At 42.5% G+C, this 64,039-nt stretch overlaps 1 protein-coding gene across 1 annotated transcript; it reads left to right on the top strand.

The window, feature by feature from the left end:
- The first annotated feature begins 4,079 nt into the window (after nucleotides 1-4,079).
- Nucleotides 4,080-57,506, top strand: PARP1 (poly(ADP-ribose) polymerase 1). Its single transcript, XM_084623761.1, has 23 exons — nucleotides 4,080-4,359; nucleotides 14,650-14,812; nucleotides 16,382-16,500; nucleotides 17,692-17,906; nucleotides 27,214-27,310; nucleotides 29,404-29,520; nucleotides 30,458-30,634; nucleotides 31,826-31,967; nucleotides 33,403-33,543; nucleotides 34,381-34,623; nucleotides 36,015-36,083; nucleotides 37,347-37,479; nucleotides 40,723-40,918; nucleotides 42,435-42,563; nucleotides 47,103-47,186; nucleotides 48,763-48,885; nucleotides 49,966-50,094; nucleotides 50,602-50,700; nucleotides 51,384-51,536; nucleotides 51,929-52,056; nucleotides 52,441-52,502; nucleotides 54,515-54,629; nucleotides 56,953-57,506. The coding sequence occupies exons 1-23, from the start codon at nucleotides 4,240-4,242 to the stop codon at nucleotides 57,032-57,034; spliced, it is 3,036 nt and encodes a 1,011-aa protein (XP_084479887.1). The 5' UTR covers nucleotides 4,080-4,239; the 3' UTR covers nucleotides 57,035-57,506.
- Nucleotides 57,507-64,039: the final 6,533 nt, after the last annotated feature.

The following is a 64,039-nucleotide window of genomic DNA, read 5'->3' on the forward strand; positions in this document are numbered from 1 at the left end:
AGACAAACCTGTGAAATAATGGATTTCTCCAGTTTACTGTAACAGTATATTTTGGCTTGGTTACTGAAACCTGGTCTACACTAGAAAATTAAATCAGATTAACTAAATCCCTTGGGGTGTGAAAAATCCACACTCCTGAGCAGCATAGTTAAGCCAACCTAACCCACAGTGTAGACACTACTAAATTGACAAAAGAATTCTTCTGTTGACCTAGCTATTGCCTCTCGGGAAGGTGCAATATCTACAGCGATGGAAGAAGCCCTCCCATTGGTGTAGGCAGCGTCTACACTGAAGCGGTGCAGCGGTGCTGCTGTAGCATTTCAAATGTAGACAAGCTCTGAGCAATCCACAGCCACCACATAAAATTCTCACTCATGCTGCAGCTGCCATTGTCAGACCATATTCTGAGACAGGTCTGAATGACGCATAAATAGCATCTGAATGAGTTGGCAGCATATACCTTCTTGGTAGAGGTAGAGGGCACTGCTCCCCTCCAAATTTGACTTTGCCTCACCACCTCCAGTGCCATGAGTAAACAGGAAAAAATAAATATCTTGTTCTTCCTAGGTGGCTGTTTCTCCATTCTGCTGCCTGCCTACAACACCACTGCTGTTCTCAGAGCTCCCACTCCCCAGAACTTCCATCTGTTGTCTGCCTACTGCATCAATGATGGCCCCAGAGTGCTTGCACCTCAGATCTTCCACCCACAGAACCAATAATGTCCCCAGAGCTGCTGGGGAGCTTTCATCTGTTACCTGCCATGCTCCCACGGTTGCTCCTAGAGCACCTGCTTACTAGCATTCCCATCCACTGGGAGACTGTACCTTTCCTGTCCTCAGAGCTTTATTCTGCCTGCTCTTGGTCCACGGTACCACAAATATATCTTGAGCTCCAAGTCCCCACTGCATCTATTCACCTATCCTGACCCTTCTGTTCAAGTTGTGATAGATATTGCAACCACATGTAATATCTTTGGAGACCATATTGTATTAAATGTATGTATCTTTGTGGCCCAGGGATTGTATGTAACTCCAGGAAGGAGAGTTATCACAGGTCCTCCAGGAACCAAAAACAGTGGGGAGACAATTAAGGTGAATCACTTAGATTGTAAACACCTCTAGAGAGGTGCCACACCCTGGGGAGGTTTACATGTACTGGTTCTAGCTGGGTTTTCCTGAGACCAATAGACAAAGCAAGGGCCTTTGATATCAAAAGGCTAGGTTTAACTGGCTCAGGGCCTTCTTTCTCATCCACCAAGTGGACAGGACCTTCTGTCCAAGGAGGCCCCACCTCTTACAGAAGGGTTGGAAAGACTTTGGCCTAGTAAGGGCCCCATAAGACTGATGCATGACTTCTGGGAAGCTTTTAGCATGCATATGGAATATTTTATTATATGTTTTATATGTAATGCTTTTACCTTAAGAACACATGTACTTGTTTAGAAGGAGCTGTGTTAACTTGTAACTGCTGGCAATATGCTGTTCACAGCCCTTGGAGAGAAAGCAAAGCACAGGTGCTGGCTTTTAGGCAGGCTGGTTTGTTGGGGATATCACAATGTAGGCAGGGAACTGTACAGCCTTAAAACCCCTGGTGAGAAGGGAGAGAGACATGGGTCTCCACCCAAGACAGGTGACAACTAGGAGCTGGAAACTTTAAGTGGGTGCCCTCGCGGAATCATGGAGAGGGGAATACAGGTACAGTTACTCTGAAACCGTGACACAAACCACTTACAGATGGTCCTTCTCAGTTACTTCCTGAACATTTGTATGTTATTTGCCATTGTGCTTCAAGAGAAGAACTAGGCTCTGCTCTTCTTTAAAGGAAGAGTGCCATGACTTATAAGACACACTTAGCATCTGATGAGCAACCAGTTGCAAGTAACTAGGCAAATCTGCGTTTGTGCTAGAGAGCGGAGAATGAGAGCTGATAACTGCTGATGACCCAAAGGATGGAAACTGCTGACGTGTACACACATAACTTGAAGTAATGGCCCTTTTGGCAGCTCCCGGATTTTATGGCTATGCCTGCAGCTTTACAAGCTATGTTGTCATCTTCTCAGATCACAAAGCAATCAATGGTTGGAGAGGTGCTTTTGAAACCCCATATCTTTTTATTTTGTTACTGAAGCATCTTAGACTCTGCAGCATTTTGACTCTGCAGCAGTCCTGTATATCTCCTGGGTGTTGGATGAATACCAAATGACATTGTTTCCTCTTTTCCATAATATACGCATTCTGGAATTTGCTTCTTGTGTAAAGTTCTTGGTAAATAGGTCAATATCTACTAAATATAGGTCACCTTATCAGCTAAAATCATGTTCCTGCACCTTTGGCAACTGACTCCCTTCCCAGAAGTATACTGAACATACAGTGTCATATCAGGTTTCTGTGACGTAAAGCTTAGGGATATTTAATAAAATAATGCTGTAGTGTAGTGTGAAGGGCAGAAATCGTATATAAATTTTACTTCAGCAGCAAAGTTCTGCAGTAGAATCCCGATTTTACGACACTGATGTTATGAACAACCAGTTGCATAAATCATTTTTCCTGGGGGAAAAAAAACTGTATCCCTCGATCAAGAAGCTACACATATGTACTTGGCAGTGAGTAGAACGCATGTGCACTCAGAACAGAAGTGTATTTTTTCACCAGTGGCTACAGGTACACTATGTTCATATAAGATTGTAAGATACACTGCATACATTTGTTACCATTCACTATGTACATTGTCACTGAATGATTTGCACATTAAGTTACGCACTGTACCTACTGTAATTTTTAAATGTTCAATTTTTTGAACTTTCTGATTCTTTGAACACCGCTCTGCAATGCCCAGTTAGTTCATGACATTGGGATTCTTCTGTAATGATCTCAGTCAGGGTGGAATTTACAGCAAGTTATGTAAGTTACATATTGACCTAATTAACTATAGTTCCACATTGACTGTACATGCAGGTGTCTACAACAGAGATCAAACCTGGGAGCTTCAGCAACCTTGTTAATTAGGGAGAATGCTAAGATTATAGTCTGTGCCCAGAAGGATAAGGATGATCTGTGCATTCACTACAGAGCCACTATATTGCAAGTGGACACTACCTGAGCTAAACTGAAAGACCTGTCGTACAAGTCAGCAGAAACTACAGGATTTTGTCCATTCACATCTGCACTCAAGTGACTTTCTGTGATCTAGTCTGGCATTTACACACATAGAGATCACACAGGGTCAGATTATGCTCCTGAGATATATGGACAGAAGTGCTTTGCTACCTGCAGATCTCCCCTGAAATCTGTGGCGGTTAACATCGAAACACCACCGCCCTGGGGCAGCTCGGAGAGGGCTCTCTGTGGTTTAGGTTCCATATGGGGAAAGAAAGCTGAGAATGTGTGGGCAGATGGGTCACGCCAGATCCTAGGACACACATATTCCATCCAACTTGCTTTCTGGCTCTGATGAGTTTCAGAGAAACTGTATTAACTCCCCCTTTAAGAGGAATGGGGGAACAGCTGTAGCCATTGGGACCATGCTGGCAGGGAGCTGGGAGAGGGGTTTTGGTTCCCTAAAGCCACCCATGTAGAGGCACAAAGCTGTGATGTGGATGCCACTGGTCTCCTGTGGGATAATGAGGACAGTGGGGCTGGTAAGGTGTAGAAGGACCTCTCTGGAACCCAGTGCAATTTTCCTCTTCCTGTGAGTTTTACCCCAAGAGGGGCTTCCTGGGACAGTTATAATGGCACAACTATGCAGTGGTCTAGAAGATAAGGGTATAAAGCGCCTCAGCCGCTTTAACGTCAAGGTTAAACCTCTCTAGAGCCTGGAAGTGAACAAGCAGGCAATGGGCGGACCTGACCGATGCCTCACTAGATGCCAGCAGACGTTCCCCACCCTTAGGTGCCCCTGGACTGCAGAGACTCGCCCAGCAGCGCCGCCAAGGAGCGGTATATGCGGGGGGCCGCCCTCCCCCTACTATACAGCGCGGCTCGGGCAGGGGACGCCACGTGACACCCTCTCTTCCCCCGCCCGCCTCCGGCTACGTCCTTCCTCCCATTGATACACCGTAGCGAGCCGGAACGCCCCGAGCCCCGCCAGGCAGCCTCAATCGATCGCCGAACGGCGGCTCGGGCGGCTGGGCTGAGCCCGGGTGGATCGCGCGGCACTCGGCTCGCGCGGGCGGGCGGGCGGTCGGTGTCTCTGTCTCTGGGCGCTGCTGTCGCTGCTGCGCTGCCCGCGCCCCCGGCCGCCATGGCGGAGCCGGCGGACAAGCTGTACCGGGCCGAGTACGCCAAGAGCGGCCGCGCCTCCTGCAAGAAATGCGGGGAGAGCATCGCCAAGGACTCGCTGCGCCTGGCCATCATGGTGCAGGTACCGCGTGGGCACAGGGGAGCCGGCCCCGCCCACGGGCCCCGCGGCTGCCGCGCCGCCTGCCTGGCAGCTCCCGGGGGGGGGAGGGCGCGCGCAGCCCCGGCCGCCGCGTGCCGCTTTCCGCCGGGGGCGCGGGGCCCGCCCCATTCGCCCGTCCGGGCCGCGCGGGCTGCAGAGCGCCCCGGGTGCGGCACGCGCCGGGCCAGCGCAGCTCTTCGCGGCACGCGGGGCTGGCCCTCCCCTCCCCGGCGCGGCGCTGGGCAGCTCCGGCCGCGGGGGCGGGGCGGGGCTCGTGCGGGTTCCCAGCCGGCTCGGTCGCCCCGCGTTGGCCCCCGCCGTCGTTGTGGCCGGGATGTGTGCCCGCGGGCCAGATGGCGGCTCCCTGGGTGGTTGTGCGGGGGGGCGGTTGTTGCGGCAGGTCGCTCAAGTGCGGGGAGTCGGTAGCGTGTGTGCGGGCCTGCGTTTGCTTGCAAGCTCGCGTGAAGCCCCCTGTGCTCGTAAGGAGAGGGGGCGCTGATGTGGTGGGATGTTGTGCTCTGTGCACATCGGGCAGAAAAAAGAACAGGAGGATTTGTGGCACCTTAGAGACTAGCACGTTTGTTTGAGCATAAGCGTCCGATATGAAAGCTTCTGCTCACGAAAGCTTCTGCTCAAATAAATTGGTTAGTCTCTGAGGTGCCGCAAGTCCTCCTGTTCTTTTTGCGGATACTAACTAACACGGCTGCTACTCTGAAATTTGTCATCAGGCAGAAGAAATGACTTGATTTCCCACTACCCTTACAAGGGTGCATTCGAAGTGCATCGGCTGAAAGGAGCAAGAATGCAATGCAATATGAAAGGCAGACAGCATGTTAAAATCTCGCAGATTATTGCGTTGTCACAGCTTTATTTTGCTGTGGCTGTTTGATGGAATAAAACAAAGAAAACCTTAAGTTGTGTACTAGATGGCTTCCATTTTAATTTCATCGCCCTGTTTGTTTGAATTGAATTAGTTAAATTGAATTTGTTAGCAGATTTCGCAGGAAGATGTGATTTATTGAGTTGGGGGAAAGCAATAGAAATTCTATCCCTTGTTCTCACAGTCCATGTGATCCTGGACACTTAACTGTTTGTTAACTTCCTGACTGGGCAATATTTGTCCTTTCCCCCTCAATATTATTATTTTGTGAGTTGCTTATCATTTGCTGAACACATTACAATGCTCTGTTTACCTCAGTCTGCAGCTTGGAGACATTTATGTGGAGACAAATAATTGGAGATGGGGAGGGCTGGAGATCAAAACGATGCATACAGTTGAAGTGTAAGCTCAGTCTCCTGAAGAGCTGTGGAGGTTTTTTCACTTACATTCTTTCCTTTTCCTGGGCAGCTTAATGTATGTGTTTGACAATGTTGTTTGTTACTGGCCTAAATCTTCCCTCCTGACAATCTGTGGATGAGTTTAACCTATTTATAGTGGCAGCTTGCATCTCCGTGCCCTGGCTCCCCCATCTCTGCATTTTTAATGAAGTCTGTATCGCCACCCTAGCAGTGCATTCTCACACTTTGCTCTGCTTTTCCCCATGGTCTGATGAAAAGTGTGGTGTTCAGGGAAACTTGTGTTTGACTAGCGTGGTTTAAAAAAAAAATAAAACAAAATATGTAACCAGCCTTTCATCTCAGACCCTGTCTGTACTTTTAAACATAACCATGTTTAAATATGGCTTGCCCTCCGCTGCCTTATAGAACATTGCTCCTTACCTGTCTGGAAAGGAAAGAAACCTGTTGGATAAAGAAGTTTTAGCTTAGGGCTTCTAGCCTACGACTTTTAGTGTAGGGCAAGCGTAGGCCCAGTACAGTACTAGTATTATAAGCACTGCCTCCTCTAGTCTTGGTTGGAGGAGTTTAGTGATGATGAAAACACTAGTGGCAGCTGATGCCTAGTCTACCAAAGTGCTAGTACAGAGAGAGATAGGCATTTACCAAGGTTAAAATGTGCTTATGATGCCTCATGACTTTTTTTCAGTCCACACAGGCAGGAGGAATACATATTATAAGGGCTGTCAAGTGATGAAAAAAATTAATCACGATTAATCACGCTGTTAAACAACAATAGAATACCATTTATTTTAAATATTTTTGGATGTTTACTACATTTTCAAGTATATTAATTTCAATTACAACACAAAATACAATGTGTACAGTGCTCATTTTATATCTTTATTACAAATATTTGCACTGTAAAAAACAAACAAAAAAGATTTTTCAATTCACCTCATACAAGTACTGTAGTGCAATCTCTTTATCATGAAAGTTGAACTTACAAATGTAGAATTGTTTTTTTAAAAAAACTGCATTCTGAAATAAAACAATGTAAAACTTTAAGAGCATAGAAGTCCACTCAGTCCTACTCCTTGGTCAGCCAATCACTCAGACAAACAAGGTTGGTTACAATTTGCAGGAGCTAATGCTGCCTGCTTCTTGTTTACAATGTCACCTGAAAGTGAGAACAGGTGTTCACATGGCACTGTTGTAGCTGGTGTTTCGAGATATTTATGTGCCAGACAAGGTGGATTTGGTTTAAATCAAATTGATTTAAATCATGACTCGATATAATCATGGATTTCTACATAAGAGTGCATTCTTGTTGGTTGTTACCAACCTGAAGATCCTGCATGTTCAGACATGATCCTTTCATCATTTCAATGCAGCTTCCTCCTGAGAGGGAACACTTCTCATGATGTTGTTTCATTTGGGCTACCAGGCCTTGCATTTCTGTGTTGCACTGTTTGCATTTTGCTCGCATGCCTGTCTTACCCACAGGTAGAGGAACTTCATTAAAATGTTCCCAAACTGGGTCTCTTTTACGGCCTGCTGCCATTACAGGTTTTTCCTTCTAGTGAGAAAATGGTATGGTAGATCTCAAATCAATGAAGGCTACACTCAGAAAGACCTCAAGACTTCTGGAGTATGCTGCTCAAACAGTTTCACTTTTGTTTCTACTGCCTATCCCTCTCTTCTCACATTTATCTCCAGACTTCTTCTCCTTGTCCAGATCTATTCCGCACCTAACAATCTTCTATTCATTAAAGTTTTTGAAACTTTGCACTTTTAGAGAGAGGTAAGGGATTGACACTGTGTACACAAATTTGCAGAGGGACAGTAGGGTTGAGGTCTGTTATTTCTCACCTTTATATATTATATTATTTATTTAAAAACATTTTTGCTGTTTAACAAGTATGTTATCTCTGAAGACACAACTCCACAGTTTGAGAACTGCAAAACTAAGCATCTCTGATGGTATCTTCTCGACTGAGCACTGAGTCTCATTGGGTAGATAGAAAGATTAACCTAAATAATGTATACAGAAGCTGCTGGAACCCTATAAGGTTGGGTCCCTAATCCATGAACTATTGGACTCATTTACAAACTTTTCTTAAAAAGAAAAGGAGTACTTGTGGCACCTTAGAGACTAACCAATTTATTTGAGCATAAGCTTTCGTGAGCAACAGCTCCGATGAAGTGATCTGTAGCTCACGAAAGCTTATGCTCAAATAAATTGGTTAGTCTCTAAGGTGCCACAAGTACTCCTTTTCTTTTTGCGAATACAGACTAACATGGCTGTTACTCTGAAACTTTTCTTAGACATTACATGAATATATTGTCTCATACTATAGAATTAGAATTTATAATCTCTATTCCATGATGAGATACATTATAGCTCAAAGATATCTTAATTATTTTATTTATATTTATTATTATTATTATTATTTTTAGATAGGTTTTTTCCTATAAAAAGCATTTTATAAAAAAATCCAATTGAAATTTAAAAAAATCCGATTTTTAATTTTTTTTAAAAAAATCATTGATTTTTATCCACCCTGGTGCCAGATGCGCTAAAGTTTCATATGTCCCTTTGTGCTTCAACCACATTCCAGAGGACATGCTTCCATGCTGAGATGGGTTCTGCTTGATCACGATCCAAAGCAGTGCAGATCCACGCATGTTCATTTTCATCATCTGAGTCAGATGTCACCAGCAGAAGGTTGATTTTCTTTTTTGGTGGTTTGGGTTCTGTAGTTTCCTCATCAGAGTGTTGCTCTTTTAAGACTTCCAAAAGCATGCTCCACACCCCGTCCGTTTCAGATTTTGGACAGCACTTCAGATTCTTAAACCTTGGGTAGAGTGCTGTAGCTATTTTTAGAAATCTCAGTTTGGTACCTTATTTGAGTTTTGTCAAATCTGCTGTGAAAGTGTTCTTAAAATGAAATGTGCTGGGTCATCATCCGAGACTACTATATAACATGAAATATATGCAGAAAGCGGGTAAAACAGAGCAGGAGAAATACAATTCTCCCCTCAAGGAGTACAGTCACTAATTAAATTGACGTATTATTTTTTTTAATGAGCATTATCAGCATGGAAGCATGTCCTTTGGAATGGTGGCCGAAGCATGAAGGGGCGTACGAATGTTTAGTATATCTGGCATGTAAATACCTTGCAATGCTGGTTTCAAAAATGCCATGCATACGCCTGTTCTCACTTTCAGGTGACATTGTAAATAAGAAGTGGGCAGCAGTATCTCCCGTCAATGTAAACAAACTTGTGTGTCTTAGCAATTGGCAGAATAAGAAATAGGACTGAGTGGACTTGTGGGCTCTAAAGTTTTACACTGCTTTGTTTTTGAGTGGAGTTGTGTAACCAAAAAAAAAATCTGCATTTGTAAGTTATACTTTCACGATAAAGAGATTGCACTTCAGTACTTGTATGAAGTGAACAGAAAAATACTATTTCTTTTATCATTTTTACAGTTCATATATTTGTAATAAAAATAATATAAAGTGAGCACTGTATACTTTGTATTCTGTGTTGTAATTAAAATCAATATTGAAAATGTAGAAAAACATCCAAAAATATTTAATACATTTTAATTGGTATTCTAAGTGCGATTAATCGCAATTAATTTTTTTGAGTTAATCTCGTGAGTTAACTGCAATTAATTGACAGCCCTACATATTATGTCATAATCATAGTTTGGCCACATCCATGATTAAACCTGGTTATTTTTGTAGCATAGAGGTATTTTATTCTTCTTTTCTTGGAATGAACACATTCCTAAATGGCTCTTCATTCCTTATTTTTTCCTTGATACCAAGTGCTATCTGTAGGCTTGGACAAGGCTGCCTTCTGAAATTAATACTGTGTAATATGCACAGTTAAGTTTCATATTAGAATATTATTGAAATTTGGAGGTCTTTTGCAGGGCACTAATACAAGGGCTCTTTCAGTCTTTTTGAGAGCGAGGAGGAGGCATTGGGGATAGGATTAAACACATTTAATTAATTTGTCATTTTTGCACTATGGAACAAATACATCAGACTTTTGTATTCTGGCCTCCTCCACTAAAGCGTCTAGGTAACTTATAGTAATTGGAACTTACAATAAAACCTTACTAATTGGGACACTGGATAATTCACAGACAAATTACTATTCTCCCTTCACGCCTCAGCAGAGATTTAATAATGCCATAGCAAAGTCTCAATCTTAGTAATTAAGACTAGTGTTTTACAGAACACTCACTGGTGTAACAGAGCATTGCAAATAATTAGAACTAAACTGCAATGATCAGATTACATGAATGTTATTTTGTAAAGGGTCCTCTTAAATTTATTTACTTAGTTGGTAAGGGCTTTGTCAAACTCCCATTAAAGTCAAGGCAAAGAGTCCTGTTGACTTCAGTGGAAGTTGGATCAGGCAAAATCCACTAATTCATATTAGGCTTCTAATCATTAGTGGGAGTTAATGAGGTTCTACCATATATGAGGATCTTAGATTATGAACACTATTGATCATGATAACTCTGAGGTAGAGTGTTGTTCCCATTTTGCAGTTGGGGAAACTGAGGCACAAGGGATGAGGGTAAGTGACGAGGATGGGGGCCATGGCCCTCCCACTTTTTGAAAGTGGAGGGACGAGGCCTGTCCATTTTTTGCCATGGGACTCTACCTCCTGAGGCCCAACCCCCCAGCCAGGCCAACAGCTGGTGGAGCTTGGCCAGGGAGCCCGGGAAGTTGTAGGTAGCCACGCAGACCCTTCACCTGCCTGGGGTGTGGAGGGAGACCGAGAACAGTCCCCGACCCGTGTTCCTGCCCCCCAGGCTCCCTGCCCAGGGCAGGTGGAGGGTCCGTGCTGGCTCCCCACACCTGCCTGGCTGCACGGCTCTTATCATGACTGGGCTACAGCTCCAAGGCTCGACCCCACGGCTGGAGTGGGGTTGGGATAAGAGCCACGCTGGTAGTTGTGAGGAACCTGGGTCCCTCCACCTGCCCTGGGCGGCTGGCTGAGGGGTGAGGCCTCCAGGGGAAGAGTGGGAGTGGGCAGGGCCTCTGGGGGAAGACAATTGGCCTTGAGGGGGACTGGGGCCTCCCCCCACTTTTGGGAAGGCTCTGCTTCCCTAGTAAGTGATTTGTCCAAAATGTTGCAGCAAGCCAGTGGTAGAGCTGGGAATAGAACCCAAGAGTCGGCTGCTAGACTCAGACCCCCATGCCTCTGCTGGAAAAACAGTGGTATAAAAGGCTGAAAAGGTTCTAAGAACCTTTTGGCCACCCAAGGTGGCAGAAGTCGGTCAGATTTGGCATGTTTTGCCAAAATACAGAGGGGTAGGAAAGGCCTGGTATGAAAAGCACCATGACGAAAAGGCAGCTGTTTGCTTTGTAACTCACAGGACATTTTAAAAATCATTCTGATTAATTTTTTTGAAAATGTACTGTTACGCTGTGCAGCTTTCTTGGCTCTCTCAGCCCCATTGTGGAGAGAGGCCTAATTTCTGTTGCTGAGGCCACGCCTTTGCTTCCCCTAAGTAAGGTTACATTCCAGAGTTGAGCACTTCACAAATTCCTCAACAGGAGACGTTTCAGATAAGTGCCAACTACCCTAGCTATTGCTAGTGTGATTGCATTCTGATCCAATGGAAGTAGCACAATAAGGAGATCTCTTCTCATTAGGGCATTGCTTGAAAAATCTGCCCTACACCCTCTAGCCTGAGGACTGAGCCTTTTAGCCACTGTGAGAAATACTTGCAGCCTTCTCCCGCTTCCTAAGAGGCACTGATACACTTCTAGTTGTTTCCATTAGATATGCATATCTTGTTTTGTTCCCATAATAGGGATATTTGTATTTATTTAGCTCTGTAAAATACAAAACCTCAATTTATTAAACTTCCTTTGCATTTTTTCTTCCTTCCTTTCCCCTTCACTCCTCTTCTTTCACTCCTACCACAATATAGCTTGGTATCTTTTCCACCAGCTCTTTTGATGTCTGCTTTGTTTCCTCTCTTGCCCCCACTTTATACCATTCCTTTCTCATTTTCTGCCATTGTTTGATGTACTCCCACCTTCCTCCATGTTGTTTTTCAATCTTTCCCTCTTCCCCATACTGTTATTCTCCCCACCATGCTCTCAGCTTACCACCATATGCATGTAACTTATTCACCAGCTCCATATTCTGCTCCACCTCCCCACCACAGCAAAAGGTTCCTGCTTCCCCTTCAGCAAAACAACTATCAGAGCCCTGCTCCTCAGCAGCTCTTCCAGGGTCCCATCTCCTTCACAGCTCTCCAGCCTGGACATCTTCTGGTTCCTGCACTTGTAGGGTCCTTCTCCTGAGCAGCCCTACATTTTCCTTCCCAGCTCTTCCATCAGCCTGGGAGAGAGGGAGGCAGGCAGACATTTACGCTGCTCTGTGTCAATGCGGCCTGGTCATGTGCCCCATCTAGAACTTGCACCCTGGGCCAAGTGAGCTTTTTATCCTGTGCATTAGAACGGTGCTACTGCATTGAGATGGGGTGTGCAATGAGCCCTAAGATTTCATTTCCTTTCATCTTCAGAATGGAAACTACATATTACCCCGTACTTCAGTCTGAGCCCACCTGTGATTAGCTCACACTTGTGACATCTTCAGATGAGATGGAAATCCTCAGTGTATCGTATGAGACGTGCCTGTTACTTAGCTTTCCCTTCCTGCTGAAGGGAACGTTCTGAGTGAGAAATGAAAGGAATTTAGGGAGGAGAACCAAGTCAATATCAGCATTAGCACTTCTCCCATTGCAAGAAGTTCCCTACCATCTTAACCATAACAGGACAGAATCTTAATTGCACATCCCACCCACAAATAGCAGCTCTAGAGCATTACACCTCATATCAACAGGATACAGGTTGGTTCACAGGCCTAGAAAACATGACCTATGAGGGAAGATTGAAAAAATTGGGTTTATTTAGTCTGGAGAAGAGAAGACTGAGAGGAACATAACAGTTTTCAAGTACATAAAAGGTGGTTACAAGGAGGAGGGAGGTAAACTGTTCTTGTTAACCTCTGAAGCTAGGACAAGAAGTAATGGACTTAAATAGCAGCAAGAGTGGTTTCGGCTGGACATTAGGGAAGAACTTCCTAATTGTCAAGGTGGTTAAGCATTGGAATAAATTGCCTAGGGAGGTTGTGGAATCTCTGTCACTGGAGATTTTTAAGATCAGGTTAGACAAACACCTGTCAGGGATGGTCTAGATAATATTTAGTCCTGCCATGAGTGCAGGGGACTGGACTAGATGTCCTCTCGAGGTCCCTTCCAGTCCTGTGATTCTGTGATTCCTAACTCACGTAGAGAAGCACTCATTGACTCCTACAGTGGTTCCTTAGACTTAGAGGACTTTCTGTTTAAGCACTGACCTGGCCTGACCCTGCTTGGCAGTCAGAGAGTTTGTCTGGCTGAAAGTAAGAGACACACACACCAGCTGATTAAGAAAAAATCCACAGTGACTATAATATGACTGCTATGAATGATATAAAAATAGTGACATCAAGAAGAGAGCTCTATCCCCTGTAGAGATGGGAGGGGAATTCACTACTTTTAGTGCCAGGAGGGAGGTGTGTAGAACAAGTGGAAAGAGGGAACAGAGTCTGTTTGATGAAGGCAGGGACAATGGGAGTCAGGAGTCCTAGGTTCTATTCCTGACTCTACCACTAATTCACCGTGTAGCTTTAAGTTCGGTGCCTCCATGCCCCCTGAGGAAAACAGTGGGCTCTGTTTTACTATACCGGTGCTGCGTCTGTAAAAGGGTAATGAAACACATTTCTCTCTCCCCTCCCCCCCACACACATACATACAGCATGAAAAGCCCTAAGGACAGTAAATTCAAAGCATTACTGAACAGATAGTGATGTAGTTTGATGGTTTTAATTGGAAATTAAAGCTAATGTTTGCAGACGGATGAGACACCGTGCTTCTCAGATGTAAACCTCTCAGGTTAGGGATTACCTGCCAAAGATCACACATCCATTTTGCATATTAAAAATCAATGTTACCTAAAAGTGAGAGATCACACTCTCCTCTTCCTGAGGCTGCAAATGTTGCCAAAGCATCCTCTTCAGTACTTAGCAGGGGGCCCTCTGGTGCTTAACAGTGCTGCTCTGGCAGAGTGTGTGGGATAAAACCAAAGGGCTCTGATATGGAGCCCTCTTCTTCAAATGCAAAATAATTCTGGGAGTGAAGGTGTGATATAAGGGAGCTGGGTTGAAACCTCAAGGCACCCTTGGAAAAGGGAAAAGCTTCACACCAATCAGTGACAATCTGAAGTATATTTCTTATCCGAGTACATACAAAATACTCCCCATTCACCTACCCCTGCACACAAGCTTGGAAAAACAGGACCCTCACAGGTCACTTTATGGGCACATATGCAGTTAAGGCAAGTTGTAACCTCCCAGCTAAAATTAAGATCTCCCTGTTCACGTAGAGCTTGTTTTCAGATGGCTGTGCTGAACACTCCCCCAGGCGCCGTTTCTCACTTAGAATAGTGCTGTCATGATTCTGTCAATGTTTTGTTTTGAGTAATGTGGGAAAGGGAAGGAAGCTAAGAGCTAGTTGTAACATGGGTGAAGTTCTCCCTCTGTAAAGCCCCCTTGTGACCCTGCTCTTAGTGGCAGGTCAGTTTAGTGGTACTGCCATAGGATTCTGAATTCTTGTACCTTGTCCTAAATCCCTGCGTGTGGTTAGAAAGAAAGTGTCTAGGGAAATATACAGAAGTGACTTTTTTCCTTTTGAGAAAGGGAGTACTTGTGGCACCTTAGAGACTAACACATTTATTTGAGCATAAGCTTTTGTGAGCTCATGCTCAAATAAATTTGTTCATCTCTGAGGTGCCACAAGTACTCCTTTTCTTTTGGCGGATACAGACTAACACAGCTGCTACTCTGAAACCATTTTTCCTTTTGGGTATATCTGAATTTCCTCATCTTATCCTAATGTTGCTTTCTTCCTAGTCACCCATGTTTGATGGTAAAGTCCCCCATTGGCATCATTATACTTGTTTCTGGAAGCGGGCCCGACTCGTGTCCCATGCAGATGTTGATGGCTTCCCTGAGCTCCGATGGGAAGATCAGGAGAAAATCAAAAAAGCAATTGAAACTGGGGGAGCCACAGCAGGTAAGTGACGCAAAAGTGATATTTACAGAGATTCAAGAGATTTAGAACCATTCTATCTATACTTGAGGGGATGTGATTATGGGTACTGGGTTTTTTGCTAACTGGCTGTGATGTCCCTTCAGATGGTGAAATCAGAACAATCACTGGAACTTTCTGGATTCTCAGTAATGACTAGGAGACTGACTGTATATACTGAACCCTGTGAGATAGAAAGTGACCAAACAGTGGAAAAAGCAAGGACATTGCATCACTAAATATACTTTTATTCACTTACTTGACTAGTGTAGCTAGTGTTTAGCTTCAATTAGCTGATACTAGTAAATGATCTGTAATGCACTGTGGAAAAGTAGTGATGATTTCACAGTAGGTCTCAGGTTACTAAGACATCACACCTACCAATATATCAGATCCAGAAAACATTAATAAAGATTGTATAAGCGCTGTATTAAGAGTTCAGTGCAATTAACTAAATGGTCAGGGAAATGACCAGATCCAGATTGGAAGTGGTTGGGTGGGTATAGGGTGCCTAGATGCTACAGTAATATGAATAATTTAATAAGAGTGCAGACTCAAACCATCCGTGTCCATACAACACAGGAATTGTGGGAGGTTTGTAGATTGACGTCAGCCTCTCTGGCATATAACATACCAAAGAAAATGCATCCTGTATATGGAAAGGAGAGTTCTGTTTGAGGTGTGGCTATTTGGTTGACTCCAGTTCTGGTCAGGTCTTGAATAGCAATGTTTATTTTATTTAATTTAATTTTATACTACTACTAGAACAGACAGACAATGAAGCAATGAATTCTCACTACTGTGGCTCTTTTGGGTATTGTTGATCACTAATGTGGCTCCCAAACCACTGAGAGGCTGAGTATAACTGTTCTAAAATATACAGTTACATAAGCAGACTTCCACAGTTCCTCCTTGCACACATACAGAACACTTGACTTTTTCCAAGTGCTTTTTAAACGTTAACTGGTTAATCCTCACAGTATGCATGTGAGCTATAGTTAAGCTATAAGCCTCTTGACATATGGGGATACTGAAGCACAGAGGTGGTGATTTACCTCAGAGCAGCATATTAGCTCAGTGACAGAGCTGGAATCGAGCTTGAGTCCTCACTTTACACCTCTGACAAATCAGGCTTGTGTTCTTCAGAGTAGAAAGTTCATCTCTCATAGGGGTTGTTTTGTAAATGTGAAGTTGCAGGAACTAGTGTTGTTGCAGCGTTATATGCTTTTTGACAAGTGCAGGTGAGAGATTGAGATTGTCTTCCCTAGTAGTGAAGACTGAGGTATAGGTGAGTAACCTTAGAAGTTGATTATGAGTCTACAGAGTTCCTAACGCTTCCTGTAGGATTCTGAATCTCAGAGAGGGCATTGTGGGTTTTGTCACTGTACTTATTTCTCTAAGTGTACTAGGCTGTGGTTGATTTAGCTTTGTTTCATGGCTAGTCTCTCACTATGTTTGTGCTGATTGTGGGGGATGATAAACAGTTGGGGAGACTTTTTAAAGAAATAAAATGAACAACTTTAGAAGTTTAATTTTTTTGCTTCTGTTCTCCAGGTAAAGGCATTGACCAGGAGGGAAGTGGCAAGGCTGAGAAGAGTTTAAATGACTTCGCTGCAGAATATGCCAAGTCTAACAGAAGTACCTGCAAAGGTTGTACACAGAAAATAGAAAAGGTAGAGACATACAGTTATTGGGTTTTTCCCCTTCCGGTCCAGGGCAACACAATTAATTCCATGAGTTCTGAACTGTTGTTCTCTTTTTATATTATGGGTTTAAAAGATGCAGTACTTTCTCAGAAGAAATGCTCTGTTCTGAACAATTTGTCAACCCAAAGCTCTTGCACCGCAGTAGGGTCTCAAATCTGACCTCTTCAGAGCCTGGAAATTAGACCTGCTGACTTTTCCTTCTGTAAAGGAAAGAAAATATTTAATCAGTCCAGGCATTGGAGCTGATTGGCAGATTACTGCTGGTGTTTCTGCAGAGGAAAAGCCTGGAGAGAAGTTTTGGCTTCCCATTTTGGTACTGTAAATGTGTTTTTGTTCAGGAAGGCCAGGGGGTACTGCAGTTCTCCACTGACCCATCCCATCACTGTTTTGTAGGGTATGTCCTGCTCCTCCATATATATGTATTTAAGAAATGCTAGCAAAATAAGGCTCTGAACCTGCAAGCACTATTTAATGTGAATAATCCCACCGATTACTCATATGCGTAAATTTTCATGTGTGTTTGCAGGATTGGAGTCCAAATTTGCTTTTGAAATGAGGATTTCTGAGTGATTGTTTTGAATAGTATAGGCTGAACTGTAATTCAGAATACGATCTGGTCAGAAATCAGGCTGACTTCATTAGTTCTCACACATTTAATTTCTGGAGAACCAAAGTTTTATAATTTAAAATTCCTTGCATGGAGCCTGATCCTGCAGGGTTTGCTTGCTTGACCTCTGTAGGGCTACTTGCATGAGTGAACGTTGTTGGATTGGATCCAAAATATGATTAGCTATTGTTGAGTTATTACTGAGCGAAAATTACTTGACTGAATTTTATTCTTTGCTCAGACTGGTTATGGGATTTCCCACAATTTTTTTAAAGAAGTAGTAAGTATGGCCTGAGACTAAAAGAGAAAAGTTTAACTCAAAAAAGGAATTTTCAGAGCATGGGAAACCAGGGGGATTAGAATGAAAGTACTGGTGTAAATTTCAGCATGTGACTGCTAGCAGGTGATGGGTGGAACAGTTTCTACTACTCTACTATTTAAGAAGCATTACTTTTATAAAATCACCAACCTATTTCTCTGAATTAACATTCAGGTCCTTCCCAGAGTGGCATCACAGCCACGCTTGTACTGTTGGTTTTTCTCTACTTCAGGGGCAGATCAGAATTTCCAAGAAGATGGTGCATCCCGAAAAGCCCCAACTGGGAATGATAGATAATTGGTACCATCCAAACTGCTTTGTGAGCCACCGAGCAGAACTGGGCTTTCTCCCTGCATTTGGAGCCAGTCAGCTCCAGGGCTTTGGGATGTTGAAAGCAGAAGATAAAGAAGATTTGAAAAAGCAGCTGCCTGCCATGAAGAGTGAAGGGTATGTGGGGGATGTAAGAGAGCCTGCTGGCTAGAAGATCCATGAAGACACACTGCATGTCTTCACAAATTCCGTGTTTTATATAGATAGGACTTTTTAATCTGTCTTAACCATTTATTGTTTGTATAGCAGTAGTGCCTAGAGGCCATAATCGGGGATTTAGAGCCTTGTTGTGCTAGGCATTGTGCACAGATAAAACAAGACACACCTTTGCCCTTAGGAGCTTGCAATCTAAGTATCTCCCTTGGAAATACAGAGAGAGTGCAACCAAGCAACCATGACTTTCAAAACCAATCTAATATTTTGTGCCATAAACTAGCAGTCATGGGAGTGAGCAATAGGGAATGGATCACTTTATGATTACCTGTTCTGTTCAATCCCTCTGGGGCACCTGGTATTGGCCGCTGTCGGAAGACAGGATGCTGGGCTATATGGACCTTTGGTCTGACCCCGTATGGCCATTCTTATGCTCTCATGAGTTCAGTTGTAAAGACTCTGTGCTGCACTGTCTGGTGGTGGGGGTGGTAATGTTGTTCTCTTTTTTTCTGATCTGTTGATTGAGAAGTGATTCCTCAGACTTTCATTCCTCCTGTGCCACTGACTCATTGGGCTGTCTAGTTCCTCCGTTGATTACAGTTACTCATTAGTTGTGGTACTTTTCAGGTGATGCCAGCGCATTCAGTATCTTCTTCACTGTCATATGCCCGCTCTTCCTTGGCCTTCCTCCCTTCGGCACCGTGCTTGCTTAGCATGTTTTCCACCTTCCATAGGGTGTATGTGTCCCAGCTACCCGAGCTTGCTTTGATATTTTCTAATGTGCCCTGCTCTGTCAGCTCCCTTGCTCTCGCATTTGTTGTTTTGTCTTTCCATGAAATGTGTAGCATCTTCCCCAGGTCTGTCTGAGACCTCCAGTCTCTTCTTAATAGCCACTGTCATTGGCCAAGCCTCTGTGCCATACAGTAGCATGCTTGGTACAGTCACATGGTACGATCTGACCGTTAGTTTGGTGTGGAGACCTCTGTTTGGCCAGATGTTGTTTCACCTTTCAGAAGTGGTGTTTGCTTTTCCTAATCTTGTATGAATATCATTATCGCACCCACCTTCAAATGTATTCACACTTCCCAGGTAGCGGAACTCTTCTACCTGTTGGACTTCTTTTCCATCCATGTAGGCCTTTGCATCTGCTGCCCACTTTTCTACCTTCATAATCTGGTTTTCTCTGTATTTACTTTCAATTCAATTGTTGCTGCTTCCTGTTCTACCTCTGGTATAAGGCAATCATTCTGTTCCACATCCTATTTATTAAAGCATTGTTACTGGGAAAGCGACAGTCGTGTAACTCATCTCTGCTAACCCATTTTACACCACCTGCAATGTCTTTTGTTACCTGCATCATCACCCAACCTATGGCAAATGCAAACAGGATTGGTGATAAGGCGTACCCTTGCCTAATTCCAGTCACAATATCGAACCACTCCCCTGGTCTGTATCTGAACTTACTGTGCATCTACTTTTGTCATATAAACTCCTTATTATGTTGATCAGTTTGTCTGGTATCCCATAGTTTCTAGCAATATTCCATGGGGTCTCTCTGTGGGTGTTATCAAAAGCTTTCTTGAAGTCGATAAAGTTAAGATGGATTTTTGCCAAGCAGTAACTTTTTCAATGAACTGTTGAAGAGTGAATATCTGTTCACAGCATGATCTACCTGGATGGAACCCACTCTGTCACTCCTGGTAATAATTTATCCACTACCTTGTTAATTCTATTCAGCATAACAGTAACCAATATTTGGCACTGTTATCAATCCCAGGCACTACCTTGCCAGTTCGTGCACTAAGATCACCTTTTTTGGCAATGCCATGCTGATACCATCTTTCCAGTCTTGTAGAACTTGTTCTTTCACTCATATTTCATTAGTTTTGTTAGCTGCTCAGTCAGAATTTCACCTCCCACCTGTAATTCCTCTGTTTGAATTCTGTCAACCCTAGGAGCTTTCCGCTGTTTGAGACCTTAGATGATTGCTTTAATTTCATCAGCTGTGTTTGGTCTCTCTTCTATTTTTAACTTAGCATTGGCATTTCTCTTGACTCTGTGAACGATCATTGGCCCTGGAGAGTTTAATATGGAATGAAAATGTTCCTTTTGTCATCTGGCTTGTTCTTCACGTGTTTTCAACATCTGTCCATGAGAATCTCTGTGATGGTTGGATTCTTCGAGAGGTCTTTCATTATTCTATAGAGCTGCTTGAAATCTCCTCTCTGTGCTACATCTTCTGCTTCTGCAGCCTTCTCCTGAACCCAGGCATTTCTGTCTTGCCTGCATCTTGTCTTTTTTGTCATTTTCTTTGTTTCTTGCATATGCCTCTAAGAGTTCTGCCTGTGTCTTGCAACTGTTCCTTTTTTGCCCTCAGAGCTTTCTGGTTCTCTGTCGTTGCCCATGTTCCAGATGTAAACCATGCATCTTCCTTACTTCCTCTCCAGTGGTCCACTACTTCCTCTGCTGTCTCAACTACCATCTTCTTCCACTTTGACCATCTGCCTTCCAGACTTTCATCAGCCTGGTCGTCTAAAACACTGGAATGGTTGCTATATTGAGTCTGGAGTCTGATATGCGTTTTTGTCCTTGAATGTCTCTGTTGCTGTAACACTCTCTTTATCCATCTTCCTGCTCTCTTTACGTTTTAAGTTGTAATTTGGTCACTAAAAGATAATGGTCTGAGCCAACATCTGCTCTTCTAACGTTCCTCAAAGAAAGTGTCCCATCTCCTAGATATAAACATGGTCTGTCTGGTTGACAGTCGCATTGTCTGGTGATCTTCATGTAAACTTATGAATCCTCTTGTGCTGGAAATGATTGCCTCCTGTTTTAGGGTGTTTGTGCCAGAGAGATTCAAGAGCTTGTTTGCCATTATTAGTTCAGATGCCTTCTGCTACTGTGGCTGTGACTTCTTCCCAGACAGGAGCGATGTTGCCAAATTATGCATCAAAGTTGTCTGTCATCAACTTGGAAGTGCCTAACTATGACATCAAGACTTACATTCTATGAGCAGGTGCAGCATCCTTTTCACTGTCACCTGCTGCATTTTGTTGGTGCATGTTCTTGGATTATTGTACATTTGGCATGTCATGTTTGCAGCCTGGCTGTTGTTGTTCTGTCATTCACTGGCTTCCACGCCAACAGAGTCTTCGCTGTGACTTGATCCAACACAATTCCTGCATCTCTTTCATGTGTTGCTCCTCCTGAGTATAAGATTACAGCACTTCAGACACAATCTTGCTACTCCCTGCTCATCTCGTCTCATTGACACCAAGTATGTTCAGGTGGTATTTTTTCATTCTTATTTCTTGTGTAACCTGTGCCAGCTTTCCCATATAAGGGTACGTTCATTCCACATGCCTACTCTTGTTACAGATTTGGTTGTCACGATTTGAGATCTCAAGATCTCCGCTTCCTTCCAGCTTTCCTTGAGATCTGTCATACTTGTGTCTTGGGCTCCATCTACACCAACTGCCCTCAAGGTTTGGTTTCACGGAACTGTTTCTGTTGCGGATAGGTTTTACCTGAGTGTGTCACAAACTCAACTGCAGAACCCCCTCCTCTTTTATCAGGCTTGGAGTCATCACCATTGCCAACAGAGGCAGGGTAGGAATTGATTGTCAGTCTTTTTTTTTTTCCCTTCACCACTGATCTGTGTGACAGAAATTGACTCTAATTAAATCATAACTTATCTTGGGAACCCTCAGGGGGTCGCGAGGTTATTACGTGGGAGATCTTGAGCTGTCAGCCTTCACCGCAAACCCCGCTTTGCCTCCAGCATGTATAGTGGTATTAAATGTATTTAAAAGTGTTTTTAATTTTTAAGGGGGGTCGCACTCAGAGGATTGCTATGTGAAAGGGGTCACCAGTACAAAAGTTTGAGAACCACAGGTCTATGCTATACATTACAAATGTCCCTCTCACACCAGTCTGCTCACCTTCCTAACCAACACTTTCCCAGATGCAGTAAATTTGCAGAGTATCTGAGTTACAGCTGTTACAGGCCATCGATTGTAATGAATGCAGTTATTGCTGGGTAGTGCCAGGGAATTGGCCATCTTTACCCATACCAGCTTTTACCATTCTCAGGTGCAGAGAGCTGAAAGTCTATTATTGCATGCAGAGTAACACGTAAATCTAGTTGGATCAGTATATGACGGGTTTGCTTAGTTCCTTTGGCAGAGCATAAGAAGTTTCACTATGTAAATATTTCCTCTTGTCTGCTTTGGCTCTCCTTTGCAGGGGATTTTGGTGATTCTACTTGAACTGTGAAGCATTTACAATCAGAGGCCATGGATTTGTTTGCCAAGTTGCTGTATAAATAAAACATGAACCTAGAATCACAATGCCTGGTGATATAGGGTGCAGCAAACTGAGGTCGCATACCAAGGTTTCTGGCCCTGTTGTCTTTGCTCATGTACAGGTTGAAAAGCAGCAAACGCAGTGGGCATGGGTGCCACATCCAGCTAGTGTGCCAGCTAGTCTTTCAACTCCAGTACCTTTTCTCCTGCTGTTTATGCTAGGTGGTCAAGCTACGGGTGCTAAGGATCAGCCAAGAAAGTAGCTGTGCATGTAGAAAAGGAGTCTAGCGAGCATTGGGAGTAATGTAGAATTCCCCTGCTTCCTCGCTGCTGGCCTTTTGCAAAGAGAGAGGAAGAAATTCTCTTGAAGCCCAAAACTGGCTTGATTGACTGGAGAAGCTAATGTCCCAGAAGACTTGCCTCACACATTAGCTCATGCAGGAGAAATGAACTGAACGTGTTTTGTCTCCGATGCACCTTTTGTTAAACCAGATGAGATTTTAACAAAGAGCTTCAAAGATGCCTTTGGCTTCCCTTTTCAGAGCTCTGTTTGGACCCAAATGTTGTGTCTGACTGGAATACATCCTGAATACATCCAGTCATGCATCCTTCGTGCTTCCATCACACCCTCCATTGAGGAGCTCAAGGAGCATTGCACACATTCTGGAACTAAGTCTTGCAGCAGTTCTTGTAAGGGAGACAATCATAGATTGTGGGGTGGGGGACTGAGTAACAGAGAGTTTATAGCAAGAGCTGGCTGGGAGTCTTCCATCAAAATAAAATGTGTATCAAAAATGGGAGGAAAACTTTATGCAATTGTTCCCTGTCTTTCTAGCCTGCCATAGTTGAGACTTGCCCATGGTCACACAATGATTCAGTGGCAGTGTTGGAGCTGGAACCAGATCTCCTGAGTCCCAGCCCAGTACAATCTAGGCACAACACCCAGTTTTCCTGTATGTGCTCTGGGTTTTCATTTCTAGTCTTAGGGGTGTAAAGTAGGTAGATGGATTTGCTGGACACTTTGCCTGACAATACCATATTGCAACAGCACAAGAAAAAGGTTGTGGCTATGTACTGAAAGGTTCACCTTGTAGGGAGCACTGATGCGTGGTGCTGAGGGCTACGTTGGCAACTTGCCGAAAGTCTATGGGCTGCACCTCATTTGAATATCAACTAGCGTATGCTCTAAAAATAAAGAGTAAATGTCCATAGCCCTAGAATTCTCTTGTACGTTTATCTTTGTAGAGTAGAAATTGCTGTTTGTTTGAGGCAGCTTTTACTGGGGAAAGAGAGGCTGCCCTCTCGATACCACTATCATACAGGGTTGGTTTAACTGCAGTGTTATATTAACCTGCAGGGGAATACCACTCACGCAAGGAACAAGAACAATCAGTTAATGCTTTGAAGAGGAGAGACTGAGGTGATGGTCTTTGCATTTCTCCCTTTTCAGACTGGCTGCTGGTTTTGCACCAGAATCTCCACTGCTGTTAGTGTTTTTCATGTGTTCTTCTCTCGGCAAGGAAGATCTGAGCTTGGATGCCTGATGTGGTGATCAGAAGACTCAGGATACACTACGCCAGTCCTCAGCCCTCTTCCCCTATCAGCTTTCTAAAAGTTTAAATAAACCCCATAGCTTATATCCGGTAGGAAGGTGAGGAGAAAGTGGAACATTTCTGGTGGTGGCCTATGTCAGTTGGTCATAGGCCCCAGGCTTTTTAAGCAAGCCTTTTGCTATCTGCTGCCCAGATGTTAATTTACGACATACATTACTACTTCTGCCAGGAGAGAGTAATCCAATGCTGCATATGGAGAGGAGAACCATCCAAAGACTTCATTAGCTGATGGGATGTGTGGGCACAGTGCCTTTCAGTCATGTATTAGGCTTCTGGCTATTCATGTGCTGACTCTGTTTGCGGGGGAAAGTCTGATTACTACATAAGAGTGCTGCTTAACTTTCCCCTTGCCAAAAAGCAGGCATTTTAGGTACTAGCATGCTGATTCAACAAAGCACTTGAGCATGTCCCTTAAAGTTCAACATATACTTCTTCCCTAGTCAGTGAATGTAATGAACTGAAGCACAAAGTGCTTTGCTGAACTGGGCTTAAGTCGATAACCTTTTGCACAGGGTAGGTTTGGTGCAGGTGACAATTTTACAGAACTTCCAAAAGACTTCAATCGTTGTAGCTAGTATATAAAACCTACTCCCAAGTAGGAGGTCACCAGAGAGGTTCCTGGCGTGGCTCACTTGGTGAAGGGGCTGGATGGACTCATTCACTCTGCAAAAATACCGAGGAGTACTTGTGGCACCTTAGAGACTAACCAATTTATTTGGTCAGAAGCTTTCGTGGGCTAAAACCCACTTCATTGGATGCATGCAGTGGAAAATACCGTAGGAAGATAGATATACACAAAGAACATGACAAAATGGGTTTGCCATACCAGCTGTAATGAGACTAATCAATTAAGGTGGGCTGTTATCAGCAGGAGAAAAAAAACTTTTGTAGTGATAATCAGGATGGCACATTTCAAATAGTTGACAAGAAGGTGTGAGTAACAGTAGGGGGAGAAATTAGCATGGGGAAATAGTTTTTACTTTGTGTAATGACCCATTCACTCCCAGTCTTTATTCAAACCTAATTTAATGGTGTCCAGTTCGCAAATTAATTCCAATTCTGCAGTTTCTCGTTGGGTCTGTTTTTGAATTTTGTTTGTTGGAGAATTGCGACTTTTAGGTCTGAAATTGAATGACCAGGGAGCTTGAAGAGTTCTCTGACTGGTTTTTGAATGTTATAATTCTTGACATCTGATTTGTGTCCATTTATCCTTTTGCGTAGAGATTGTCTGGTTTGGCCAATGTACACGGCAGAGGGGCATTGCTGGCACATGATGGCATATATCACATTGGTAGATGTGCAGGTGAACGAGCCTCTGATAGTGTGGCTGATGTGATTAGTTCCTATGATGGTGTCCCTTGAATAGATATGTGGACAGAGTTGGCAGCGGGCTTTGTTGCAAGGATAGATTCCTGGGTTCGTATTTTTGTTGTGTGGTTGCTGATGAGTATTTGCTTCAGGTTGGGGGGCTGTCTGTAAGCAAGGACTGGCCTGTCTCCCAAGATCTGTGAGAGTGAGGGATAGTCTTTCAGAATAGGTTGTAGATCCTTGATGATGTGCTGGAGAGGTTTTAGTTGGGGGCTGAAGTTGACGGTTACCCCTCTGAAACCTGTCATTCACTCTGGTGGCAGTTGAAGGCCAGACTCTCTTAGCTTGTGCTTTTCTTGATATTCAGCTGCCCAGGTGAGTGAGTTGCAGGGGTGTTGGAAGGAACATGTGGCTTCTTTTGTGAAAAAAGTGATCTCCAGAATGTGGTGCAGCTTTTCTGCCTCATTCTGGGCCTCCCAGCTGGAGGTGATGGTTAGTGTGCAGGCATTTTACAGTGTAGCCATCTTATGAGGCCATCAAACCCTAGTCAGACTAATGGCCTCACTTCTCTGAACATGCAACTCAGTTGGAGAGAGATTGAGAGGAAGTGAATGCTTTCACATGCTAATTTGGGAGATGGTGTTGAGGGCTCTGGGGATTAGCCATTTCCCCCACAAGTGTGATTCCTAATTAGTAACAAATACTTTTTAAGGGGCGGCTGCTGAGTCATAGTAAGTGAAACCAAGGTTTGGCTAAACTCTAGACCCTTGGCAGGTTTTATAAAGTCTAAATGCAATGGAAATATTTCTACAAATCTTTGAATTTTCATGAAAATGGATCCTTTAATATAAACATTTCCCTGCACTATTTAGTCCCCAAACACTTCAAGATTGGGCTAGTTTATTTCCATTGTCAAAGCTGACAGAAGTGCAAAAAGGGTAAACCATGTAAAATGGTGATAAGTAGTTTCATAGGGAATGTTATTTTCACAATCTAAGGTGGTGGTAGAAACACAGGTATGGTCATTTTGTTCTTAAAAATACAACAAACATGGCCTTGAATGGTAGGGAACCCGGAAGAATTAACCAGAGGTCAAAAGTACTGTGTATATGCATCGTATCTTGAGCTCTGGGTTAGTGTGGGTCCCTCTCCCTTGAGCTGTGTGAAATTCTCCCTCTCTCCCCAAAAGAGCGAAAACACTCTGAATTTTGGAACATGTGTCAAGCCCACCATGGCCAAGAAAATGATCTGGAAATTTGTAAATTGTCTTCTGTGGGGCCTCTTGTCCTTTTTGAAGTCCCCCCTTTTATTGACTTTCTGAGCCAACGTTTTATACTAGAATTCCCAACGGCCAGTGCAGCTCTAGCCAACTTCAGTTAAACTGTTTGTGCAGAATTGTGTCCTAACACTGTGAGAATAGTGTCAATTTAAAACCAGGGGGCTGATATAAACTTTTCTCCTGTCTGATACTACATGAGTTTTAATCAAGGCCCTTGAAAGAAAACTGGCCTACCAAGGTCATTGTGTTTGCCACCCTTGACACTTCAAATTCAAGCAAAGTCTAAAATGAAAAGCCAGGTATTACTGATACATTCTCCACTGATGTCCCTACTGTAAGGACTTGTATCTGTGCCAGCTATTACATTGATCTGAGAAAATGTATTGATTCCTACTGACTTTTTATTTTTTAAGTTAAGATGTTTCAAATAGTTAATACAGCCCCAGATTAATATCTCCTGAGGCTCTTGGGTGATGCAATTAATTTTTTTATATATACTTTTGCCAGTCTGTACAGGTCTCCAGTGGAAAACTGTTTTAAGCAGGCATAGTCTGGTCATGATTTTCCATTATGGAGTCAAGAATTTTTGAGCAGATAATGCATTTATATTGCATATTTAAGATCTAGCAGGAAGGAAATTTTAAAAATGAACTAGGGTTGCACAAATCAAAAGGTTAGTCTGTACGAAGTGTTCAGTTTCAATCCACTGTAATCAGAGTTGCTGCCAAACACTTGAATAACTTCCCTTCTGTGTGTTTCTCCGTTAGAAAGAGAAAAGGAGATGAAGTGGACGGAAATGTGACCTCAAAAAAGAAACAGAAAAAAGAAAAAGACAGAGAATCCAAGCAGGAGAAGCTGTTAAAGGTTTGTTGTTTGAGCTATCCCAACTTTTTAAACTTTCTTTCCAAAATTTAGTGCTGTTGAAGGGTGCTGGGTTGACAGCCATGGCACATAGAGTCCTATTTATTCACAGCTACAGGATTTAGAGTCTTATTTATTCACACAAGTACAGTGTGAACTGCGGCAATGCAAGCGTCCCTCATGCTGCCCTGTTAGTATGCTTCATCTGTAAAGTGGTGAGACGCTAGTTCACTATGCAAACCCGTTCAGACCTTGGCCCCTCAGAGAAGTTAAGACACTTGTGCTGTGGAGCCTTTTTTGCCCCTGATAAGAGAGCACATCATTCCAAACAGGTCACCAAAAAGGTATTGGATGGTAGCGCTTTAAGTCCTCGCTGTTGGTGGCTGGATTTGAACGGGTGACCTAGAGGTGAAAGTCTCATCTTTCAGATAACTTGTTTTAGTCCTTTCTATGCCACTTTCTGGCTCCAGGGATGCTATTAAAACTGAATGTTGTTGCCTAAGATCTTGGAGCATATAAAATGTGAGAAGTTGAACAGAGACAAAGGTGTGGAACTAGGTCAATGAGAAATAATATCACTTGCTCAGTTGCACCCTTTTGTGACTCATCTGTCCAGTTCTTCAGTATAAACTTTGATAAATCCTAGCTTTGTGTACTTGGTTTAGGAAAGACAGTGGAAAGACTTTCTGATTTGGTTTCAAGAATTTTATAGACATTAAACTTTTGGCATAGATATCTTTCAAGAAAAAATTACCTGCAGCTTTTCCTGAAATGGAAGTCCTAGTAGTATGGCTATCACACAGCTTACATAGAGCAGAAAGGCGTTTTAGTTTTCTGCTGCTGTATTTTGTGATTTTAACTTGTTACATCCTTAACAGAGCACAATGTTCACAATCTACAGATCCAGAAGGTTTCAACTGCTACAATTTATCATTCTGAGAATCAGGGTTGGTTTGGGGTTAAACTCTTAAATTCATCATGGTTTTTTGTTTTTGTTTTTTTTTCTTAGTATGATGAACTCATTTGTCTTTTCTACTGAAACTAGAAATTACACTGTTTAACGTACATATCTGCTACCCATTATCACCATGGTACAGAGAAAACCACACCTAAACACACACATGACAAATACATGTGCATTATTAGAAATGTCTCAAGTGATATTTTAGTGTCCAACATTCTGTCATTATCCTTCCCTTTTCTCCCTCTCAGTGGAAAGTCCCAAAAGAAGAGTTTCTAGATTTTTCCCTTTTTGCTGGATGTCTGACCTTTATAGTTCCTTTTTATAGGGGAGTGTGTGTATGTGGCCTCGTAGCTTAAAACTGGCAGTACGAGTCAGGATTTGTGGGCTCTACTTCTATCATGTGACCTGTTGTATTAATTTAGATGGAATATGTGGGCCTAAAGAGTCAGTGGTGTTTAACATGACCCCATCACTGTGCAACATTAAACAGAGTTAAACAAGGTTCAGGATTTGGTTTGAAGAGACCTCTGCTTGCTGAGTACTGCTACAAACCTCATAAACATATTTTTGACCTTTTATTAAAGATACAGAAAAGAAGGAAAAACAGTTAAAGCATTTGAAATGTAAAATATTAAGTAAGATTTTCATTTGAACATTTATTGTTCCCTTTCCCTCCAGCTGGATTTTTAAAAGGACTCCCCCAAGTCCCCAATTTGAGAATCTCTTAGATGGTATTAAAGATGGTAATAACTGTCCTTCCGAGGAAAAGAGAAGTTAGTTGAGATGGGCTGGAGCAGTTGTTGTTAAAGTCTGATGCCATTTCCTAGAAGACAAAATGAGACAAACACACACTAGGGGAGAGAAAAGCACAGCAGAGGGAGAAAATGCATCTTGTCTCTCTGGTGCTGACTTTCACTTGCAGCCTCACAGCTGGAAAAACACAGTTACAGCACACAATCTCATCAGTCACACCGAAACCTGAGAACTTGTAACCTCATTGGGCTGTTTGCAAGTGTTCCTTTTAGTTGCCTCTTTCTGGTTTGTTGGAAGCCTGACAGTAGCCTGCTACTTCAGGATTGCTCTTCTTGGACAGTGATTGCAAATATCCAAGCTACCAGGTTTTCCTCAACAGGAGCAGACAGAGTTGATTTGGAGCATCAAAGACGAGCTGAGAAAAGTCTGTTCCTCTAATGACCTGAAAGAGCTGCTGATAGCCAACAAACAGGAAGTGCCTTCTGGGGAATCTGCTGTGAGTTGGGGTTTTATTTCTTTTATGAAAGTGACTGTCTGTCTGAATCCGTGAGGTTCATTCAAAGCGATGTTGCTAATGACAGCCAAAGGTCTGAAGCGAAAGCCTATTGTAAAATCTCAAGAACAGAAAAATCAGTTGGATTGAACACTTGGCAGAGGTTTGCAAACTGCTCCATGCCTTTCTGACATCAGATCTATTCTTTCTTCCCAGCAGCTTAATTACACTAAAAGAAGCTAAAACTACATTTAAGTCTTTCCTAATGTTACTTATTCACATAAGTAATTACTGTAGTTGCCACAGTGTTGTGAATGGGATAGGAAGTGGCTTTTGCAATCTGCGATGGAAGGTGTGAGCCATCTCTGACTTGGAGTATTTACATTTCCTAAAGCAGTGCTAAAGCCTCAAGGGTGTTGGGGGGGATAGAGGGGGTTGGGGGGGGACCAGGGATGGGATGGGGTAGGATGGCTACAGTAGGTCTCTAGGATTAAAATGGTCAAGGACCATTTTCCAGGGAGGAAGATTGGATTATTATGGACTATGCACTGTGTAACCAAATGTAACACCCATCCTCCAGCAACATTTTTAACTTCTTCCAGTGAAAGCGTGCTTAGCACTTTACAATAAACATGCTGTCTCAGACACAGAGCAGAAGCCTTGTCCTGAGGAGACGACAGTCCAAAGGCACAAGTGGGTGCCTGTGTGTGGACAGGCAAACTTAGTGACGTGTGGTCAAGGCTTTGTGCCACAAATAGTTTTGAGGAATGTGTTTTTATTTATAAGCTAGTTATAGATTCAACAAGTAACACTGTCTTCAGGCCAAGATATTCAGATGTGTGTGAGTTTGCTGGATTCTCTGACTCAGTATATGATGTGCTTGCTGTGTGTGCTTCCACTGTTACCCTGGCATGATTTGTTTGCGTCTCTGTTGCTTTAGCTCTTGGACCGAGTAGCAGATGGGATGGCATTCGGAGCTCTGCTTCCCTGTGAGGAGTGCAAGGGGCAGTTTGTGTTCAAGAGTGATGCATACTACTGCTCAGGGGACATCACTGCCTGGACGAAATGTGTTGCCAAAACACAGATCCCCAACAGGAAGGAATGGATAATCCCAAAGGTAGACACAGCAAACTTAACTATCTGAAACTCAGGCTGTAAGTTTCATAGATTCATAGATATTTAGGTCAGAAGGGACCATTATGATCATCTAGTCTGACCTTCTGCACAATGCAGGCCACAGAATTTCACCCACCACTCCTAAAAAAGACCTCACACCTATATCTGTGCTATTGAAGTCCTCAAATTGTAGTTTGAAGACCTCAAGTTCTTAAATTACTCTATTGCTCGTGGAAGGGAAGAATAAATATTAATGCCCACAACTTGGTATTAGTGGGCAGGGCGTACTGCAGCTTCTGTGCACCTCTGCCTCTGAGAATGGGAGGAGCTGCTCATAGCTAATGCACAGGGGAGATTGTTTTACAGTAGCAGTGGGATGGAGAGATGTCATTTCTTCCATTCCAGAACTTTGGGCCTCTCCAATTTGTCCCGCTGCTGCAAGAGTGACTTGTGGTTTGGGTCTGTGATTTTTAGTGTAATTCCTAATAACTGGCTCATTTTGCTGTTTTAATTTTTCCTTTCTAACTGAGACAAGTGATTCTAATTCTGTGCTCTCAGAATTTCAGATGCTAATGTCTGAATGCCAGAACACTATAAGCAATTATCGTCTTAAAATAAACGGCTATGCAGTTTCCTCTGATTTCCCTCTGAATTGGGAAAAGCATTTTCAGAGACCGTGTTCATGACTTTTAATGACTTTTTAACGAGGGCGTTTAAAAAAAAAAAATTGCAACTCCTGCAGCAGAAATGTTGGTGAAATATCAACTGAAAAAAACAAGGTTTTTTCTCCACTTTGTTTTAAACACTACACTGAGGAGAAAGAGCAAATGTGTCTGGGGAATTAGGTTCTTGTGTAACAGGAAGCAGAGTTCTCTAATAGTTAGGGAAGGGGATGGGGAAGTGCTAGGACTCCTGATTCTATTCCTGACTGTCACTAAATTGCTGTTTTGACCTTGAGCAAGTCACTTCACCTTTCTGTGCCTTAGTTTCTCAACCAGTAAAATGGGATAATTACCAACTTTGCATGGGAGGTTGTGGGGCTTATATAATGAATTGATTGTGAACCACGTTGAGATCCATGTAAGAATCGTTCAGTAGTAAATGCCAAGATCTGACCAATACTGAATTTAGTCTTTTAACTCTGTAACAGTATCAGTAGATTTTAAAGTCTTCTTATAATGCTACCCCCCAGGAGTTCCGGGAAATCTCCTACCTGAAGAAATTTAAGTGTAAAAAGCAAGACAGAGCATTCCCTCCAGAGACTGTGGCTGTGAACGCAGTGCTTCCAGCAACAGCTTCTGCTCCTTTGACAGAGAAGGCGTCTGTGCCAGCAGGTACATGACTCGCTAGGCGGTGTTCAGAGCCAGGAGAGACTGGTTTGAATGGGAATACGTGTCTGTCCAGTTGCTGGAGACAAATAACATTCATTTTATGCTTTCCCTAGTGTGGCAATGGGGAGGGGAATGGCAGGTGTCGGTGCTGCCTGTGGGATTTCTCCTGGCACTCTACTGGCAAGGAGGCATTGATTGGTCTTTTGAGAAGCCATGGCTTCAGTGTGCGACCTGCTCACCGAGCTCGCTCCACAAAGCTCCTTTCTGTTGCTCCGCTCAGTCACTTGTCTGCTGTACGGCATTTCAGGAAGGGGAATGTGGATGGCTAATCACATGGTGTCCCTGAAGTGCACTGCAGTATATTGTACTCCTCCTCCTGCTCCAACATCAGGCTGAATCGCCATGGTGAGAAGCAGAGGCAGCCTCTTCTGTTCCTCACCCCTGATGTGGATAGATCCCAGCTTCAGTCTGTGGACAAATGCATTTGAGATCCAGGTTATGCTTTAACAAGTCACCTAGGAATTTTAAAGGTTGAACTGCCCCTTGGGATCCCCTTTCCCTGCCACGTTTATAACTGTGTTTGTGGAGAGCTCATACAACTCCTTGGGCAATGTGACTAGGGTTCAAATGAAACATTTAATTGGGTGGCTTCTTGCTTGATTTTGTAAGGAGCATCCATAGACCTTTGAATCACATATTCCACATCCAGAATTAAACTGTTAGGGCAGTAGCTTGTTTGAAATCACTTATTTGCATTTGGCTTACCAGTCATTGGCTTCTCTCACTTAACGGTTATTACCTCTACCCTCTTGATCCCAGACTCCTCCAACATTACCCATTTACTTATCAGTAGGAGCTACTTTGATTTATTCAGCCCTCAGTACTTGTAACAGTCTTCAGTGTTCCTGTGATATGTTTCAGTGTTTGTGGCTGTCTAGACTGCAAAATCTATTACAGGTGTGTTTGATCTGTAACATGATAGTGCTCCAGCTGTGTTACCACTTCGATCCCGAGTGGTTACAGAGCCAAGACAGCTCAGTATCATATCTGCTTCACACTCTGGTCTCGTCGAGACATCCTCCCTCTCCAATTCCCCCAAAGCAGCTTTTCAATGGAGGAGGTGCCCTTTGTGGCTTAAATGTTACCTTTTGGTTTCTCTTGGGTCCTCCCTTCGCTGTACGTGGGAAAGGGAAGCTGTGTTAGCACTTCATAGCCAACAGTATGCAAGCAGTGTCTGCTGGGAAGGTGCGAGTGCCAGGGTAAAACCCTTTTCATTTCTCCGCCCCGCTTCCCAGGAAGCTTACTACAATGTACATTGCGTTATGCTGGCTTGTAGGTGCTCTGTACTGACCGTTGCTCAGAGTATCAGATTCAGGATCTGTGGGTTTGGTGCTCAGTGCTCTTTACTTACATGATGTTTTTATTTCTGAACAACTAGATAAGCCATTATCCAGCATGAAGATTTTGACCCTTGGAAAATTATCCAGGAACAAGGAAGAAGTGAAGGCTATAATTGAGGACCTGGGCGGAAAGGTGACAGGGACAGCAAACAAGGCTACCCTGTGCATCAGCACACAAAGTGAGGAACAGTGCTATATCAACAGCAACCTTAGGACTTGGGAGTTAGGAGATTATAGAGGCCATAGTTAAATTCCTGTGTAAAGGCTGGAGGTGACATTCTGTTGAGCCATGTTTGGATAGTGGGTTTTTTTCATATTCTTGGAAAAGTGAATAAAAGTATACTTTGTAAGCATGACTTTCTATAGCGCTCTTAGTTCTGAGTGATCTCCTAGTGTTTTCCTGACTCTGCAGTAGAACTGATGTCAGGAATAGCTATATTTCTGTTTTGGATTTAAAAGGACTAGACCATGTTTTAATTGTGAAGTGGCTTCTTTTATGTAACTGGTAGCTGAGGTTGATGTAGGTATCTACATGTCAAATTTGGGGTGGGGCGTAACTATTTAATAGCATTCATTCACGGCCTCGTTGTGACTATTTCAATGTTAGGTCCTGCTCCCACTGAAGTAATAGGAAAACTGTTGACTTCAAAGGTGCAATATCAGGCCCTTATGGTGTAGGGGAGAAATGTCCCTGATAGACAGTTGGCCTGTAGGATGCTACCACAGGGCTCATCAGAGCAGCTCCCACCCAGCCCCTGGCCCAGCAAGTCCAAATCCAGAAAGTCACTGTGCAACAGGTAACTTAGTTTTAGCCTAGACGACGCTGTTGGGGATTTTGTTTGGGGCAGGTGTGGCACATGCAAAGCACCTCTTTAAAACATTACAAAGCCTGGACCAGCACAGCAGGGCTAGAATCCGAGCGTCTCAGAAGGGCTCCGCGCTGTCTTTGTCGCTGTAACGTTTGCTCCAGGAAACTTGGATTACGGTTTCCCTGACTCTTATCCCCCTCCTTGCAGAGGAAATTGAGAAAATGACCAAGAAGATGGAAGAAGTGAAGGAGGCCAAAGTCCGAGTGGTCTCAGAGCAGTTTCTGCAGGATGTGAAATCCTCCAGCAAGGGCTTCCAGGAGCTCCTGTCGCTGCATGCGCTCTCGCCTTGGGGTGCAGAGGTGAAGCAGGAGCACACGGAGACGTCCCTGGGAGGAAAGTCCAGCGGGCTCCCAAACGTGAAGAGTGCTGGGAAGGTCAAGGAAGAGCAAGGTGAAAAACACAATGACTCTTGTCTCCACAGGAGCGTTTGTTACCGTGTGTTTAAGCATTGCTTTACCCTTCCATAGCGTGCCTCTTGTGTGAGGGTCTGAGGGGAATGGGTGGGCTCCTCACACAGCATAGGTACCCTGGCTATAGTCCAAACTCGTCCCTTTCCCAAAATTGGGCCCTTATTCTTTCTTTGAGTAACAAAGCCCCAAGGCCAGACCAGCCTCAATGTCCAAACTCCCTCCCGAACAGGCTGTTCGTAGAGTTTCTCCCTGCCATACTACCTCTCCCTCTTCTAGCTCACTCTTGCCTGGGAGAGAGAGAGACGGCCTCTGGTATTCCTTAGTTTGAAATAACACTGGGGGAGCCAATGACATAACTCTGCTTCTCTATCCTTATACCTGAGATACTCTGCTGGTATAAATCCACACACCCCTATGCTCTGTGACTTACTCTGGGTCATATATTGAGTGGCAGAACCCAAGATTCCTGGGTTCTCAGTCCCATGCTCTACCAGACACCCACAAGTACTCCTTTTCTTTTTCCAAAATATAGTGACTCTTTCAACAAAATAAATCTGTTAATACTGGTGACAGTCCCCATCTGAGCAATAGGCAAGCTCAGGTACAAACATAGGCTTTTATATAGGGTCCAAGATGAGTAGGTAAGTTCAATGTATATAAATTAAACTTCAGAAACAATTGCACTGAGTTCAGCCTTGTGAATTTATCATCATTCTAGCTAATGTGCAAAAGTTGTAGAGAGACCACTACCTTGTGATGCTGAGTTCATGGGGCACATTTGAGACTGTTAAGGAGGCCTGTATAATGTTTCTGTCTAGAGACAGCCAGTGCTACACAATACCTTCCTCTTCCATCCATTTCTCTGGTGTGTGAATGTGCTGTCTCCATGGATCCTTCCAACCTTTGATTGCTCAGAGGTGAGGAACAGAGTTCATGACCCCCAAACTTAAATTTTCACCACATGTTGTATGTTGCATTAACAGCCTGGCCCACAGCAGCAGAATCTGAATGTATCGTTCATAAACAATTGTCCGGGTTTTAATTAATGGAGGCAACTCTCACCAAAATTCTAGCAGGATAACTAACACATTCCACCTGTTTGGTGGAGGCAGGGGAGAAGACAGGATGGCCAGTTCCCAGGTTAGATCACGTAAAGTGCAGTGTAGCTGGAAGTCAAAGTGCAGTGACTTTCTAACATTGCTTTAGAAGAGCAGTGTGCTTTATAGAGGTGGAACCTGTCGGTGTGAATCCAGACAGGATGAAAACTACTCTACTGCTTTTAAAGAACTTGAGCATTGATTCAAGGAGAGTTCTTCAGACAATCCTGCTTTATCAGATTAAAAATGTAAGTCTTTCCATCTCTTTCTTCAGGAACCAGCAAGTCTGAAAAGAAAATGAAGTTAACAGTTAAAGGAGGAGCAGCAGTGGATCCTGATTCAGGTGAGTGCTGAAAACCAGCTGTGCCTCCAACCATCCTAGCCAGAGTTTGATCCGTTTGAAACCATGCGTTCACATCGCAGTCCCCATCAATACCCAGCCCTAGCCGGGGAAGCTACTGATCCAATCAGCGGACCAAATTCTATGTTTTAAGTTCTCCTCTGCAAAAGAACCATGATGGCCCACACCTGAGATTTGAGTGCTCTTTGGTTCCCAGTGAGGTACCTAGGAGTTGTGGATTCTCAGCACCTTTCACGCTGCCTACCCCATAGAAGAAACATTTGCTTGGTGAAATGTTTAATGCTGGTGCTCATCCTGGATATGCATAGAAATAACAATGGCTTTTCCATTGTCTGCATGCATAAGAACGGCCATAATGGGTCAGACCAAAGGACCATCTAGCCCAGTATCCTGTCTTCTGACAGTGACCAGTTCCAGATGTCCCAGAGGGAATGAACAGAACAGGGTTCTTTTTTGAACCCTGTTATAGTCTTGGCCTTCACAACATCCTCTGGCAAGGAGTTCCACAGGTTGACTGTGTGTTGTGTGAAAAAATACTTCCTTTTGTTTGTGTTAAACCTGCTGCCTATTAATTTCATTTGGTGACCCCTAGTTCTTATGTTCTGAGAAGGAGTAAATAACACTTCCTTATTTACTTTCTCCATGACAGTCCATGATTTTATAGACCTCTATCATATCCCCCATTAGTCGTCTCTTTTCCAAGCTGAAAAGTCCCAGTCTTATTAATCTTTCCTCATATGGAAGCCGTTCCATACCTCTAATAATTTTTGTTGCCCTTTTTCTGAACCTTTTCCAATTCCAATATATCTTTTTTGAGATGGGGCGACCACATCTGCACACAGTATTCAAGATGTGGGTGTACCATGGATTTATATAGAGGCAATATGATATTTTCTGTCTTCTTATCTATCCTTAATGATTCACAGCCTTCTGTTTGCTTTTCTGACTGCCGCTGCACATTGAGTGGATGTGTTCAGTGAACTATCCACAGTGACTCCAAGATATCTTTCTTTAGATCCTATCATTTTATATGTATAGTTTGGATTATGTTTTCCAATGTGCATTACTTTGAACTTATCAACACTGAATTTAATCTGTCATTTTGTTGCCCAGTCACCCAGTTTTGTGCCTGTGTGTCTTAATATTTCTTGGTTAAGTCTGCATACACAAAATTAGTCTGAATAAGGAAAGGAGATACAAAATGACTACCCCACCCTGGCTCTAATTCACTACCTTTCTTCGTAGGTTTGGAGGACTCTGCTCATGTCTTTGAAAAGAGTGGTAAAATATTCAGTGCCACGCTCGGCTTGGTAGATATTGTCAGAGGAACCAATTCCTATTACAAACTGCAGCTACTGGAGGATGACAGAGAGATCAGGTGGGTTTAATTTCCCATGGAAATGTGGGGTTTTTACAGTAAATTTTTTTTTTTTTACAACTGCCAAATATGAATAGAAATGTCTTCATGACTTCTTTTAAAAATTTCTGTGATGTTTGTTTTGTTCTGTATGGAAAAGTTCCTTTGTAGTTCTGGAAACCCAACTACATCAACATCGCGTAAGTGCATGAGAACATGGAAGTGAAACTGACCAATGCAGTTTCATTTTTGCCGAATAAAGTGAGATGGAAAAAAAGTAAACCTACAGGGTGAAATGGAAATTAGGAATTGATAAGCACCTGAGCAAGTCTGGTTTGTGCTCAGTTCCACTGACAGTGAAAACATCCCAGATTGAGCAGTTGGGGTTTTTTAGATAAAGAATTAGGGTTAATTAAATGATGTACACCCAAACTATAATGTCCTGGGACCGGTGTCTCAGCATTCAAGAGCAGCAAGGCAGGATTTGGCACAAGTGTGCCCATTTTATTTTGGGACATTGTTTATGAAGAGACGTGCAGGTTGCATTTTTTTCCCTCTAACTCCTGTTTGGTGCGAGATGACTCTGAAGCCTCTGGAGGCCAGCTCAGTTTCAGGCTTCTCCACATCTGTGTAAGCATGTAGAAATCAGTACCCTGAGGTTTGGCAAGATGTATTGAAATGGGCCAGGAAGCATCATGCCCCGTCTCGGCCAAGCATACATCAGAATTGTGCACATGCTATACTATTGAAGAAGGTGCCGTCAAGAGGGCCTTGGGGAAAATTGATTCTCTAGTAGGAGAGAGAATGCACAATAGGGCTGCAGATAAGCTGCCTATTTCAGCTGTGGATGACTTATACTTTAAATTGGACCCTTGTTACCAGTTCCCATATCTGGATTTCTGATTGGTATGGGATGAAATTTCAGGGCTGGTATTCAGTGCTGACAAATCAGAAAAATTGATTAACCGTATGTCTACAAATCATGCAAAAACTCTTTTAAGATGGTGCCAGTACCACAGCTGGACTTGTAAATGATTGTATTTTGACAGTTTCTCTTTCTTTAAATTTAGACCAGGATTTGGAGTCTTGCCTAGTTAGTGAATAGTTTAAAGTTGTGCATGCTTAACAAGGATTTCCTAGCGGCTGTTTTGAAAATGTCTGACCACAGTAAGCTGAAATTTGCGTTATTCTGTTCAGTTTCCACATTACACAAAGCAAAAATTAGCCATAGCAGTGACTGGATATAGGCAGTGGAGTTGTAGCTCCATAAAATATGACATTGGGCACAAATGGGAATTTTGGGCTTTCCACTTGCTCGCTTCATTCTGGATTGCTACTTTGACTATTGAATTCCTTGTTTCTCTCCTTTTATGTGTCAGACACTTTGGATCCTTTGTCTGTGCAGTCACGAGAGTTGATTCTGTCTCTCCCTTCTCTCTCTCCCCCTGAACCCCAAGAGCCATCAGAATCTCTTTGAATAACTGTCTCATCTGGCTCCACTATAGGCCAGTTCAGCCTTGGTGTCAGCAGGCACAACTCTGACTCTCTCAAATGGAAGTTGAACCATCTTACAGTGCTGCTGCTTATGGCAAACACGTAATGATTAGTGGTGAAATCTGACATTTGTAGCCATGCCCCTATGTTTTTGAGTGTGATGTAAAGTTGGGCATTGATAACAAAAAAGCACTGAAATCCTAATTAATCTTACTCTGCAGTATTGTCTTCTTTAGCCCACAGTAGAGCCCAGACATGTTAGTTGATTGCAAGATAGAGGCTGATCCCTTTCCCAAAGACATGTAATGTAAAATGATAGATGAATAAAGGGTGGGGAGAAAGAGATACAGCACACAGGCAAAGCAATCAGACTAGTGTATCAATGTTAAAGGTTTTCTGGGTGTGTAGATGGGAGGACTGGATGGCACAGGTGACTAGTGACGGACTATAGAGCTGAACTGGCAGACTAGAGATGAGAGGTTCACGTTGGTAGTGAGCAAAATATGTTCTACCGTTTGGTTGCTGTTGTTGGGCGTCAATGATGAAACAAGGTCAGTTTTAATCCAGGTCCCATAGGTAGGGCCCTACCAAATTCACCACCATGAAAAACACATCACAGACCGTGAAATCAGATCTCCCCCATTAAATCTAGTTATTGTAGGAGAGGGGCAGGGCTGGAGGTGCCCCAACTGGGGTCTCCTACTGTGCACCAGGCTCTAGTGGCTAGTCCCAGCAGGGCTGGAGAGAGACGGGACGACTTCTTCCCCTGTACGGCCGCACTCCAGGAGAGATCAGACCTACCTCCAGGTACCTCCCTCAGCTTCAGGAAACTCCACTGCTGTGCTGTCTTTAGTGCCCAGATCTGAAGGCAGCGCAGAAGTGAGGGTGGCAATCCCGCGAACCCCCTACAACAGCTTTACCAACCCCCTTTTGGGTCAGGATCCCCCACGGTTACAACACCATGAAATTTCAGATGTGAACATCTGAAACCATGAAATAGACTATTTTTAAAATCCCACGGCCCTGAAATTGACCAAAATGGTCTGTGAATTTGGTAGGGCCCAAGTGCCAGCATCTCAGCCACAATGGACACCAGGTGGCACCTTTGTTGGTGTCTCCTGAGATTGCAAAGGGTTGCCTGGCTCTCTGCCATAGGGCTTGTCTATACACAGAAGTGGCCCTATTTTAACTATACCAGTATTGCTAAAGCAGTACAATCCTCCTAGTGTGGACATTGTTATACCGGTATAAAGGCTCCTTTGTAATACAACAATGTACTCCTTTGATTATTTCAGTAAAAAATCAGCCCCAACTGAAATAGTGAAATTAGTACAAAAAACTGCATTAGACCAGGCCTTGGAGACGGTCCCTCCAGGTCAAAGTTGAAGCATGATGATAGGATAGTAAAGGAAAGCTTTCGCTGCTACCCTCACATTTGCCTCCAGAGCTGTTAATCTAGTGGCCGTCAGTACTACATTCACACATCAAATTCAATATTGGTGCCTACATAGTGTGCACACCTTTTTGTGGCAGCCACTTTTTGCCTGTAGGTATTGCTATATAAAAACTTGGCCCATTTTGTGTGTGTGTGTGTGTGTGTTTGTGTAGTCATTCCAAAACGAGAGAGCCTTCCATTTAATGATAATGCAGATGGATGATTCTGATACTATGCTGATATCCGTGCAGTCTTTATCGCGGGATCAGATTAATTTAGAACTGGGATCCAGAGATCTTACTTGTGTCCCCTTTTCCTGTTTTGTTTGCTTCTAGGTACTGGGTTTTCAGATCTTGGGGTCGTGTTGGCACTGTGATTGGGAGTAACAAACTGGAGCAGATGCCGTCTAAAGATGATGCCATTGAGCACTTTTTGAATTTGTATGAAGAGAAAACGGGCAACTCGTGGCATTCCAAGAACTTCACTAAATATCCAAAAAAATTCTACCCTCTGGAAATAGACTATGGACAGGTAACTCCCTAATAATCCTGTGCTGGGAAGATAATTCTTTCTTACACAAAGGAAAATGCTTATCCTTCACTATCTTAATCTGCTTTTTGAATGCATTAGTTCAACAAACGGATAAGGTGCAGGAATCCGGATATTTTGCATTAGGCTGAGTGCTAAACTATGCTCAGTGCTCTGCAAACGTAAGATGATACTGTGCCTACCCTACGTGATTTACCGTGCAGATCAGATGTGAACAATAGTGCATTTAAATAGATAACGAGTCACGTTAGAAAAGTGTTAAAGCTAAAGTTAGCTCCGATGCCTTTAAGTTGACGCTGTGTGTCCACTTTTGGGACCTCTCAATTGGGGAAGTTAAAAGGACACCAATTGAAAAGTTGTCATTTAAAATAAGTCAAAAGTCGTTTCATGTACTACCCAGATCCCCGAGACCCAGGCCAGTTGTACATCACAGTCTCATTTTCCTATTTTTAAAAAAGTACTACTCTGCTCTTCCCCTGTATGAGTGACCCATCCACACAGAGGAAACACTAAAACTGGCTCTTCCCCAGAGTTCTGTGAAATGCACATACTGAACAGACTGAAAAAGAGAAATCAGCCATTGCAGAAAAGTCAGCTGTTTAAATAGTAAAACAAGAATTCTCCCTCTTCTGGCCCATGAAAACTTCTGAGAGTTTACTTAAAGGGATATCCTCAACTTTAATCCTACTTCTGAGCATTTTTAAACCTACAGTTGTTGAACATAGCTCCTAAGATAGCAGTAACAAAAAAATTAGAAAATATTTTCTAGCTATTGCATATTCATATGGCCAAATTGTTGGATGTCAACTAAAATGTTTGAATATAAAAATACATAACTTTAGCGAAGTGGTCTGCATTAATTCAGAATGTTACACTGATGAACTGTTAATAAAATTACAACCTCAACGCACACAGAATTCTGTTTTGAAGTACAAGGCAGATGCTTTATTGATCAGGCTATAGCATCTTTGATCTATATCCAGGAGAACACACAGATTACATTGTGGTCCACAGAAGACTACTGGACTGTTCCATGAATAGAGAAAATTTACAATAGAAATGTATTGAAAATTATTAGTATATTTTTTAAGTAGTTGACCTTACAGGCTGTGAAGTTCAAACAAAGCACAGTCCCCTAGTTCAGACCAAGATCTACATACATGCTAAGTATTGTTGAAAAAGAAAATCTATTTAATATTGCTTTGGGTGAAGCAACAATACAGATGTGAAGATGAAAAATATGTTCTTCTAAATTTAACTTGCATTTACATGGAGCACCCCTTGAAATCATGTACGTCAAGTTAATGGTGATTCAGTTTTTATTAATACAGACTTAACGTCCCCTTGCTTTGTATTGTCAGAGCAATACTCCCTATTTCCCACCAAAATTTAGTCTTGTGTGCAATAGTGTGCCCTCTCCAACTTGGTCTTGAGTTGTTACCATGACAATCAGTCCATTTTCCTTATCCCTTGGTGTGTTGGTATTTACTCTTTCTAGGATGAAGAAGCGGTGAGGAAACTGACCGTTAGTGCTGGGACCAAGTCAAAGCTTCCTAAGCCAGTCCAGGACCTTATTAAGATGATCTTCGATGTGGAGAGCATGAAGAAAGCCATGGTGGAATTTGAGGTACTTGCACTTTTGCTTGTTTCTCATCACTCCTTCCCACTAGACACCATAGTTATGCCGGCAGTAGCAGGCCGTTCGCACTGTGGATCTGATCCAGCACTGTCAATGGGAATCCTTCATTGACTTTGGAGGACATTGAAACAGGCCCTATGTTGGGGGGGGGGAGGGGTGTCTAACCAGCCTTTATCACTAGTTCGAAGGATCATTTATCGTTTTTTTTAAATCGTAACTGTACAAATGTCATCTTGGTGCATCTTTTTCATTAGTGACTTCTGTATCAAATGTTCTCAGCTTGTAAATCTAAAGGGGACTTTTCTGTCTGCTCATCCTGTAAGCTCAGCCTGGGATCAGGAAAATCATTCTGTGCTATGCATATCATCACCATTGGTAGAGGTTTTGGAATCTTAACTCAGATGGCCATCGGTACATGAGGCAAGAAACACCCTTCTGGGTCTGCAGCACTGACACCAGTAAAACTATTATTAGTAAATTTAAGTAACAGAGACTCTGGAGGTACACAGAAAGCTGATATGTGCAGTAAGGTGATGTTTAGATAAAGCCTATTTCCTCCTCTTAGTCATGTCAAATGCCGGATTCTTGTGTAATGTTTCTAAGGCTTGCTCTACACTACGGAGTTAGGTTGACATGAGGCAGCTTATATCGATCTAACTATATCGGTGTCTACAGCTTTGCTCACGCTGATGTAAGTTACCCTCCTACACCAACGACATAACTCCACCTCCATGAGAGGCATAGGGCTTATATCTGTGTAGGTAGGGTGACACAGTGTCTGTGTAGACACTGCGTTCCTTACATCAGCTGTGAAATTGACCAGAAAGCTGGTTCCTGGCTCCCCAGCTGGGCTGCTGCGGGTTCTCCACTCCAAATTGGGCTGCTACCCAGACTCCCCGCTGCCCCTGGGGTTCCGACACCCACCCAAGAACATGGCAGCTGACTGGACTCTGGGTGTGGATCTCCCCGCCAGAGGCGAGAGGCCCCAGGCGGCTGCTTCCGGCTGATGGGAGGCAAGAAGCCCCAAGCGGCTGCCCCCCTGCTCCCGACTGGGAGCTGTGCAGACCTGAGAGCCCTGGCTCTCAGCCCCCACCCCACACTGCCCCTCTTCAGTTAAGATGTGCACCACTAGCAGAAGAGGAAGATAGTAATTACTATGGTGGCTGTAAGTCGACCTAATATAGGTCGACTTAAGATTGTAGTGTAGACGTGGTCAATGGCTCACCACTCTCAGTTGTGGGGAAAAAAGCGCTGTGATCCACCCTTCTTCCCATGTCTTTAGTATAACCTATAGCTATGAATCCAAACAGGTGGGGCTAAGAATGGTCTGGTAGTGCCTGCCTAAGGCCCTACTTAACTTGCAATATTGCAGAAATTGCGGATTCCACAATATTAGTCTTCTACCGCAATTGGACAGCGGGAGCCCAGTCTGCGCTGACAGAGGAGGCCCTGGGCAGCCCACAGCGGAAAATCATGGAAAAATAATAATGGGCTTTATTATCACAAATAATAAGGTCCATTATTACTTTTCTGCAATTTTTCATGGCTTGTCCACAATTCAGCCACTGTGTTTTGATAATCATCCCACAATTCAAGTAGGGCCATATGCCTGCCTTGCTCCATATAAACGTGTGTACTAACATTCATCTGCAGTCTCCAAATCTATTTTTAATGTTGTGGGTGAACTGCTGCATGTCAGGGCATCTGTAATGTTAAACAACTTTTCTCTCTGGCTTTCTTTGGTCAGCCTATAAAGGTAGTTTACTTTACCTAGCATAAAATTGCATATTAAAAGAGGTGTTGCTTGCTCTCTGTGACATATAGATTAATTTGCACACCACCTTTTCTACAACTACACTGCAGTTTGTCATGTGCAGTGAAACTCTGTATACCTGAAGTCCTTTTAATGTGCAAGCACATTCTGAAGCATCTATGAGAAGAGATTTTCCTGTATATTCTGTGGCTTTTGAAAGCACAGATTTTGGATTAAAGCCCCTAAAATAAATGCTAATGATCCTCCATTTCCAGTACTGTCCAGATCATCTGGAGAAAATTAGCTCCATTGGATCCATGCTAATTTGTGCCATCTGAGGATCTGTATGGCTCTTAGAGCTAGAATGGAGACTTGCTCTTCCCATTAGATTCTGGCTTCAGTATTATCCCATGTACGGGAGCAGCATCTCTTTCCAATGAGGGAAGAATATTTGCCTCTGCTAGGGAGCCAAAAACTGTCTGCAGTCTCCCCAAGGGGTTTATGAGGTCCTTTCATCCACCTGATTTCATGTGCTTTTATTTACTGCACCGTATCCAGGCACTCCCAATGTGTGTAGATAGCTTTGGCAGCTTCAGGCTTTTTCCCGGTAGATTTACTGTGATGTAAAGGATTATTTCCATGATGGGGGTGATCTGAAGAGACTCTTCAGCTTTCTAATTCTGTAAAGACTTCCCCTCACTTAACCCTATCCCAGGCCTGTTACAGTTCTTCCCACCATTGCCTTGTAGTAAACACCTGCTAGGTGGACTAGGACCTGAACTACCCTAGTACTGTCCCTTCTCATTCCTGGATGGAGACATCGAGCACTGGGGCGAAGTACTACATTACCCCTTTGCGAAGCATTGGTGTATTAATTGTTTTGCTGCTGGTACTCCATATGTCTGCAGCTTCTGCGTTGCTTTGTCATCATGTCCCACCTGGTGCTTGTGACTGCACTGGAGGTGATTCTGACAATATACCTGATGCATTTGGCAGCAACAAAGTGGCTATATTATTGATCTAGACCTGATCCTTCATGATCTCTGTGCTGTTTTGTCCAAAATTAAACAGATCAGATCAATGTTGCTTTGCAGCTTAAAATCATAGTTGTACATCTCATTTGCCACTTTACTTCCTATATAGCAATTGGAGATGGAAGTTATATTGGGGCATTTAGTCCAGTCCACCCTGGTAATGCTAGTTTTAAGTGACTCTAGGAAGGGGCTTCCAGCACTTCAGCCCAGACCTGGCCTCTTGGGAGGCTACATAACAGTCTAATGTGTATTGGTCTAGGTAGTGGCTAGCCTAAATAGTCATCACTGAGAATGCTTTGTCCGATTTTTCCTGAAAGTGCATGTGTCCCTCTAAATGAGTGTCCCCAAGATATCATAAGTTGCATTCTGTCACATCTGAGGCTGTGACTTCTATCTCTCCATCCAACTTGTTTTTTTCTTTATTGCTGGATTTCATCATGTTGTAGATGCAGCAGGAGGGGGAAGCAAATCTCTGTACCATGATACAAGGTGCAAATTGCCATGCAAATTACTTCAGAACTTGGGTGGCAAGGCTCACTGGTTCAGAAGAGCTTCTCAAGCTCCTGTGCAGAAGGGGTGTGCATGTAGCTGGGAATTTTAATTTCACTTTAATGAATAAAATAGAATTTATCCAACAGGAAAAGATTTGTGGAGTTTCCTAGAGGGTTCTGCCATTGAATCCTGTTTGGAACCAGCTGCCCTACAGTTTTCCTCTCTGCAATGAGGATTTTGGACCTGGTGCCTGTCAGTCAGTGTTCTAACTACACAAACAGTACTGACCTGCTGAGCTGAGGTGTGTTCTATGAGGACTGCTAATGTCCAGAGCATATCCATAACCTGTCGTAAAACTTTCAGTTAAAATGGAGCTTTGTTAAATGCTGCCACATACAGAGCTGCTTCATTACAAAGCTGGTGCATGAACAGGTCTAGTTTTAAGCTAAAACTCCCAAGTTCCAGCTGTTCAAAAGACACTCTTATCAAAACTGTGCTGCCAGACCAGAGAGAGATCTGGGAAGGTCTTAAGAAAGAATTAATATCGGGGGCGGAGGTGGGGTAATTAGTTTGCCCAAAAAGTGGGGAGGGTGAGATAGGTGGAGGTGCCAGGCAACATCTATTTCTAAAATAAATTAGTAAATAAAATGTGGAAAACAGAAGCGTAATTTGTACTGTGAGATTACACTTTTAGTTGGCATGTGCCTTGATGGGGCACTCTGTATGCAAAATACAGAATACAACTTCCTCATGCTTTACTCTGTAGTTTTGTACAGGTGCCAAGTGCAAATGCTGAAAATGGAGTACGCTTGGACTGTTACTGCAGTAAAAACCCTGGGCACATTATGTGATCTCCTGAAGGATATTTTATTCTGTTCAAACTGCCATTTTATATTAGTTTCTCCAGCAGCAGACTTAATTGTAAAGGGTCATGAATGCTTATGGCATTAGGTAAATGTTAAACCTTAGACTGAAACACTTATTTTGTTCAGGCCAAGTACTGCACATTGTCTTAAGTTACAGACATAATTTTGTCTCATTGGGAGATAACGTGTCCATATTCTGGCTGCACTACTCTAGTCATTCTTCAATCCATGCAGATAAATGCTAGCTCTGAAATGTTTTAATTTTTATATAATGTATTCTGTCTGGAGACTCAAATCTTTCTGATGGCCAGATGAGAGGAACTATGGGGGTTTCATTGTAATGGAGTCCTGTTTTAATTGCTTCAACAAATCTCCTTGTCAGATTGACCTCCAGAAGATGCCACTGGGAAAGCTGAGCAAGAGGCAAATCCAGAGTGCATACTCCATCCTTAATGAGGTTCAGCAGGTGAGCAAGAAACAGACTTAACAACCAGCAAGGGAATTCAGAAGTCATTCTGGGCTCAGAACGCGACTGGATTCCTTGCTGCATTTGTGCTTTACAGAGCTTACACTTTTTTTGATCAACTAAAAGTTAATGGAGGAAGAGTACATACTTTATGTTGCAGTAAAGGAGCTGCTTCATTCTTTTTGAATTAACCCGTGGTGTCTGTATCTGAGGCTGTCTGCACTTAAGATGCTATGGTGACACAGCTGCAGTGCTTCAGTGTAGACACTCACTACAGCAACGGGAGGGGTTCTTTCATCACTGTAGTTAATCCACTTTCCCAAGAGGCAGTAGCTAGGACAACAGAAGAATTTTTTGTCTACCTTGTGCTGCCTATACCGGGATTAGGTCGGCATAGCTACATCTCTCAGGCGTGCATTTTTCACACACACGAGACACAGCTCTGCCAATGTAAGTTTCCAGTGCAGACCAGCCCTACGAGGACATAGTGTGAATATGCAACTAATTACTTCAGTGTTATAGTGTAAATACACCCGATTTGTTCTTTAGGAAGAACAGTATTTTAAGCATGTGGTAGAGGAGTATGTAAAGTTAAACCTGGTCTACACTTAAAACATAGCTGCAGTGCTTGGGGTATAAAAAAATCCACTTTCCTGAGCACCATATCTATGCTGACCTAACCCCTGGTGTAGATGCAGCTAGGTTGACAGAAGAATGCCTCTGTCGACCTAACTGCTGTGTCTCAGGGAAGTGGAGTTCCTACGCCAATAGAAAAGCCCCTTCCATCACCATAGTCTGTGTCTACACTACAGGGTTATAAGAGGCCTAGCTGTGATGCCGTAGCTATGCCTCTGTAGCGCCCCTGGTGTAGACATGGCCTAAAACAGGACCAAATCCACTGCTGCTGGTGTAAATGCGGGATTAATCCACTGAAGTTTGTGGAGTTACTCCTGTTCACTGCATTCCAAGATGAGGTTCTAAGCTGTTTACTTAATAATACATTTAGATGTGCTGTAGTGCTCATCTGTTCTGGGTGCTAGAAGGCACTGTTGCTCATGATTTGGAGCATTCCAAGGATCGCTAGTCGGTATTGCCCATAGAGCTCACAAAAGTCCTCTGTATGGTACCCAAAAGAGGCATGCAGAGGGGCATTTCCAGACTTCATATAAATGCACATTGGCTGATTGCTGCAACAAAATGATTCATTCAGCTGTTCTCTGGTTCACGCAGTCAGCACGTCTGCACTTATGGTTTTATTGCAGTTTGTTTTAGTGTACCAGAACCTGGTTTTTTTTTGTTTTTTTCCCCGAACAAGCGTATTCCTTTATCAGTTGTTCCTTTACCAGAAAATGATTGTATTGCTGTAGGTATTTTGATTTGGAACATGGAAAGTGATTTAACAGGACTGTCCCTTTATTCATTTAAGTGGGTTTCAGCATTAAAATCACTTTGGTTATGTTTCTCTGTTCTTGTATTGTTAACATTTATTTTTTCTAGTCTTTCCAAACAAGTACCTTGAATGCATCTATTGTTGAATGGATCTTTCCCAGAATTCGTTTCTCTTCTTCTCATTTAGGCAGTGTCTGATGGTGGCAGTGATTCTCAGATACTGGATCTCTCCAATCGCTTTTATACCCTGATACCTCATGACTTTGGGATGAAGAAACCACCTCTCTTAAATAACCTAGAACATATCCAGGTATCAATGAAACTTATGATATTTATTGTGGAAAGCAGCTCTGGCACCTGATATTCAAATGTAGAAGATTTGCGTTTTAAGTGTGAATGAGGAAACGCCTTCTTCTAGGAATTTAACTAAGTCAACTTAAAAGTGACCGTTGCTTCATTGTTTGGAACAGAACTTTTCGCAATCCTATTTGACACTGCAAGGCTGTGACTATAATAGTGTAGCTTTGTGTTTTAAGTAGGTAGGCTTCTTTCTGTGCTGTTTAAGTTGGCTTAGCTGTTATCCAGAAATGTCTGAAGAATTGTCCCCTGTGCTTTGCATAACAAAAGCTGAACTAGCTCTTAACCATCACTTCATAGGCTTTGTGGCTTATATACAGCTAAAGAGATTCTGGGCCAAATTCATCCTCTGTATGAGTGGGATAACTTTAGGTTTTCAGGCCTGACTCCCACCCATATTCTGTTGCATATCTTTGCCAAAGGATCTACTGATGTAAAGTTTTAAAGTAGCAAAACTGAATGAAAAGGGGAAAACTGAGGGGATTTGTTTTTAGCTTTGTGAAAGCAGAGAAAGATGTAGAGCTTGACCTTCAAGTAGGAATTGCAGGTTTTAATGTAGCTTCTACACAGTCCTCATGGATACTGAAATGCTTTTGACATCACAGCCTTGGATCCACTTGTCTGAGAAATTGCTTATCTCCCCATGACCCTCTGCAGAGGATGAAGAAACTTGCCAGTTTGCTTGAGCTCTCTGTTCTGGAGCTTAAACTCTCCATAGCTGGCAGCAGAACAGGGGAGGGCTTCTGAAATCTGCACCCTCCTTTGGAGCCTGGGGTGGTTAGCTTAAAGAAAAGTGTCAGATCCATTTGCCTAGGTGCTGTATTGATTTTATGAAAGAGATAGGTGGGTTTTTGTTAACAGGAAAGTTCTATAGATAGCTTTATTGATGTGAGCCACCCAAGTGTTGTGGCAGTGGTGCACAGACATTTATAAATATCTCGGCATTAACATGCTCATAGCAACTGCAGGACAAGGTCTTAAGGCTGTAAAGACTTTCCTATGGCAAGAAAAATAACCTCTTCAAATTATCCAGGCCAAAGTGCAGATGTTAGACAACCTGCTTGATATTGAGGTCGCTTACAGCCTTCTCAGAGGTGGAAATGAAGATGGGGATAAAGACCCAATTGACATCAACTACGAAAAGCTCAAAACTAACATTAAGGTAAATGAAATAGAATAGTAGACTGTGGTCACTGGCTGTGAATAAGAACTTGGCACCCATTCGTATGGAGTATAACAGATGAATAAGGTACTGCTGGTAAACTAAAAATACAGCTTTCCACTCTAGCAGGGAACAAATCATGCCCCATGTTGAGCTCCCAGTATATCATTGTATATGTCTGTATTCACTCCACCATCTATACAAAAAAAGTCTCTTAATTCTAATCCTGTTTGTGTTCCTGAAGGGTGGAATGGGAAAGCCCATATATCCCTGTCTCTCCAAAGCCTCCAATAGCAGATTCAACTTGCACAGAGATGATCCTTTGATTTTGGCCAAAAAAACATCTTACGATGCCCTAGACATGTCTTTCCTAGTGATAAATAAGAGATTTAGTGGGGGGAGCCACCAACTGCAGGATGAATTTTTCAGTCCCCAAAATGACCTAACAGGCTGACATTAATCTGCATTTTTAAAGGAAACCTTTTGTGTTCTGCTCTTTCCTCCCAGGTTATTGATAAAGATTCAGAAGAAGCCAAGATCATAAAGCAGTATGTGAAGAATACACATGCCTCTACCCATAATGCATATGATCTGAAAGTTGTGGATGTAAGTTTTGAAGGGGTGGGGAGTGAGATGTATAAAATTGGTTTATACACTTTTGCTTTCTTCCATGGCTCTTTTGTGTGTTGATTAACTACTGAGTTTTTGTTATAGAAAGTACTTGTTACATGAGTGAATAACAACAAAATCTCAAGGCGAGCTGGGGAGGAATTTTCAAATCTAAGTTTTTAGACATTTCTTGCTGTCAAGATGTCTTTATTTTCATTTGTCTCTTAATAAATCCAGGGGGAAAATCACCTTTTGCCCTGAAAGCTGGAAAATTTCAGCCCCAAAGGAGAATGATTCAGAAAGTTGTGAGCAATAAAAAGTAGAGGGGGTTGGGGAACAGAGGTGGTGCTAGCCCACTCGGAACCCTACGAAGGAATATTTTGGTGCCCCCTTTCCCTCAACACATTCTAAAAAAGCAAAGGGGGGCCCCCTTGAGTCTGCTTATGCCTAGCACTTAGGGGAAATAACGTGTAATGAAATGTCCTGGTGTAACCTTTGCTATAGATAACTGGCTGCTGGAGTTAGATTATGACAGTATGAAAACAGTATGAAGTTTGCTTCTCTTAGTATGTTAACTTTCCTAGCACAGATTAACCCATTTTCAGGATCAGACCATCTTGCCATGCGCCAATTAACCATGAGATTTTTATTTTCCTTTCTCTCTCTTTAAAATGATAAAGATCTTCAAGATAGAACGTGAAGGAGAAAATCAGCGTTACAAACCGTTCAGACAGCTTCATAATCGCCAGCTGCTCTGGCATGGCTCCCGCGCTACCAACTTTGCTGGCATCTTCTCGCAGGGTCTCCGAATAGCGCCACCTGAAGCTCCTGTGGTATGTAAAATGCTACTTGTTAAACAAGTGCATAAAAATGATTGTTGTGCCACTCATTCTGTTCCTCTTGACACCTTTTGCCCCCTCCATCCATCTGGTCTCCTGGGGCCACTATTGGTAAGAGCCTAAAGAAGAGACTGTCTAGATAAGGAGGGGCCAGATGACCTTTGTGAATATTTAATGCTGTTCAAGCTGTCCAGAAAGAATGGTTGCTGAGCAACATGTCTATAAGTTTGCCAATAAGTTACACCTCAAACAGTGCTTGGGAGTTGTTTTGTAGCATTACTCTTCTAGTTAATACAGAGAGAATTCTAGGCAGATGGTTTCAACATCAACTTGGTCTTTGAAGCTGGGATTTTATTTTGATAACCTTTTTCCTTTCCCACTCCCAGACTGGTTACATGTTCGGTAAAGGTATCTATTTTGCGGACATGGTGTCCAAGAGTGCCAACTACTGTCACACATCTCAGACTGACCCAATAGGCTTAATTTTACTGGGAGAGGTTGCCCTTGGAAACATGTAAGTAACTTGTATGTTATTAACTGGCTCAGAGTTGTAGAAGGTAGCACCTAAGCTGCAAACTTCTACATCCAAGTGACAATGAGAAGCTGTTGCAGTTTGCTTGGAAGTAATTAAAAGCATTCTTAAAACAGGAAAATTTTGGAAACTCCTGAAATAAGCAAATAATTTGAGTAAAATTTGTGCTGTAGATAGAGAATATTGCCTTAAAAAGAAACAGCATAAATAGTAATAACCATGATAAGGAAGGAAGCTGTGATGGTGTTGCCTTCTAAAGGCATAGTATGTAAAATAACTTCATAGTATTGTAACAAAATGTCTTTATTTTTCATTAAGAAAGTTCTCTTCAACTCCTCTAGAAATGTTGTTCTTTCTACTTTCTAGGCATGAGCTAAAGAATGCTTCCCACATAACTAAGTTGCCCAAGGGAAAACACAGTGTCAAAGGTAAAGCTTCGTTGAGAAATTATCAGGGTGACGGTAACTGTAACAAACTTTGACAGCTTTTCCTTGGTGAAAAGAATAGTCTAGTCTTGTGCTATGGCTGTATCTTTTAAAAGGATTGGATAACATTACCTTCAATAATGTATTTTATGTATTTTCAGATGGGGAGGGATTTCTTGCTTCATAGTATGTTAGCTGGCTGTCTAACGGTTCAGGCAGGAATTTCCCCCCAAGTGTAGCACTGAACAATAAAGTAGGTGTGTTTGGGGGCTTTGTACTTGCCTCTAAAGTATCTGGTATTGGGCATTGCTGGAGGTAGGATGTTACTTGATAGACCAATAGTGTAAAGGATTTTGTAGAACACTTTCAAAATGTCTTGCCAGAAACTGGGAATGGATCACTTGATGATTACCTGTTCTGTTCATTCCCTCTGGGGCACCTGGCACTGGCCACTGTCAGAAGACAGGATACTGGGCTAGATGGACCTTTGGTCTGACCCAGTAGAGCCAGTCTTATGTTCTTATGTCTTTAATATTCAGGGAATAAATAGCTGGTTTTGTCTGTTACTGATAAAATCTGGAATTGGAATGATTGCTGTTCTTACAATGCTACTTTAAAAAAAAAAAAAAAAAAGAGAGTTCCTGTTTTCTGGGGGATTTGTAGAGGAGAATTTAGAGGAAATTAATGAATTTTGAGAATTATCCACACAAAGTTGGGGGAATAGTAACATATGGCAAATGCCCCTGATAAAACAAAGTGCTTCACGTGGATCTGATAGGCATCTTTGATCTTTAAAGATATAAGCTCTAGTAAAGATCTGACATAAGATCTGTTCATTTAAGTATACAGTATAAATTAGGCCCCAAATTAACTGTATGTCAAGGAGGGGCTTATACAGAAGAACAGGAATTAGTTCATTATTTTAATTTCATTTAAATTTTACAATATAAACATACTCTGTATTGGGAATGGTATGAGAGACTGGAAAGTGAATCTGACCCATCAGTTTTAAGTGTCCAAGATGTGTGAAATTAAACCAAGCAGCCAGCACAAATGGAAAAATAAATTAAATTTTGAATTATTTCAGTCATAACAATCTAATGGACTACTAGTGCCAAAAGTGAGGTGATAGTATATTTAATATAGTCTGTACACTGTCAGTGTCACTTTTAAGATCTCTTGGGATATAAATCTGTAGTTTACAGCAGTGGTTCTCAACCAGAGGTCTGGGGTCTCCTGCGGGGCCTCCTGTGAGTAGGTTTCAGAGGGACCGCCAAGTGTGGCCAGCATTAGACTCGCTAGGGCCCAGGGCAGAAAGCCAAAGTCCTGCCACACCGGACTGCAGCCCGGGGCTCTGAAGCCCATCACCCAGGGCTGAAGCCAAAGCCTGAGCAACTTAGTTTCATATTGTCCTTGGTGTGGGGCCTCAGGCACTTGCCCTGCTTGCTACCCCCTAACGCTGGTCCTGGCTTTTCTGTGCACAAAACCAATTGTTTTGGCACAGCTGGGCCATGGAATTTTTATAGTGTGGGTGGGGGGTTGCTCAGAAAGAAAAAGGTTAAGAATCCCTGGCTTACAGTACAAGTGAGGCTGTGCTGAAGCGCTTGATTTCCAGTGAACATACATGGGAACTGGATAAGATCCCTCTGACTTCAGTGCAAGCAGAAATGGGCTCTTCGTGTGAATGGGCAATCTGGCGATTGTACACAGTTTCCTTTGAAGAAATAAGAAAACTTAAACTACATGCCAGAGAGACTGGACATACCATAGGTTTCAGAGTAGCAGCCATGTTAGTCTGTATTTGGACATACCATACAATTCCCCAAATGTCTTTTATGACAAGCCATTGTGAGTAGGGGTATGTGCTTGTAATGGTCTGTAAAGTATCATACACATCTATTGCACTGTATAAATGACTGTAACACTGTCATTAGTGAGAATTTTTCTAATACTAAGCAAACAAGATTTTGCCTACATTTCAGACTTATAATTAACACTATCTTTCTCTTTCATAGGTTTGGGCAAAACTGCACCTGATCCTTCAGCCACCATCACTCTAGATGGTGTAGATATTCCTTTAGGGAATGGGATTCCATCTGGAATTAGCGATACCTGTCTTCTATATAATGAGTATCCTTTACTATCGTTCCACTTTAACTGGAAAGCACTTCTCTGTATTATAACATGCAGAATTATTAGCAAGTACCATTATGTAGAGGAAGTTTAGCTACAGAAGCCTTTTCTTTTAGATCTTTCATGGAGTGGTTAGCAAGCTACAATTTGCAGAGTCCCTCTTACAAGGGGAATAATTTTAGAATGATGTTTAAAGAAACTCTCATTATCAACCCTGCGTAAAAAGAAATCGTACACACAGTGAGTAGTTATGTTAACTACAGGACTTTGCACTTCTGTAGCACTTACAGAACTCTTTGTAAACAAGTTTAAATTTAAACTTCACAGCACTTGGGGGGGGGGGGAATTAGCCTTTTACTATTTCTAGATGGATGGATAAACTGAGACCTAGAATTCATTAGTCCACACTCATGGTATGTCAGTGTTCGAACCAGGGATAGCACCTGTGTGTCTTGATTCCCAAATAGATGATCTAACTACTAGATACACTTCCTCCCATCCTACTAAGCAAATAACTTCTTAAATTAACAATCTCTAGACCGGTCAGAAACTCAGCTGACTGCTCTTGGGTGAATTGTTTCACCACAAGGCTGTCTATCTCAAGAGCTGGCAGCAGGGAGCATATGGCAACTTTGGCTTTTAATATCGCTCCTGTCTTAGTTCAGTTGACAACATGAAATGGAATTGTAACTTTATTCAAGTCAACTAATGTGCTACTCATTCAGCTTGTCACTATTAGTTTTAATCTACAGCAGATTTAGTGAGTATTTGTTTAATCTAGTATAGGGCAGGTCTATGCTACAGCCTAAATCGATATAATTTACGTTGCTATGGGGTGTGAAAAAGCACCTCCAGTTTTGCGCTGTCCATACCAGTGCTATGTCGGCGGGAGATGCTCTCCTGCCAACGTAGCTTCCACTTCTCAACAAGGATGAAGTAATTCTGCCAACAGGAGAGCGCTCTCCCATCGGCGTAGCGTGTCTTCACCAGACTTGTAATGCTGTGGTGTAGACTTGCCCTTAGGAGTCATCATCTTAGAAGTAGGTTTGTAGCATTAAGAGTTGAGAAAATTAACAGACAAGGTGAACTGCCTTATTTGTCTAATGAAACTTAGTAACATAATAACTATGATACAGGCTGTGTCAGTCCATTTTAGCAATGCCAACAATTGCACTGTTTTTCATTTTCAGTCCCTCTGTGAGGCCAGCAAGTATTCCCTGTTTTTATAGATGGGGAACTGAGACAGATTAAATGGCTGGCTTCACACTGGAAAATAGTAAGAGGGTTATGATTAGTATTCAGGAATTCCTGATCCCTAGTCCCATGTTCAGACCACACCTTTTTCTTTGTCCCTGATATTTGGACTGAGCGTGTGACTTGGCACCATGAGGTCCCGGCAGACGAGAATAGTATTGGCTAAACAGGTTTCATAGTAACAGCCGTGTTAGTCTGTATTAGCAAAAAGAAAAGGAGTACTTGTGGCACCTTAGAGACTAACCAATTTATTTGAGCATAAGCTTTCATGAGCTACAGCTCACTTCGTCGGATGCATACTTGCATAAACCGAGCCGCTCACCTCCTTCCTCGGTAAAGTAAGCTTGGTTTCCTGTAGGTCTCACCTACAGGAAACCAAGCTTAGTGGCTCAGTTTATGCAAGTATGCATCCGATGAAGTGAGCTGTAGCTCACAAAAGCTTATGCTCAAATAAATTGGATAGTCTCTAAGGTGCCACAAGTACTCCTTTTCTACTGGCTAAGCATAATCTTCAGCAAACGCAGTCCCTGGTCCAAGTCAGTGTGTCTCTTGAGATTCCCATCACACTTTCTTTAGTGCTTCTCCCATCTGGTATCTCTGCCTATTCCTGATTTTGGATCAGAGCTCTGAAGTAAGCAATTAACATAATATGCTCTGATTCAGAGAGGGGAATAAGGTTGTGTGGGGTCAGGAAATTAGGTGTGCCTAATTTTGGTGTTCGGTTCTGCTTTTCTGAGTTCATTATTCAGTTTAGGCTGAAGCTGATTTTCCTATAGTATTTGCAGAGTCTAGCACTGTTCCTTTTGTTGATATTGTCAGAATTTTATGGAACGTAGACTTCTGTTTCACACATTGCAAACTAAAAAGGAAACAAAATGTGGGGTGGGGGTGTGGAATGTTCTAATACATAAGCAGAAATGCTGGCATATACCTTGAATTTGACATCATGAGCTTGCTTTTACATTCAGATCTGCATAGGGCAAGACTCAAATACTGTTGAAGTCCAAGTTATGTTTATATTGTTATTTTATAGTAGCTGTTCCTTAACTCACTGTTTCCTTCCCAGATATATTGTCTATGATGTTGCTCAGGTAAATCTGAAGTACCTGCTGAAACTGAAGTTCAACTATAAAACATCACTCTGGTGAACCCTATTTAGAAGCCTTGTTAACGAGTTATTATGTAGTTACATTCTAGTGCTGACTTCTGACCTGCTTAAGCATTGACTTCCCTTATCAAGGTATCAAAGAGCTAAGTTGCAGAAGAGGTTACTAAATCCAGATTTAGTAAATCACTTTAGTAAGAGGTTTTTATATATATGTGGCAGCACATGGAACTGAGTTCTGATGAGAATGAATACCTGGTTTTGTTTTAAGCCACTTCTAATTTTTTGGGCTATCAAGTGTGTCTTTGAATTGAGGGTAGACCAAAAAACAGAAAAGGAAGGGGATTTTAGCCAAATGGAGTTGGGGAAGAAAAGGAATTTATGAATGTTTACAAATAGTTGCGCTATTTAAAAAAAGGTTGCCCTCTTGTTTAAAATATCCTCTTCCTGTTTTGATTTTGAATAAATGTTAAACGTCCATTTATTTTGAGGTAAAAATAAAAGCTAATTTCATATTAACAACTTTTATTTTTATGTTGCAAAATGATTGAATTGCTTTAATTGTTTCAATGTATTCTTTTGTAATGCTTTTAAACACGCCATGTCTCTCTAAATATAAACACTGAACATTAAAACCTGTGGAGGCATCTCACAATCCACGTTGGAATGAAAACTTGGACTGCCCATTGAGATTTTTTTCCCCCGTGAACAGTCGGTGGTGGTAGTAGTAAGCAGTTTCTGATTAATCCAAGGCCAAATGTGGTAAATGTCCATGGAAAGCACCAACACATGTTGCTATGTTTTGTTCAGTGTTAGCCTCAACAAACCTCCTTAAATACCAATTTTTCATGTGATTTAGGGTGTGTGGTCATTCTTGCAGACCAGTGGTTCCCAAACTTTAACAACCTGTGAACCCCTTTCACTAAAATGTCAAGTCTCGCGAACCCCCTCCTAAAAATGAATATTTCCAGGGATTTTCTCCTTTACCTAAGTATAAATTATAAAAGCAGTGATCTTGGAAATACAAAATTTGTTTTTATGACATGCTTATTTCACACTATTTATTATCATTACAGTATTTGTATTACATTATGAAAATGGCAACGCTCTTGCAAGACCTCACTTTCGTAGCTTGTATCACTTTTAATAAGCCTGTTATAAGACACTGCTTCTATGTTTCATCAAGGAGTATCAGATGCAAAACAGCATGAAGCTATTTAAGAAGGCAACTCAAAGAGTTCCTCCTACACAAGGATTCAGGTCTTGAGCAATCCAGGCAAACGACGCATGTTACAACAAAGCTTAAACTTGTTCCTCATAGTAATTTTAAAAACAATACTAGCTGCCTATTTAATTTTAAAAACAAAAAATATCTGCCTCCCTTTGTTTGCTTCTTAGAAGGAGTCTTGAAGTTTAAATCTCCTCACTGTGATAGATATGCTTGCTTTGATCTGCTTAGCTCTTGGAAATCCAGGGGCTCCGGGATGCTGGCCCTGTGCTGCCTGGGGTCCCTAGTGACAGTTCTGTCCACCATTAGGGATTTTTTTCCCGAGAACCCCCTGTAATATTTCACAAATCCCAGTTTGAGAACCACTGCTGTAGACTGATGTTCTTTTGATCCACAGAACAAATGGTTGCATGGGTACAGCAGGCTTCCCTTGTCCTGACCTCAGCTGAAATGCAGGTTCAGTCTCCATGGCCAATTTTGTCCTTGACCACTCTTGAGCGACTGTAAACAGAAGATGCCTTTAGTTCTAAACATGGTAGTTTTTGAGATGTGGGTATTTCTCTTGAATCCAGGGAGAGACCAACTCACTTCCCATAGACCACAAAACAACCTGGCATGATTTTTGATCATGGTGACTTAGTGTTGAAATGTTGCTTACGTAATATCCTGAGCTATCCATTTCTGCATTGTTTTGATATACGCAGCGTAAAACATGGAGTAAATAACTAATAACCCTGTTTCTGTGACTCATTCACAAACTACACATGTTGAGGGCTAAAATACATACATTTTAAATTTGCTGAATCTCAACAGAGGAAAGTCCATATTCAGGGCAGTGTTCTAATATGTATATCATAATGCCTGCAGCCACAGTAATGATAAAATGCTTGATTTTTAGAGTGTGGACCAGATTTTTACATAATGAAGTTGGTGTGATTGCAATTAGTGTTCTAAGAACAGTGGCAGTTGCTACTGCAACAAGCAAGGCAAACTATGTTAATTGCTGCCTCTGACTTATTGGGGTTCCGTGCACAATGGTTCTGAGTAGAATTGTAAAATTGGATTATCCACTGGGATTTTCAATTGCTTGCTGGTGGGAGATTTTTTTTCTGAAGTGTTTGTATTGGAGCCCTTACCTGCAACTCAAAATCAGGGGCGTGGGGCAGTGCTGCATGGGCAGTGAGATCCATCCCTGCCCCGCAGTGAAAGAAAAACCAGCAGAGACAGAGTACAGTTCCCGTTGGGTTTGTTGCATTCCAGTCGTTAGATACTTGTGTGGAAACCGCAGATCCACTTCCTAACGCATGGGGTGTCCCACTGCCTTTGAAAGAGGAGTTTCAAGGCTGACGGCTGCCTACATGGCTGCTTCTGCTGGAGCTGGGACTGAATGAATAAGGGGAATGAAGAGCCAATAGAGGGAACAGAGAGCTGCTGTTGCTCTATGGGAAGGAAACGTTGAAGGAAATAAGAGCAGCTGGTACTGTAAGTTTTTTTTTTTGTTTTTTTTTTGAGAGAGAGAGAGGGGCCCCTGATTGGTTGCTCCTTTCAGAAAAGGAGATGGGGAACAAAGCACAGGTACATGAGAAACTGGGAAGCCAAGGGCTTCCTCTGAGTGCAGCAGCAGCCTCTTCCCCCTTCCAGGGTAAGAGGAGTATTGCAAAGAGTTAAGGGAATAGGTGGGGAAACTAATTATGACAAACACTGGAGTGTCCTTTATTGTAAGTCTTTGTTAGCAGGTTGCAGTCCAATGAAATCTCCATTACAGAATGGAATTTGAGTTTGAAAATATTTCTCCAGTGCATATTCTGTTTAATAATTAAAGACTTACAGTGTATCCCAACTATCATAAGCTTGAACACAGTGATTTTATTTTACCTTGCAACTTCCTATAGGTCAAATCAAATGAATGGAACCCTTGAACACTGGTATGTTTCTGCTCTGAATAATTGGCTTTGTGGGGCTTTATGTTGACTGTCTTAACTTCATGCCAAAGTTGCTCAGTTGACAAGTTTTTTTAAAAAAATCCTAAATGTCAGCCTTGTATACCCAACCTGGAATCAGAAAATTGTGATTTTTGGGCTCATATCCCCATCAGTGATAAAAAGCTCTGCGCCTCATTCTCCCAAAGTTCCTTTTACTTCCAGAGCAATGTGAAGGGCCTTACTGTGGGTATACATGTAATTCTATTGCCAGCGTGGCATAAGAGTGCCTTAGTGTAAATGATAATCAGCCCCTCTTTGACGGTGTGGACCAGAGTAAATCATTTTCCTGTAACTGTACTGGCTGTGCAGGACTAACATGAGAGGAAAAACATAGCAGACCTATTTTGTCACTAAAATACCAGATAAGACTTGGAATAAATGCAGGGAACAGACTTGTTGAGTAAGTACAGGGCAGCACTTGACCATAATACTCTCAAAGAAGGAACTGTAGAGTTAAATAAGATTGTTTTTTGGAGGGTTAAGGAGTTTAGATCAAAATAGGAATGATTCCAATTGAAATATGCTGGGAAGAAATTATGCAAGTATTACCAAGTGAAGAATTTTCTGAATTAGGAGAACTATAGCAGAAGCAATTTAAGAATAAATCTGGTATTTATTTGTATTATGGTAGTGTTAGAGGGCCCAGCTGAGACTGGTCATTGTACAGTGCCTAGCTTAAACACATGGTAAGAGAGAGTCTCTGCCTTTAAGAGTTTATAATCTAAATGGACAAGGCAGAAAGGGAAATATGTCCCTTTTACAGATGAAAACTAGACTACAGAGGGTAAGTGACTTGCCCACATTCCCTTGGGAGGTCTCCGGCTGAGACAGGAATTAGAACCCAGTTCTCTTAAGTGCGCCAGGTTAATACCTTAACCACACTTCCATCCTTCCCCTTTAAACCACTTTAGTATTAAAGCCTATGGACAAAGTTTTGTTTTTGTTTTGTTTTTTAAAGAAAATCATCACTGTGTACATAAATGAAAGGGAAAATACTTGTGTGACTAAAGGGCCTCCAACTCTGAGTTGTTACATTTCTTTTCTACATCTTGCATCCCTTCTGCTATGTCTTTGACTATAACGAACGATGTTTCCACTGTGATGGACTACATCGGGGTTCTCTAACTTCATTGCACCGCGACCCCCTCCTGATGACAAAAATTACTACATGACTCCAGGAGGGGGGTGACCAAAGCCTGAGCCCACCCAAGCCCCACCGCCCATGGGAGGACGGGGAAAGGGGGACAAAGCCTGCGCCCCACCACTCCTGGTGACCTCACTTTGGAGTCCCGAGCCACAGTTTGAGAACCCCTGGACTACATACATCTGGCCAGTAGCTTGCTTGGGTTTCTGCCTTTGAACAAATACTGGGCTACCTCCCAAAAAGTATTTCCATTTCATTCATACACTGGCATGTAGAAGACTGGTAACAACATCTGGTGTGGCTAAACTAACATTGCTATGGCAGTTTTCCTGCGGGCTGCTCTAATCTAAAAGCATGGAAAATCCATTTCACCCAAAGCCTGACCCTGCAAGGTGCCAATATCACTGAAATCTATGAAACACAGAGGGTACTCTGCTTTTTGCAGGATTGGCCCCTGAAACAAGTGGTTTTTTGCTTTCAAAGTTTTGGGCACTAAGTTCAATATTCTACTGATTTGGGAGTAAGAAAAGGGAAAGTTAGATCTGCTCAGCTGTCTTCCCCACTCCTAAAATAACAAGATTAAAATATAAATAAATTTAAGCTCTAGCTATAAAGACACAATTTGCTATTTTTGTCCTGAAGTTTTTTGTTTTGTTTTTTTGTGTCTACCTTCATGCACTGTAGTCTAAAATTTACTGTCTGGCTATTTTTTCTTGGCTTAAAAGCATCTATTACCGTAGTTTCTAGGTGGCATAAGCATAACACGAACAAAGAGCTAGATTTCATATCCTGTGCTTGTTTTAGTTGCTATTCTGAGTAGCAGAACCATTTTGTATCTCAGTTGTGGAGGAAAAAGAAACCCTATGAAAACAGAAGAAGCTAAAGTACAGAGATAATTTAGGAGGGGGAATTCTACAGCTTGAAGCCTTCTACCAAGAATTCAGTGCCTACAGACAATCAGCAGCAATTTTCGTATTAACTGCAGGTACTTGAGGGAGAGGTAATCAGAGATACTTGTCCCTAGTTCATTCAAAGCTTTAAAGATCAGGGTCCAACACCTTGAAGTACATCTGGAATTGGATCAGGCGCCACTAAAAAGTGTGGAGCACTGGTCTTATCTATCCCAATTCTGAGGCAGGATGCTGAATGATGAACTGGCTTCAGTTACTGTATGGCCATTACATTCATTTCCACTGAGAACGTGGCGTAGTAGTCCTAGAGGTGGCAAGCCTCTCCAGGAAAAGAGCATAGTCTCCTGGCTAGTCACAAGTGAAACAAAGTATTTCTAGCCTCTGTTGAATGGCCTAGAACAGTGGTGAATACAGCAGGATAAAGAGCTTGCACTAGAATGTCCATCAAGAGTACTGTTACTGACCAGAGAGCATTCGGTTCCTGACACGAAGTGTGTTGTTCCTCCCATCATCGCCATCTTCCCTAGGATAAGTGTTGAGCTAATTTTTTTCAGCCCCCGGGAAATAACATCATCTGCACTATATGCAACAAAGAGATGTAGAACACATTGGTAATAGTCGAAATACAGGGATTTTCATTATCTCAGTGTCTTGCATAGTTGAAAAACAGGGGTGATGAGTGGGCTCCGGGGAACTTCAGGATGATGTTCAGGCCATTAAGTGCAATAGCCTGTCATGACTCTTTATTCCTCTTAAAGGAATAAGCAAAGCCAATTTATACAGAATCTCCCATCTGTATCAGGTAGGTGGTCAGCAACATCTAATGATGGACTGATAGATTGCTAGTACTGTGGACATCTGTTTTTTCACTATAATTTGTGTGTCAGTACAAATGGGGCCATTGTCATGCCAAAAAGCTTGAATCTGAAATCTTCATTCAGGTTTTCCCCTTTCCTCTCTATGACAACACGTGGTACCATTTGAATGTAAGCTGCTGGCATTTTTTAAATGCTATAAAAGGACATGAACAGTCAAAACGAATAGCTCAGGTGTGGGGCCTAAGAACTGTGATCATCAAATGCCGACAGAAACTACACCTGACCTGATTGATAGTATTTTTCCATGTATGTAGCATTTTGTAGAAAATACCATATACACAAGAAATGAAAAGGCATAAAATGCTTGAATGCACTGGTATAGTAGCTTGAAAGGCCAAAAGGTAAAAACTTGTTAATGCTGGAATCCAAATTATAAAGTAGTTATTCTTTACTCTTGTGACATACTGTGTAACAGGGATGTGTTTTACAAAATCTGTAACAGCAGCAACTGCAGCTGAAGGAATGGAACATTATAGAAATGTCCAGCTGATTTGTAGCCTGTGATCTAATAACTTAAAGATGACCAGCAAAGGGGGATGTGGAAACTCTGGAAGTGTGTGTGTTGTTTTTTTTTTTTTTTTTTTTAAAAAAAAGGGTTTTATTGTACTATTTTTTTTATATTAGAAATTTAATGTCCTAACAACAGTTGTTGACCATTTGACTGTGTCTACAGAAGGCTTTCCCCCCTAAAATTTCCCTCCAGTCTAGCTCCAGTGAGGGCTGGCAACTGCTGGTGTCTTTGCCACCAAGATCCAATGGGACAGACTTAATAGAGGCCACCCCAGCTAGTCCAAAACCAGAGTTGGCAGGTTGATATTTCTAAGATGGCAAAACAAGTGGGGGGACGGGGGACCCTGTTTTATAGGAGAGGAGCAAAAACAAAAATTACAGGTTACCTTTTAAAA

This window comes from Lepidochelys olivacea, assembly GCF_965140295.1.
Source record: "Lepidochelys olivacea isolate rLepOli2 genome assembly, chromosome: 3".
NCBI classification, from domain to species: domain Eukaryota; kingdom Metazoa; phylum Chordata; order Testudines; family Cheloniidae; genus Lepidochelys; species Lepidochelys olivacea.

Bases quoted from the DNA above. Each gene is read 5' to 3' on its own strand.
- PARP1 (XM_084623761.1), top strand. From the start codon at position 4,240: ATGGCGGAGCCGGCGGACAAGCTGTACCGGGCCGAGTACGCCAAGAGC. The intron at 48,886-49,965 runs GTATCAATGAAA...CAAATTATCCAG, and splicing joins ATAACCTAGAACATATCCAG to GCCAAAGTGCAGATGTTAGA. The intron at 52,503-54,514 runs GTAAAGCTTCGT...TCTCTTTCATAG, and splicing joins GGGAAAACACAGTGTCAAAG to GTTTGGGCAAAACTGCACCT.